The sequence below is a fragment of the Tachysurus vachellii genome, chromosome 8 (assembly GCF_030014155.1).
Source record: "Tachysurus vachellii isolate PV-2020 chromosome 8, HZAU_Pvac_v1, whole genome shotgun sequence".
Lineage (NCBI taxonomy): Eukaryota > Metazoa > Chordata > Actinopteri > Siluriformes > Bagridae > Tachysurus > Tachysurus vachellii.
This window is the reverse complement of record NC_083467.1, coordinates 10,929,720-11,001,808: the sequence shown is the minus strand read 5'-3', so window position 1 is coordinate 11,001,808 and position 72,089 is coordinate 10,929,720. Positions and strand designations below refer to the sequence as shown.

Here is a 72,089-nt window from a genome sequence, read left to right as displayed (position 1 = left end):
ACTTGCCCCTATGATTTGCATGTGTTACATAATAATGATGCATAATAATAAGAAGAGACAAACATGCTCAAAAGAAGAACTAGGTTAATTCTGTTGTCTTACTTATCTTTGTAAAGTTACTTGGATTATTATACAGTTATTTACATTACATGTAATCAGTAACCAGCTCAATCTGGAGAAAAGAATCCCTTGACATTTGCCTCCTTCTCTTATTTCAACTCAATTTCTGATACTTTATATAAAGTAATACACATTTATTACTTCATAACCATGGGAAGACATAAATACATAAATATGCCCCTGCTCAAGTTACTCGGCATCTTGCCCAGGGATTAATCTTTGGTTCTGCTTTTATCATGATTTATATAAAATTCCTGGCTCACACACTCTGTTATGATCTCAGATTTCGATGTTATGCTGATTACATTCATGCAACTTCCTGTATATTCATACAGAATCAAACATCCTTTCACCACCTGCCTGCTTCCATGATGGCTGAATATTCAGTACTCCCTGGCAGAACACTCAATCCTTCTCATACTTTTGCTTCTCACACGGAGATCCTGACTAAAAATGCTTTCTTTCATTTTAGCATTGTCCTTGGCAAAATAAGATGAACTTCTAAATCTTTATAATGACTTGATTACTGTAATGCTCAGCTTCAGTGTATAAAACATTCAGTTACCTGTATTATAGTGAAAATTCAGCTCCCTTCAGGTGCTAGGTGCTGTTTGCATTAGAAATTCTTCTGATCTTCATTGTCTCAACTGTTCCTTCATGACAGACCAGTTTATACTCTTAAAATGGAGGGCTGTGTCTGTCACTTTAAAGTAATAATGTTATTCTTTAAATAGTATATACATTAATAAAAAGTGACCTAATGCTACTAACTAAACCTATTTGAGTTGCTTCCAAGTCTTCACTTGTTTTGTCTTGGTCTTGCAGCATCTGCTTGCATCTGGTTGTTAGAGCCCCATATGTCCTGCATTGGCTATGTTTCAACTCCACCAGTAGCACATCAAAGCACAACTTGCAGCATTGAGCTGGGAGACAACCACAAGAGCACCATTTACATGAGATCCCTTTATATAATGCATATCATAACAAAGCCATGGGAGAAATGCAAGTATTTAAACATAATTATACACATGTACATGTTTATGTACATGTTCAAGATTAACAATGGCAGATGAGATTCCTGATCAGAGTATGACTTGACACATACGTGTGTGTGTGTGTGTGTGTGTGAGTGTGTGTGTGTGCATGTGTGCGTGCATTAGAAGGTCCTTGGGGTTCCGTATTTCTGCTCAATGCACCACTATCATGTGCTATTTACAGGGGAATGTCTCTCCATTGCAACCTAAAGAAAATAGCTGCTAAAATGACTTCTGCACTCTGTTTGCTTTTATGTTCTTTAATGGAGGATAATAAAACAGAAAACAATGGGGCTTCATTGTCAAAGCCTTGCTCATACTTCCTAACTTAGATGTATTAAGGAAAGGACTGGATTTAGAGCAGACTGCTGTGTAGTCCAGCTATATAGTAGTGTAGAGTACAGTAAGTGAATATTAATCAAATACCCCTGTTTACAGTCACACCAACCCTTTAAATACCCCAGAAATATTCACAGTGTCTCAGTGTATGTTTTCATGGTGTGTTCAATGGTGAGAAGATCATATTTTACAAGTTGAACAAATATTAACACCACCATAAAGTCGTAATCAGGAGTGGAAAACCTGGGATTTTCTTGAGTAGTAAGAGATCATGGTGGAATCATTGGATATTGTAGAAAATGATTGTTTATTTGTCTCATAAGCCGATGTCCTTGCTATATACAGCATGTTATTGAAATACAAACAAATTGGTTAACATGTAAGAACCTATAACAAAAAGATTGATTGCTTGATATACTGTAATATGTAACAAAAAATGTTAAAGTACGCAACATCTAATGTTAGCTAATGTTTTGTTTTTTATCGATTTTTCTATTGTTTCTGCTTTGTTTAACAGTATAGCGTTTTAACATTTTAAACGCATACTGAAAGTCAACAAAATACACCACAAAACTTTGTTTCCTGTGTGAATCACAATATCTTTGTGAAAATGCAAAAACACTCTCCTACCTTAAGCTTATCTGAACTTTACTTTAGGTTAAGATAATTTTACTTACCTTAACCTAGCTATTATGTTGGGAAATAGGAAGCCATTACATTTCACACATTAAGAAGGTGGAGATCTTTAATTAGTGACAGTATGAGCATGTTGTACTAAATGTATGTCAGAGTTATGTGTTGGCTGCATGTACAAATGACCTGGTTTGATCATTCAACCTGCAAAATGAAACCAACATACCAATTCAAATGCCATGCAACGCTGTAACAACTGGCTTGAACCAAACAGTGTGAAAAGCTTGAAGTAATTTATATATTTAAGTTAAAATTATCACTCAGCATTATGCATGTAATATTATCTGAATGCTAATGCTATCTGAATTCTAGGATGCATGATGCCCATGTAAGCTAAAGATGTGATAGAGGAAATAAAATCAACATGCAGTGTCATATGCAGTTTGCATCCAGCTTTACTCTGTGCAGTTTGGCTTGATTTACAGTTCTGATTGTCACTGACAGTTTGCTTAAAGCATGCCTAATGGCGTCGCAGAGTGTGGAGGGTAAACAAGGCAAACAGTCATGGCAAACTAAACAGGACAGCATGTAGTGAGAGGTGTCACAATCAGATGAACTTTTGAGAAGCACAGTTAGCAGCATCAGTCATTGCTCTGTAACCTCTCTATCTCTCTTGTTGCACAATCTAAACCTAGTTATTGCGTGGCACTTCACAAGCAAATAACTATATAGGAAAGTCTGTCTGTAAATTTGCTTTGAGAAGGATAACTAAAGAATGACTAGATTTCACTTCTCTGCTCTCTCTTGTGATAGATTTTTCCAGCAAGCTCCCAACGTAACACAACCCCATCCTGTTCCATCTGCATTTTTTTTGTCCTTTGATAAATTTCAACAAATGCTTTGGGCACCAAATGCTGAGATAGAGGCTTTGTACAGATGTGTGGTAAAATTGCTTTGTGCTCATGAATACGGCGTTTCAGTAAACAGTTGACTTTAGGAAAATAGACTTTATGTTAAAACCTGAATGAATTGCTTAGTTATGTATCTCAGGGAGTCTTTCTTTGTTTTTCTTGACACTTTCACCTCTGGCTTACTCATTAGAGATAAACGGTTAAATTTTTAATTCATATCCTTCATGTCCATTATTAAGAGGAAAACCAAATTACACTGTGGAGATTGAGTGGGGCTTTACTATAGGCACTATACACAGCACTACCTTGGGTATTGTGTGTTGTTTGTATTTTATGTTTTGCTTCTGTGCGCAAATAAAATATCCCTGACAATATAGTTACTAATTTACTTGTTCCATCATTGTAGTCCAATGTTGCCGTGGCCCCTGGCATTTGCCTTGCCAAGCCGGCCTATAACCGGTGCCAGTCCTACAAGTCAGTATAATTAGAGGGAGAGAGAGAGACATAATAATGTAATAAGAATAAAATCAATGTAGGTTTGTGTAAGTCAAAGCACCTTGTAATTATGTTTTCCTCCATGTATAGACATCTTATTCTCCTTTGTATTGTAAAGACTCAGTGATCAATAAGATGATTGAGTGGGGCTTCTGGGGGTGTCGTCTAGCACAGTCTCTGTTCAGTTGCACTAAGCTGACCCTGTAAGATATCACATCATGCAGAGACTTTCTGTGTATAGAAGCTAAAAGCCTTTCTAGCTTCAACTCCAAATAGATCATTTGATCAGAAACCCTGTTTAACAATGTAAACAAGAAATTGTGTGCTATGTGATATTGTTTGCAAGTTATAATCCAGGTAGCTCTCAAGTGACAGTATAGTTGTGGGATGTGGTAGCTCAGTGGTTAAGGTGTTGGGCTACTGATTGGAAGGTCATGGGTTCGAACCCCAGGTCCACCAAGCTGCCACTGCTGGGCTCCTGAGCAAGGCCCTTAACCTTCAGCTGCTCACTTGTAAGTCACTCTGGATAAGGGTGTCTGGTAAATGTAGTTAAATGAAATGCTAGAGAACAGTAGCTAGAGCTAGCTTTTATGAAGAGAAGCCAGTTAAGCTGACGTAATGCTGCCTCTACCGGTACACACTATAACACCTATAGTATGTAAGTTTAATAAACACCAAAGCATTTACACACAGCAATGGCCAGGTAATTAATGTTGTCCTATTTTTCTCACGAACTGTCTGTTCTGTGCCACCGTGAATGTTCCAAGTAATTTTAATTTGGATGTTCTAAAACAATACAAACAGATTTTCTTTTACTTTTTTTTTACACAAGATTTAATATAGTTGCATATTCTGTAAACAATCACAGTATTGGCTCAGCATGAAGCATTTAGTGCATGGCTTGAAACACTTTCACTCAAAGCTATGAATAATGACACTGCAAGATCCTAGGGTGACACAGCCCTGCCAAGCCTTGGAATAAAAACTACTCTCCATCTCTATTGTGTTTTTGTGCCGGCAAAATAATCACACTATAGGTAATATGCTTCTAGTGGGACTGGCATACATAATAGAAAACACTGTAGGTCTCACACTATTTATACTTAGGGAAATCCATTTTCAGAGAAAATATTCAGAGATGCTGATAGCCAGCATTGGGGTTTGCTCAAAGGAAAATAACACTGCATTTCTACATTTTTAATCTCACATGACCTGAACACTTTATCTTCCATCTTAAATCTGAAATTGGAACTTTTCTGAGAAACAACAAGAAGGAAAAGGAATGAACGGTGCAAATGAAATGAATGAAATTAGGTAAAGAAACTGTACATCTCAGTTTTCAGAGGTACAACAAAATATCAAACGTTCTTCAAAGTTTTCTTCCTTTGACATCAAAGAAGATCTTGATTATGTTGGATTTGATCCTTCTGTTAAAGTAAAATAAAAGATGCTAAGTATAAGAAAGATGATAAAACTAAAGTAACAAGCAAGCTTTTGAACCCAAAACACATGGACGGACTTTATTAAAGAAGTGAAAGAAAGATCGGACATTTTTTTTATATCGGATCATGTAAAATCTATTTATACTCTTAGTGAAGCCTTCTGTGTACTCTTAAGTGCTACAACCTGGCGAGATTGGGAAGATTTCATATCTTTAATACACACATTGAGGAGCTCCACTCCCTCAAAGCAGTGTAAGGTTGTAATACATGGCTGATTGCTTTTCCTTGTAATTGTCTGTTCATCTCTGCTGTGTTTGGTGTTAGGTTGCCAAATGTCAGCAGGGCAGAAGTGAGTCAGAAGATTCGGTGCTTTGCCAGAATACACTCACCTGATCACCTACTAATTCATACAATTATCTAATCAGCCAATCATGAACCAGAGGTCAATAATACATTTTGTAATTGTATTATCAGACATTATGCCACATGTTTTTATCTCATTTCTGGATCTCTGGAATCAAATGAAATTGAATCCTGTGATTTAATATCCCACTAACAATATATCACTGCTCTTGATACTGCTTTGATATTTTGTGGTTCTTTCTAATGGATGTATTACGGTGGCCGGGAAGTGCAAAACAAATTAACAAAACCGAAAACACATTAACAAAACCGAAAACACATTTGATAATTTGTTAATTTGTTAATTTGGTTTGGGTTTTGTTAATGTGGTTTGGGTTTTGTTAATTTGGTTTGGGTTTTGTTAATTTGGTTTGGGTTTTGTTAATGTGTTTTGGGTTTTGTTAATTTGGTTAGGGTTTTGTTAATTTGGTTTGGGTTTTGTTAATTTGTTTTCGGTTTTGTTAATGTGTTTTCGGTTTTGTTATTGTGTTTTCGGTTTTGTTAATTTGGTTTGGGTTTTGTTAATTTGGTTTGGGTTTTGTTAATTTGTTTTGCACTTCCCGGCCACCGTAATGAATTGATGTCAGTAACAGATTAACCGATTGAAATTAGGTAAAGTTTCATTTTGCTGTAATTACTGGCAAGAATTTACACCTGAGAAAATCCATATATTGAAAGTCTACGATTAAAAAGGTATTGATATGTCAAAGATCCCCTAAACATGTCCCACTTTAATAAACACACACAGTTACAGATTTCTGCATTTTCAATCTTTGAATATTTACATCTGGAAACATCAGAGGTACAAACAACGCTGTTTTTGAACAATGATTCATTTTTATTAAATTTTTCATTCATCAATCCCTACAGAATTTTGTGATTTTGCCATAACAGAAATGAATGCAAACGATAATTGGAGGAGCTTGCAATTTTTCAAAATTACCACATATTTTTCACAAATCTTTTCCAAGACATGCATGTGATGTCATCACAACGCACATTTAGCCATGATTATCATGCCTCCAATGCGAGCACTTCTATAAGAATAATCTCTCTTCCCTCTATCATGGCCATTTAAACCACACGCTGCATTCGCAAAGCCAACAGCATTGTGGATGACCCCACACACCCCAAACACACTCTTCACCATCCTGCTATCTGGAAAAAGGTACCGAAGCATTCGGTCTCTCAGGACCAGACTGTGCATCAGTTTCTTCCTGCAAGCCTTTAGACACCTCAATAACAGAACTGAACTGTGCCACACACACACACTCAACTGTGTGAACTGCACAGAACTGTACAAAATCAAATCACTTACTCAATTGCTGTTTTGCACACCACATTTCAATACCTCATCAAACTGCTGCTATTACACAAGTGTTGATATGTTTACTTGAACCTTCTTTGCTAGAATCCTATATTTTTGCACAATGTACTGTATAATATATAATATTCACACTGGTCAGCACTATTTTGTGTATTTGTCTTTGTCTGTAGTGTTTTGTATTGTCTGTGTGCCCTGTCTTTTGTTTCACACTGCTAGCACTAGCCACTTAGCTCTGAGTTGTTCTACGTAGCACCATGGTCCTGGATAAACACTGTTTCATTTCACTATGTACAGTACTGTGTCAGCTACATATGGTTGAAATGACAATTAAAGCTTCTTGACATGCTTAAATAATTACCTGTATCTTCACTGCTAGTAGTTTACAAAGAAGAATACTTGCAGGATTCAAACACACCAATTCAAAGTTTTTCACAAAAAACGAAAAACAAAAACAAACCACAAAAGTTATCTCACAAATTTTGGAAAAAAAAGCTGCAGCAAAATCAAGCAGATTGGCTCGTAACCATCAAAGAAAATTCCACAAAATCCTAGAGATTTATGCAGTTAACTACTGTTATTATATCCGTCTAAGTACATCTTAATACTAACCATGTAATAAACACAGAACAGTGCGGACCCAAACGCAGGATAGCATAAATAAACAGGGTTTAATGACAGAACACAAAACAGGAACACAGACTCGAGACGGGACTAAACAGGACTAAGACCACAGTAGATGCCGCGCTGCACGAGGCAACGCGGCACAGTTAAATACAAAAAAGGACAATGACATAATAAGGATCAGGTGTGATGACAGGGAGGAGCAGACAAAGGCGGGGCAGACACGTGACGAGAAACGTAAACAAACGCACGTGGCCAGAGTCCGGGCAGAGTCCTTACAAACCCCATGTACAAACCCCATGTACAAACCCCATGTACAAACCCCATGTACAAACCCCATGTACAAACCCCATGTACAAACCCCATGTACAAACCCCATGTACAAACCCCATGTACAAACCCCATGTACAAACCCCATGTACAAACCCCATGTGCAAACCCCATGTGCAAACCCCATGTGCAAACCCCATGTGCAAACCCCATGTGCAAACCCCATGTGCAAACCCCATGTACAAACCCCATGTGCAAACCCCATGTGCAAACCCCATGTACAAACCCCATGTGCAAACCCCATGTACAAACCCCATGTGCAAACCCCATGTGCAAACCCCATGTGCAAACCCCATGGTGAAAGCAAAGCTTGAGAAGAAATTAGTTAAAGGTGAGTACTCTAGAGTATTCCTGTAGAAGAATGCAGCTTATATATAATATTTTCTGGCCATTTATTTGGAGTGGCATTAACCTATTTGTATGTTTTTTGTATGAATTTAATACAATTTATATAGTAAATATAGTCAGCGTGGTTTTCTACAAATGATTGTTAAAAGTCAGTTCAGGGTAAAACCCGTGTCCACTTTGTCAGAAGGCAGAAGCTTGCTAGTTGGATGCAAGTGCAGGAGGTTTATTAACAAAAATGTCACTAAATTTTGAACATAAATTATTTGGAACAGATGCAAAAAATTGTAGGTAAAGTGGATGGAAAATGGTGCATTGAACAAACCAAAAACGTCAGAAAAAAGCAGGGGGTAGGGAGGCACAAGCCAAACAGGTAGAACAGTATCCACATAGGTTAGAGAAGGCCAGAGTCAAGAACAGGGAACACACAAAGTCAAAAACCAGGTAATGAAATATCGATAATCAGGCTTAGTAACATACTGTACAAGAAAAGAACATATACTTCACCAAGAGTAACCTGAAATAAAGATGCTCAGAAAGGGTGCAAATCCAAACATACTTAATTAGACGTTTTTTTTTACTACTCAATTCTGCCAACTATTTAAACAATGTACGATGTAGGATTATATAACTAAGAAATTATTGATTAATGATAATACATTTGCTTGGTTTTAAATTCACTCTAAATACAGAGCTGAAAAATAATGATATCTTAATATTTCTTCCAAAGTTGGTTGAATTTTTTTAAACACAGTGTTGATTTGTAAACCTGTAAAAAAAAAAAAAAAAAAAAAAAAAAAAAAAAGAAAAGGTTTCATCATACAGTACCAGTATACATGTGAACTACTAAATAAAGTTCCAACATATCCAACAGTAGGTTGTGCCCTGCTCTCCAATACAGTCACATTTAAATAGTATGGTGAAATATGTTACTGTGGAAATGCAATGTTCCATTGTGTTGTTTTCTACTTCTCAGAAGTAAAATGTTTAAATATTAAAAAATGTGTATACTATAGGATATGAAATTCCACTTGAGATACTTGTGTCAACCTCATCCTCTGTATGCTACAACATCCTGTGGTGATAACCTGGCCCTTGATCATGGTAGGCCTGTTATGCAGACGCATAAAAAGTATTTTTAAATCACTAGCACAGTAAGATTAATCATCTCATTAAGCAGTATGATTGCAATAACCACAGGGACATAAACTACTTCATGGGGAGAGGGGAAAGAGAGAGAGAGACAGTAAATTATTTGCTTGTTAAAATTGCATCCATCACACCAATTCTTAAAGATCTGTTATAGATCCTTATGTTTTAAATAATTACCAACTGATTTCCAATCTTCCTTTTATATTGAGAATTCTTGAATAGACAGTAGCGTCTCAGCTCCAGCTTCATCTGCATAGTAATAATCTTTACAAGCCAATCCAATCTGGTTCCTGTTCTGAACACAGCACTGAAACAGCTCTTGTTTAAATTACCAGTGACCTGCTGGCTCTGGCCTTCTGACCATCCTCATCATCCTGGACATCAGTGCCACCTTTGATGCCATCTCCCATTTGTTAGTATTTGAACGCCTGGCTGGCATCCTAACAGAAATCAGTTTTTTCAAATCAAGAACATCCGGTCAGAACCGGCTCTGGTTTGTCAATGGTGTCTCATTGGGATTGGTGTTGGAATGCTGTATGTTAATCATTTACCATTTTGTCCTTAAGACATATTCACCCCATCATTGAGAACCCCCTCCCTCTTCTCTGTCCTCAATACCTATCTTCAGGACATTAAAACTTGGATGGCTAATAACTTCGTAATACTCAATGGCAATGAATCTGAATCTGTTCTTTTAATTTTTAGCTCCATGTTTATCAATACTTTTAATCATTATTAACATTATCAACAGCAGTATGATTTATTGGTCAGTTTTCCCTCTTTCAGTCATTACATCAATAACATCTTACGTATTGCCTTCTTCCACCTATGCAATATAAATAGAATCTATAATGCATTTTTTTTTTTTTTTTTTTGCATTACAGTAGCCCAAAAATGATATTTTTTTATTTGTGTCATGAGCTGCCCAGCTCTACAATTTTGTTAATATTACAAAGCCATGACATATCAGTATATTGTATTATATTAGCCCTCTGGTAAAATTTTATTCTCATTTCTATTTTTAAAACGAGCAAGTCCAGGCTAAAAGCTTCCTGATGTTCTTTTTTTTTTTAAAAATGTCAATCAGAGCCGCTTTGTTCAGACAAACCTCTCTGATTCTATCAGCCATAAATCATTAATGTTTGTGTTTCTTAACACTTAGTTTGGGTTTACCCTTTAAACAATGCTTTCTTTCATAACTGGAATAGAGTCATCTCCGGGGATTTTGACACACAACAGTCTCTAAGGTTTACACAGGTGTAGAAAACCAAAAAAAAAGTTTGAGTTTGAGTATTTTGTCTAGTTGATAAGAAAGATCAGTGGAAGATTCTATTCCTATCAGTCATCAACAAGAATCTGAGACTATCATGAGCACAAATTCACCCAAACTCTTAATAATATTATGTCATTAATATTAATGTGCTGTTTTTTCCTGGTAGCGCTTAAATGCCAGTAACATAACACCTTGCTGAAAGTGACTAACACAATACGGCTCTCTTTGGCACATTTATAATTTATTAAACAGTAGAAATCTTTCATTTAAAAAATGCAAATGAGCCTCCAAATGAAGTTTTTACTAAGATTAAATTATACACTGATTTGAATACATTTTTTATTTCATAGCCTCTAATGAAATGCCATGTCATGTAGAAGACAAATCAAAGCAGATTTTATAGTGATTAAGGTTCCGTTTGTGGACAGAGTTTCAATCAGATCGGTTTCTCCATGCTCTTTACATGGTGGTTTATCGAGCAGCAGTGGATCAAATGAAAATTATTATTAAAGAATCCATTTGATGAGCATATTGTTCTCTTAAATTCATTTGTAACCTCTTCCATGCATGTTGGGGGCTACAACTTTGTGTTTTATTATTGTGTTTGGTTTTCATGTTTTTTTTTTTTTATTTAGAATCGAATACAGCGACTACAGCTCACAATTCAGAGCAGTGTCTGTAAAAGTATTTCTACACACGTTTCTAATGACTAACTAAAACAATCACTCACTGATTTTCCAGCCATGTGCTTGTGAGACAGAAATGGCACTGGGCTGTTCTCTGGGATGATTTTAAGCAGCATGTAACGTTTCATCGTATCAGACTAGTCAAAAATCACTGGCTGTATATACCAAAAAAGTAGGGGTCTGCCACCTTGATTTCAGTTTTTGTTAAACACAGAAAACACAACTTCCTCACGTCTTGCTTTACACTCAGGCCTGAAAGTAACATCTTAATTTGTGCAAACTAACAAAACAAAACTTCAGTTACTTTTCCAAGTTAACACTGTGAGTCTTAACTTATTAAAGTCATCTAATATGATGCAAAGTCCAATCATTATGGGCTCAATATGGACTCATTGAAATTCAAGCCCATGCTCTTTACATGACACTGTCTCAGACAGCGGAACAAACGTGATATTTTCTTCATTTATGACCTACTGCTCTTAACCAAGATAGGGGGACTTTCATTATTCTGGGGTCCCCTTTCATCCATCCACCTGGAACTGACAGGTGACCTTTCAAGATATCAATCCTTCATGCGCTGTCTCATTCATTCTGGTTATTTAAGATAGAAAAGAAGGGTGAGGAGGTTCTCATCATTTAGCCAGATGTTTTTGTAAAGAACAAGGTTAGGTTGGTAAAGTGTATGATTGCAAATTCAAGCCATGGATGTCCTCATTCAGTAAGAGCTATGTAAGGTTGTAATTAGATCCAGATATTCTGTAAGTTATTAGATTGGGGTGGTATGATAATAATGTCATTGCTATGCACCTTTCTCAAATCATCACCCCAACTCTTTCTCTCTCTCTCTCTCTCTCTCTCTCTCTCTCTCTCTCTCTCTCTCTCTCTCTCTCTCTATTATTTATTAGCACCCTAAAAATGCTTTACATTCCCAAAGCATTGGTAAATTACAAGCATATACATGTACTCACATTCACACACAATTTTTTAATGAGGTTTGATAAAATTTGATAAAATAAAAGGAAAAAGCCTAGAAAAGTATACAAAGATTTTATTACTCAAATGTTTCTGAGCATTTTCTGAATGTTTCCAGTGTTTATGCGATTGTCAAGACAGGATTTTACACACCTGGCTGCCAGGTTTAAGCTTGCTGTGGTTTTTCCTTTCAGGTGTGGAAGTTTGGCATCAGATCGAAGTGTTTTAAATTGGTTGTGTAGTGGAGGAAAAATGTTTCGGTAATTTGTAAATTATTAGTGCAGTTCTATTTACACTTCTACTTCAGACTTTTTTGGTAGCCAGGTCTGTGTGTGTCTGCCCATCTCTAGGGCAAGGTTGTGTTCTGTTGATCTGTAAATGATCAGCACTTTCCTTAGTTTTGATTTGGTCACTGGGTTCAAGTGTTCTGGCATTATATATGTTCTCTGTTTTGACAGATAATGTTCTAATTTACTTTGAGTTGTTACTTCTGTCCATTTTGTATTTTAATACTTTGATTTGGTCAAACTGGGGTTTGAGTTCTGGGGTTTGACTGGACATGTTTATAAGTATAAAGTCAGCTATAAGACCAGCTGGTTGAGGGGAGACTCTCTGGGTTCAGCTCTAACTTTCTTCGGTCTCACAGCTTTGTGATGGAGTGTCTCTGTATTACTGCACATTAGTTGGGCATTGAATTGATAGATTTGATTAGTTTGATAGCTTTGTCATGTGCTTTTCGCATTGTAAATATTCCCTGTGATAATTTGCTAATGTAGTGCTGGAATTTATTCAAGAAATTTTATGTTCTATGTGTTCTGAGCTCACAGCCTTTAACAGGTTTTATTTCTCTGTTTCCTATTTGTGTTTCCCATTTTCACTGTGTTTGTTGACACATCATAATATAATTTCTTTCATTTTGTCCAGTCATCGTTTTCTGCAACCACTACAAATTGAAAAGAAACAGATAGACTTTCTTTACATCTCACGATACTACATGCCATTTCAGCCCCAGCTGTTGGCATTTCAGTGCAAATCGATTGCATAATGCATGCAGTAAATATATACAATGGACTACACCTTGGGGGTGTGGTGGCTCATTTTTAGTATGCTTGCCTCATACTTCCAGGATTGGGGGTCCAGACCCAGACCGTGCCCTGTGTGCTTGTTCTTCCTGTTTGGAGGTTTTATTCAGAGACTTTAGTTTCCTCCCCTGTACATAAACATGCTTTTTAGGCATAACAGTATCTCTAAATTGTATGTGGTGTGCGAATGTGCATTGTGATGGGTTGGAATCTTTTCCACAGTGTCGCCCAACCTTGTGCCCAAAGTTCCTTTGGATAGACCCCAGATTCCATACGACCCTGTGTAGTATACTGTAAGTGCTACAAAATGAGAATAGGCTGAAACTTTATAGAAACTTAAAAGAACTCCTAAACAAAGAGTTCCTGAGTGGGTTTGTTGCATTTTTTCATCAGATGATCTTTTATCCACTATCATTTATCAATCTAATCCTGCCTGTTCTACAGAGGGCTGTAAAACAAACAGTAATAAACACTGGATGTTGTTTTCCTCTCTCTTGCTCTGTCTTTTTTGTTCTAAAGGATATCCTTCTTGCAGCAGTTAAGAGGCAAGGATGTTTGTGCAGAACTTTATACTGTCAAAGAAGGAAACTGGTATATCAGGGAAAAAAGAACAGGAAAGGACAATAAACACCTTGATTTTTTTTTTAGTCATGTCTCACTCAGGAAAGCAGAAGACCTATCAAAGCACTTCTTCATCACAATTTGATGAGCTAGGCTTTGATCACATTATACATACATACATATTCTTTATATTTATGTATAATGTGATCAAAGCCTAGCTCATCAAATTCATGATATTCTATGTTGTGTGTTTTTCATTACAATCATACTGTACATACTGTAGGTCCTTTCTAGTTGAAAGACAAGATTATTCCATACAATTTTATTTAAGGTTTCTTATTCAAATCTCGTTTTATGATAACATTTCATAATGTTTACTTTCTCTTTTTATGTAAAGGTTTAATCCATTAAAAACCTCTGTGAAGTTATCTATGTCTTTGTAGAGTTTGGGGTGTTTGTGCACTGGAGTAAAAATTCTTGAACTCATTGTTTAATGTACACACCATCCAAGACCAGGCAGCAAAGATGAGAGAGCTGATTACCCAACCATGGTAATCCGATAGCCCTCTCTAAACATTGTGCACTTACCTGAATAGGAGAAATAAGCAGTCTTAAGCAGAAATCTATTTGTTGCGACACTTGAGGATTTATGATTTATCAGGGTGGTTAGTCTCCATGATTACTGTGATGTTTACTACCCTGTTTCCTCATTGTCATATAACACAACACTATAAATACATTATTGTTAACAGAGCAGAATGTGATATTTAAACTTATAACAAAATAATATAACTTATCAATAAACAGTGGGGTTTGATCTTATGCGATAAACAGGTTCCCTTTGTCCCATGCCCTAAAAACAGGGCAGCTGAAACAGGAAATTGCTGCATTAAAAGAACTAATCATTCCTCTTGAATGCATAACAGCAGAACCTCACCATTTCTAAACTGCCTTCAAATATGAATAATGAATAAACTTACAAGTGAAGATCTAAACAGTGTTAATGACTATATACACAGAAGTGATTGACACAATGCTGTAAGTTCAGAGACATAATTCTCCAAATTATTCTGCAGAGTTTAACATGTGTGGTATATGGACACAAGAGAAACAATAATCCCAGTATTTTAACTAACCCAGCTGTTAGACAGCTGACTCTTACTACCACTGAAAGCCTTGTAAAAACAGGAGGTGAATGTGAACCTGGTCAGAAAAATCCTTGCATGTTGTTTCGAGTTATTGTATAGTGAACATTTATAGTTTGTCTGAATCAGATGCATGTTAATGGTTTTTATATCTTGCCTTACTTGATGGTTAGAGTGAGTGAAGATTCTTTCTAAATCAGACAGATAGACAGACAGACAGACAGATAAGGACTGAATTGCATCATTTTAGTTAGACACAATTGTGATGCTCTTGCTCTGCATATGCGTAATGGAAAGTTATTATTTCTGTGCAAAAGTGGGTCACATCATAAGGGTATTATTTGTTTTGTATGTAGTAAAAGTGCACAAAAAGCTGGACGGTGGTACACATCACAGAAAATATAATTTTAATAATATAAAATAAAAATAAAAAAAAGAGCTAACTCTAACTTCTTTAGAGTTCTTTTTTAAGAAATCTAAAGAATCTTACATTCTAGTAATAGACACATTCCTTATGTGACAACCTAGTTGGTTAATACTTGAAAGGTGTACCAATGCGTTTTCAAAGAAAAAATTAATGCACAAACGTCTGCTGCTCTGTCCTTTACTGCTTATAACTAGTTGACTAGCTTCAAAAGACAACTCATTGCAGCACTGCTGTGACAACAAGTGTTATTTGTAGTCAGGACTGAATTTGTATTGAAGCGTCTCTGAATGTGTTACTGTTTGGACCTCCCAAAACACAGTGACATGAGAGTCACATGAGCAGTGACCTGAGAGTCAAGTGAACGTGTGGATGGATTGAAGTGCACTGCAACCATCTTTTTTTTATACAGTACATATTTGTGTACTGCATTGTGCACTGATTTATTCTATTTCTGCATGGGAGAATCATCAGAATTACATGACAGAGCATGTGTGCTGTTTACAGGAACAGTGTTCTTGAATCATACAGTATGATGACTCCAACAGTTGTGTAAAGATTTTTTCGGTATTCCTAGCTTCACCCAAATGTAGATGCTAATTTTCCTGGTAATTTGGTAAGCAGGATATGGAATTTTTAATGAGTATACTAGACTATACTGTTGACAATCAATGTTTCTCAATAGAGTATTGAGCCCGAGAACCTCACAAGTAATAGACAAACATACTAAAATACAGTGTTTTGTTATTGTTGTTGTTGTAGTTTTGGTGAAGGACAAGTTTAGTCTTTACTGAAATTGCTATGCTAGCCCACACCTGTTTTATTTTACACTAAAAGCATTAATTACTCATTCACATTTTTGAGTTTGGGACCTATACAAGTAAAATTGCTTAGCCAGCAGGAAACTGTTAGGAGCATTTTTATTCTGTGGTCTTTGGGGACATTATGAAGCACATCAGCAAGCTTTTAAGTACTTTGCATCCATATGTGCTGAGCATCACAGCAGATAATCAACAGATGGACTGTAATGCCATCGGTTTGAACTAACCAGTCAATACTATCTGAAAAAATGTTCTAAACAGCATGAAGAGGAGCAATCCTACTTTAAGTACATATACAGTTTCAGATGGTACATTGAAAAAAGTTCTTCATTCTGTTTTATAATTGTCCATTAGGCTTAAACTAAGCATCCACTTGGAACCTTTTCTGATACTGAGCTACTGTGGTAGTGTTACAGCACTCTGTGTGGTTGAATGGTCAGGAGATTGAAGAATGGTCAAAGATTGAAAATCACTGTGGAATAAAGTGAGAGAACATGGTATAGACCATGTTGTTATTCAAAAACAAAGCCTTCAGCCCCTGAAACAACCCTTTCCTTCTTACTACGCCTTCTACCCCTCATCTATTATTACATTAGGCTTACCTTTCTGGCATTCTTTAGTTAAAAAACAAAACGGCAAAATTAAATTTTTTTGGACAGATATTGGATAATTGATTACAATAAAGAATCAGAACAGATCTCAATAGTGCTTTCGACTTTTTTCTTTCACTTGTGTAATGGAAACCTAGAGCATCAACATGTGCTCTAAAAAGCTTCCCAGAAAATTTTAACCTTGTTAAGATCACGAGAATGATAAGGCCATGGAAAGTGTTTGACAACATTCAGTTTCAAAGCACAATTTATGGGTTTAACACCATCCAGGACACTTTTTTTTTAATGACTCCCATCAGATGTCTGGAAACAGACATTGTGGGCTGAAGACACATTTTTGCTTACTCAAAACATAAAAGCATCCGGATATAAAAGATGAAAAGTGACTCATCAGGTCATGTTTCCTTTTTCCTCCATTGTTCAGGAACCAGTTTCCTTCCCTCATTCCAACCTACAGTTTATGTTTGAGTTTATTTAATTTTCTTTTACATTTGTTGTGTAATGCATTGATTGTACCGGCTCCAGCTAAAGTTGTGTTCCATGTCAGGAAGTTTTTGGACTTTCATTGAGATTAGGAAAACCCTGTTAGGATGCTGAGTCACCTAAAGATGTATTAGCTCCAGTTGGACTCGGCTTCATGAAATATTCAGACATTCTAAGAGGAGATGCCAACTACATGTGGTCTTTGAGGACAACAATACACAATTATCAATACACAATTGTCTGACTTTTTATTTATAATCACACCCTCCAGTGTCACCCAAATGAGGATGGGTTTCCTTTTGAGTCTGAATGCTTTCAAGGTTTCTTCCTTTTCCTCTCAGTCACCTCAGGCTTGCTCACTGGGGATAAATACAAACACATTTAAATATAAGACTAATATTAATCTTAAACTTCTGTATTGTATTAATCTTTCTATTATATACAATTTTTTGTATTATGTTTTTTATGTTCTGTAAAGCTGTTTTGAGACAATGCCCATTGTTACATAATTTGTATTGAATTGAATTGAATTTAACTTAATGTTGAATGTATTATTTCATGCTGTTAAAAGTCTAAATTAGAATGTTTTTGCCGCTGTGGTTCAAAGCTAATGCTAATGTATTATATATAAAAAAAAGTGAATTTGTAATAAAATATATAGAGTTAAGAAAGTGATTTTTTTTCAGAAATACTGATGTCTGTGTCACAGGCCCTGGACATAAAGGCCAGAAGACAGATTACTAACCCTGTTAAAACAGGAGAAAAGAAAGGGATTGGAGAAACATGCCAGCGCTTCACAAAGTTCCCCAGCAGGTATAACTTGAGCAGGCGCAGTGTCATTCATTTACCCAGGATCTCCCAAAATCCTTTGAGAAGCGATAGTCAACTTCCATATTAAAATCCCACACAGTGACAATACCAATTCTTTTTAAAAAAAAATAAATCACAACAAAATTTGTTGAAATTAAATAAATATATAATCACTATGAAAATTAACACAGAACATGACAAACAAACTTTTTTCATTTTAATTCTTTCATATCATAGCAAAGCATGATAGCTGGTATAAATTAGCTAATAAATAGAATATCTTCAAAGAGAAAACTTTTCTTTTAAAATAATGGGGTTTTTTTTTGTTCCTTACTTTTTTTTATTTCTGGCATCCACATCCATCCATCCATAACATGTGAAAATATACCTAGCTAGTTATCTGAACAACAGAGTGATAATCTGTGGTAAGTGAATACATTTACAGAATGGTACGAATCAGAGACTGGCACTGGGGCTTAAACTCTTTCACCTACAGTACTACCTCCTGTATTTCTGTTTTCCTTTGAGCTCATATATGTCTGAGTCACAGTTAACCTTTGTGAAAAATGTGTATACAGCAGACTTGACTGTGGAAGGCACATAAATGCTGCAGTAACTGCAAATAGAATTCTCGTCATATATATAACACACTTATAAGTTACTGTATACATAGTACTCATTGGTTATTTTCTTACAGTTCAGTGATGTTTACAATCACACTTGTATACTGAAAGACTCGCACATTTTCTTTTAAAATACATCTTATGCTATTCATTCTACATGAAATCTCAACTTGTTTCTCTTACTTATGTGAGCTCTTCTTATTCTGTTATGTTGTATGTTGTCTCTGTTCATTTGTTGTGTGCACTTTTGTTGCTAGCTGTAAGGGCAGACCACTGCAGGAAAAGAATTTTGATGTTTCTCTTACACTCAGTATTCTGGAAACATATGACAGTAAAGTGAACTTGAACTTGCACTTGAACTACGGCTGAATTGATTAGTGCTTAAGAATCAGTGCTGGCTTTTGGCTTTTTCAATGATAGAATACATTAGATGATGGAATACAGAATTTTTCTACATAATCTACCAGCTCTGTTTTTATCTATTATCTGATCTCAACAGATGAAAGTAGCACTATATGCAGGTAATTGCATGAATTATGGTATAATACTGACAGACCTTTATACTTAGTGCACTGCAAGAATAAGTGATCAAGGAATATTTACAAGATAAATATTCACAGCTAGTAAACAATTCAACATCATTATATTGTTATTTATGTTTTATTGTTATATTTAGATATAGGTACAGCAAGAGTTGGGAATTAGGATACACAGAATAATGGTCAGACAGTAAGGTGTCAAATCCTCACAGTTATGTTTCTGCGTTCAGGAGACATGTCTGGTGTATAAAAGAATGGAGCCATGTTTTTGTTGTTAAATGTACTGTACACACACACTCTACTGAGATAAATACAGAACTTATTTACCATTTACTATATAGTACAGTATATTATATAGTATATAGACCCACTTTGTAAAATTCTCCCAAATCCCCATTAGTACATGACCTTTCCCCTGAGTTCTGGTGAGCTTTTTTTTTATATGATGTTTTCAACATCAGCATGCTCCGTTCTTTGAGAGTCTGGATGAGTTCTAATTTTGCAATATGATTCTATCTGCTGTAACAATTTCCGCTATGAGGACTGAGATTTCTCTCGTGTTGATTTCAGTTTTATCTTCTGTTAGACATAAACATGAGGATAAGCATCTACACCCGTTTTAGAAGGTTTTTATTAATTAAATAACATATAACACTATACCAATTGTATTTGCTGTTGTTTTATGTGGAGCACTGCATCTGACTTCCTATCAGACAGGAATTTATTTGTGTAGCTGAGACCCTACCACTCAAGGCACCATTAGCACTCAAGGCTACATAACCTACAGTAGAGTGCTGATGGTGCATTGAGCGTAGCCTCACCTCTGTTGTCAGCCAGTGACCGTTCCATCAAGCTGATAAAATTTGCCGACTTTACAACCCTATTAGGCCCCATTAGACACAATGATGAGCCTGTCAACAGGAGAGAAGTGCCCTGTCTGTGATCAGGGTGTACTGATAACAACCTGGAGCTTATTAGAAAAGAGACTTTAGTGAAGGTTAGTGATAAGAACCCACCTCTCTATCTCCTCCGGAAAATCATCCGCTGTGCAGTGAGTAAAGTCTAAAGAGTTGTTCAATTCCTAGGCACCAACATCTGCAAAGATCTCAAACGGCAAATAAACATCATGACCATATTCAGAAATATCTCTTCAGTGAGTGATGAGAAAACTCAATATCTCTTAAGCAGCAGTCCCCATCGAGTGCATCTTAACCTTGTCTGCTTCAGCTTTACAGGTTTCTGCAGAAAGAGTCAACTACTGTATACGCACTACAGAAAGGCTAACTGATCAGCAGCAGTTCTCGATATGAGTTGCATGACATCAGGGCCAACAAGCAAGCTGAGAAAATCACCATGGCCCCATATACCCAGGGAACAATCCAGTTCAGAATCTCCCCTCAGGTAAATATCAGTACTATGACAATTATTTCTTCACACTCTTTTCACTTGACACTTTTCTGTACAAGCCATCTATAAGAAATAAGCAGAACTGAATTCTTTACCATAAAGGATAGCACTCAATGTGGACTTTTGCGAATATATTATGTTTATTGTGCTGCATGCAGCTCTGTACAGTTAAGTTTAAAATCTCCTGTTGTTTTTACTTCTTGTTGTTTTTGTTGTTTTTGTTGTTTTTGTTATCACCTTGGATTATTGCATATTATATTTTAAGATGATATGTCAAGCACCGTTCCTGAATAAAGTGATTCTGATTCTGATCATTGGCATATAACATCACAAAAGACAGAGGCACTGGTCCCATCTGGACTCCATCATATTGTATACAGATTCAAAAATTGCAAACGCTGCTATCTCTAGTGTCACCAGCGTAGATTACAGCAGCAAATTGAGAAGAGTGTGAGAGGCACAGTTCTGCTATATATCTGTAAAATTGGGGTTAGGGACTACTGTTCCCAATCGGTATGAAAAAAAATGAAAAAACACACACACACACACACACACACACACACACACACACACACACACACACACACACATATCCTGTCGTGTTTTCATACTTTCTCGTATTGTTTTCACCTCCTCTCCCTGCATCTTATTAAAACTATTTTGATATATTTAGTTGTGGGATGAAAATGTCTCTTTCATTTTAGATACAGATACAGGATGCATTTGCTTGAGCATCTCCCTCAAATCCTCATAATTTATTATGTTACATAATAAAAATGTACGTTATTTTTTATGTGTGTATGTGTGCATTTGTATACATAAGCCAAAGCAGGTCGTCGACTCTTGTACGTTTCAGAGATACACAAGAGTGCAGTCCGTTGAATGAGCTTGAGTTGAGCACAGATGTTTAAAGTGAACCAACACATAGGCTTAACCACATGAGTGAGTAAAACATGAACTGGCAGTTAAATCCTAAATAAAGTTCTCATCAGAGACATCTGGATCAATGCATGAAGTCACTCTTATTTTCCTTAATGGTTATAGGTTAATGGCTGCAATTTTACTATTTGCTTGAAATTTTCATAAGTGAAAATAACAACTTTCTGCTATCAAAAAACTACTGTCTTTTCTACTACTTTGTTTCCTAAGAGCCCAGCACCATCAAACAGAAACCTGAATAAACCACAATATTATACAGTCACAGTCAGATCTTATTATGTGGGTAAATAAGTGTCATTTTGTCACACAAAATAGTGTTTAAATAAATACCAGTTGTTTGTCAGAATATGCAAAACTTTAAAAATATTTCTGAAATAAATTCTGGTGTTTTGGGTTAAGACATATAACCATACTACATTTGTTTTTAAAGTAATAAATTATATTTAACACATGATGACAGACTCGTACATTTAAGGACTGAAACATAATTGATGTACAGTATCTACTTATAATATAAAACAGTTTTACTCTTCAGGTACAGAATGGAACTGTAACAGCTACCAGCCATGTGAGGAAATACAGCCTTTATTTATTTATTTATTTATTTATTTATTTATTTATTTATTTATTTGTTTGTTTGTTTGTTTGTTTGTTTGTTCATTTAATAAAATGTACACAGGAATACACGAACATAACATCAAGACACATAACAATTGACAATAGTCAAGTAATCATCTCCAACCAAGATTACACACACAAACGCTGCACCATGCACTAACAATTTCTCCTTTTTTTTTGGTCTGCCATTAGCTTTCATCAATCCTGATCATTGTCAGTGCTCACACAACACATAGTGTCTGATCTTCTAGTTCATAACCCATTCTCTCAGTGTCTCGGTGTCTGCTCTGATGCAGAATTTTACATCAGAACATTATCTTAATATAAGATTCCAATGAATGTCGTTAAATCTCTAAATTTACAACACATATTAAAGCGGTTTCTTCTCTCACACAACTAAACACATGAATGCAGAGAGAAACATTTTCTTCTTACATCGTATATATATTCGAATATTTGAGAAAGCGTTAGTAAACAATTACAAATACAATCATTAACATTTTACATTGTCCATGACGGTCAGCTTAACCTGGTGAAGTTAAATCACACTATAAAACATTTTAATCTTGTTTTTGCATCTTAATCATATTTTATTCTGTTAAAAATTAACACCAATAAAATACAGTTTTACCCAAAATAACACAATATCTAATAAAATTACATGATTTTACAACATTGTACAACATTGTCCTGTAGACCAGGCCAAAATGCAGAGACTAATACTTTATTAATACTTGAGATACTACTATTAGCTACAAAGAAATACTGGTTTATTAGTCAATTTTGTTTCTTTTTACCAAAGCAGTAATGGCTGAGTTTTTCATTGTTGCTACAGAACTACTAGCTAATTGTGATTATTTTATGTGAACTACTAAAATGGTTCTACTAGCTGATGTACCTCCTCCAAACCATCAGTGTCTAAAACCTCAATGTCTATTTTAATAATAAACAGGTCTCGGTTGTTTTTATTTTGTTTTTATCTTATTTACCTGGTAAAACTCTGACAAGAGAAATGAACACAAAAACCTATAAACGTATGAGGTTGTAATGCAGCAATGTTCAAAATATTCTTTATTAATTAAACTGATATTTCAGTTGAACATTGTCCTGTTAGATAACATGCTTTCAGGTTTCCTGTGGCCAGTGGATCAGATGTTTGGCCACTGAGGTCTATAAATGAGTAAGCAGAGATAAAATTGACTGGAAGTATCTGGAAAGGTTTCTGCCAATTTTTCCAATATTTACAAGCTTTGTTATGTATTTGCTTAATCTCTGGACAGCAAGAGGCCATCTTAAGACACCTTTATCCTGAGTTCTTGTACAAGCTGCTAAACCAATGTCTCACTCCCCAGACGTTCCAAAAAACTGTGATGAATCAACATTGTAATAGGTTTAGTCACAAATAAAAGTTGTGAATGAGAGTGATACAGATTCAGCGTCTTTCAGACAGAAACATTTGAATATTTGAATTTCTAAATATATCATTTAGAAGAATTATAGGGCATGTGCTCTTTGCATGTGGTCACATTTGATTAACAAATCGAAATGGAATTTTATCTATATTTTTATGTCTCAAAGGAGACATGCTATTGAATGACAATGAAGTGGTTTCCATAAGAACTGAAACAGAATGATGTGTTGTTTTGTTTTGTATGGGGTTCTGGGTTCAGTGTGAAGTTTAATTATTAAGTTTTCCACAACATCACAAAAACTATATTGTATTTCTACATGTTATACATGCATGAATCCTCTCAAACTTCAACAAAATTTGAACATGTAGCTACAAGCACATTAATCACCACTTGCCAATCACTCACCGCTCTGTTACAAATTGTAGGATGACATCATGCTCAGCATTGGGTGAGTGTTGCTGTCAAACATCGGATGAAGTCATTCCAGGTGTGACTGAGTATTTAAACATGTCTAAAAAAGAATACCCTTGATACAGCTGAAGGCAGTTTGGAACGAAATGGAAATGTCGACATTTTGATCCTATTCTGAAAAATTTGTTTTAAGCTGGTCTGATTTTCCAGACCAGACTGAGATGATGGTGAGTAAGCTTCAAAAACAGAGCTCTGTGCTACTTTTATTAGTTATAATCAGAGAGTGGGGCCTAGGAAACTTTTTCTGGATTTGTTGATTCCACTGTTCAGAATAAAACAGACCCAGACAGCAGATTCTCATTGATTAGCGAATTATTTCAAATGAAGGAAAATAAACAAAGCTAGAGGATGAGTGGAAAATTAAGGGTGGGATAGTAAGAGAGGTGACTGTAAACAGCACTCCTTTGGTAGATTCTGATCCATTCTTTTTTTACTTCTATTAGAAACCATGGTATAAATTATAGTGAGAACTTGTGAAGTGAGAAATTCATAGCACAAGGTCACTGGCAGCATAGAGGAATCTCCAGCAGTAAGAGTGTGTACATGAAGGAAAACCACAACCAATGAGTGCAATCAAAGAAAAGCAAGAAAATATAGTATGATTGTATTATTATTTCCAAAATTAGTTGCAGCTGCAATTAAAGCTGTACTGTGGTGTTTTTGTTTCATTTTCTATTATTGTACAACTGACAAAAAGTCACATAATTAACAAGTATGTATCTGTAATATTTCATAATCATATTTATTTCCAACCTATACATTGGAATTTGTTCCATAGATCTAAATGCAGATGTCACTTTAGTCCGTGTTGCTATTAAGACAATCTTTGTTACTAAATCTCCTGCCCTGTGAGCCCCAATAATGAACCCATTTTCAAAGTCATGTAGATCTTTTCCTCTTACTATCTTGATGTAAAATCAAGGACATCCATGTGGGCCTGCTCAGTATTTTTATACTTGTCTACTAGTATAAATATGTCTTGTCTACATACTACATGGCAGGTTTATAATTGTGCTACCACGCAGTAAGCTGGTCTAGAAACATTTCCGCACTTCATATTTCTCCACTCAAAGAGAACGTTTTTACTTTACTATGTTACACATCTGTATATTTGTTTTAAATCAAAATAAATTTTTTATCCCACCGACTGCTAAAAGTAACGAAACATCTCCACAACACAATACAGCAGGTCCTTAAAAACAGCACTAGGTTACTGTAAGTACAGTATAATAAAATACAGGTAACAACAAGCATATTATACATATCCAATAGTTAAGGCAATCAAAAATTGCAAAACAACAATAAGTGATGGATTAGCATGCTGATGTTATTGTTAATACTACACAATTAACTTGTCACAGCAGCACATTCTCAAATACTGCAAAGTCAACCTTAGGTTTATTCTTCTTAAGGCAAGACATTTACCATTTAGTCTTCAACCAGTCCAAGGCAACGATCAATTCACTGAACCTTCTCCATCCCTGTCTCCGTCTATCTTAGTAAGGTAAGATCAAGCCACCTCCCTTATTTGCTGGAAATTAGCATGGCCCCATGGTGCTGATAGTGGTGTAGTTAAACTTCGAAACAGATGCCCCAGTGGCAGTGACATCATCATCTCCCTCACTGAAGCGCCGTGGCCGGCATGATTGGCAGCAGCAGGAGAAAGTAGTTATCAGAGCCTTGCGGAACCGCTTGTTCATGAAGCAGTAGATAATGGGATTGACGCAGGCTGAAGTGTAGGACAGGAGGTGAATGAAAGAGATTGGGGCTCCAGAGAGAACCCTGTGGGCAGAAGGCGGATGGAATGCCTTCCAGGTATTAACAGAGTACAGGGGCATCCAGCAGATGAAGAACATGGTTACAATGACAATCAGCATGCGGATCACACGCCTTTTGGCCATAAGCTTGGTCTCAGAGGCATTGCTGCGAGGACGGTCCACCTTGGCAGAGGCAGCCAGGGTCAGAGTGGACATCTCCATGGAGCAAGGGCGCTTCAATACCTGAATGTAGCAGCCATCACCATGATCAATGCCAGATGAGAAGGTGGCAGTTGCACCATTCCTCGTTCCTGGGGAAGGTAAAATAATGAGGAATTAAACAGTGTTTCTGTAAGACATATACTAACAAACTACAATATGTCAACAGTAAAACAATTACATATTGTACAATATCTAAAGACTAAAGTTTGTTTTAAGAAGTCAAGCTCATTTTTTCTGTAGCAGAAGCAATTTGTTTCAGTATTTCACTCTCTTAAATAACAGATTCCGAAAATACCCACTAATAATATTTTATATCCAAATGTACCATACAGTACACTCTCACTAAGTAATATTAACAAACATGTCAAAAGAAAATGACATTCAGGGAATCCACTTAATTGGTAATTGGACATTAAAAAGTAAGCCAGTGGCTCAGGATATGGTTGAGTAATTTCAGAAGATGGATTAAATGAGTCAAAAGGAAATTGAGGTTTATTTATAACTTTAACTGAACTGCACTGATATCTACTTTATTACAGTAGGCACAATCTAGACAAACCAGCAACTACTAATGCTGCAGCAGTTCAAAAACATCAGTGGAGAGAGTTTATGGAAATTCAGTTCAATTATGATTCTACTGTGATACATGATACTTTGCAAACGTTCAAATTTCCCTATGTACTGAATATAACTGAATTCATCTGTGCAGTACATTAGGCAATATGTACTGAAGAACTAAATAAAGATGAATTGAAAAACAGTCCAAAGTTTCTATGATATTAGCTTCTGCTCATTAAAACATCAAACATACAGTATGTGATGGTTGAAATTGAAGAAGCGGGTCTCACCACTATGGCTTTTCTTCTGCGCCATCTCAAACTGTATTCCGCAATAGAGCTCTCGGGAGATGAGCCCATAAGCAATGGTCATCACCACTCCAGGTATAACAAAGAGTATCATCAGCAACAGGATGCACCTGGAAGATGATCGAATCCAGAGAAGCATTAGTGCAGAACTTTCACTAAAATAAATGTGAAATGTGTCTCCATTTGCATTTAATTCTTTTGTGAAACTTTCACACAAGCAAAAATTCAGATGTTAAATGCATATAAACATACATTTCGTTTACACACTTATCTGAGTTTGGGTTACATTCTTTAAGGTTTAAGGTCACACTGCCTAGACATATACTGTATAATAGTACTGTATAAGTGGCTCAGCACCTTTCAGAATGGCAATCAACTATAAAATGAAAGAAAACAGATGAAGTATGTTTGGTTTCTTTTGCATTTATCTGTATCTTCTGGAAATGAGTAAACAAAGGGGTACAAATATTTACACATCTGAAAATACATCTGGATAAAAATAAGTAACAGTGATATAGACAAAAATACAATTCCTACAAGGGTTGTTTTGTTCATTGTTCTGGACATATTCATATATATGGCATTATGTCAAGTCCTGGAAAAGTTTAGAGAAAAATCTCGCTCTGCTGAAAGGCTAAAGTTCTATCATCTTCTGCCAAGAATGGTCCAATTCATTTTAAATCCAGACGCGCCGATAAAAACCCCACAGAACACTAAAACATTTGGATTCTGCCCTAAGCTCATTAAAAACATATGGAGCAAACTGAAGTATAAAACACCTCATTCTTTCACTTTCCTCGATCACCTTCCTACATCCTCTTCCCTTATCAAGAAAACTTATCATTGTGGGAGTATAGTGATTTTTTTTTTATTATTGAAATGGATAAATGGTTTAGTAAGTCTTATATATGCCCAATGTGTAGGTTCTTATGAAGAGGATAAAACAGGATGCAAAATTAGCAACAGGACACTTTGTATAAAGCTTTGAATCAAATGCAGTAGATATATTTTTACATACTTAGAGAGTCATGCGAGGAAATGCTTTGGAGGAAACACATTCACAGAAATGTAAATAATGCTGATTAACTCTCATGCATCTAAGGATGCTAACCCGGAGCTTAACAGCTCATGAGAGTTCATTACAAAGAAAAGGAGTACATCAAAGTCACCATTGTTCTTACTAATAAATCGATTTATATTGATATACCTTGACCATTTGTATTTGAAAGTGATGTCATGAGAATCCTTGCTAAAGATAGCTCTAGTTATTTTGCTAAGTTTAAATGAAATATCCAATTGTAGGGGTTTGTGTAGAGTGGCTGGGAAGGCTCAAGGAGTGAATAAAAGTTTTCATGTTGTTGAACATCATCTAGGCCAATCTTGCCCAATGAAGGTAAAAATAGAATAGATTTGAAATAGAGGTTTTCTGGCAAGCCTGATTTCAATCTTCATCCAGACTTTGTTGCAAAATTCACGGAGAGCTCTAATTATTCTTTATGCTATATTCTTCATGTGCTGACAGAATGATCCTACTTCCCACTCCTGAAAGGATAATTACGAGTATTTCGTGTTCACATGATTTGGGGTCAGAAAGAACATGAAACACAGATGATGCCAGGTTTATTCTTACTGCACATAGTTCTTTTTTCTTTTCTTTTATATTCACTTCATAACACGTATACTTAGTTAGCTAGCTTGTTGATGATGATAATACAAGTTTGGTCACATACAAGCTACTTTCCTGATGTAAAATGTACAACATGCATAGAATGCTTACTGTTCTAAATAAATGAATAGGAACAAAACAATAAGCATTAAAAAATGAGCTGCATTTAGAAAAATGAACAAACACAAACACAGTACAGAAACTATACTCTATTCCAATATGTGAAACGTGTAGGATTCCTCACATCCTGAAACTTGGGTATCAAAAGTTTCCCACTTGTAATTAAGACTTGAGGAGTCATTCTGTTACAACTTACTAGTTAGGAAACTCATAACTTCATCAAATTTATGTAAATTTTATTCATTTACTTGTATTCATTTACAAGTTGAAATACCACACAGTGAAATGACTCACCAAGCCTGCTTCACCTGGTCTTTGGGCCAATCATGGCGGCACATATGTCCGGTGATGTTGTTAGGTTTGGTGTAGCTTACAAGTGAGGAGAAGACTGGGTATGGGGTCATGAGAAGGAAAGACAGAGCCCAAGTCATAGAGATAACTTTGTATGCATGGGAGCGCGTCTGCCAGGCCCGTGACTTCAGAGGATTACAGATAGCACTGTATCTCTCGATTGCTATGGCCACAAGACTGAAGGTAGATATGCTGACAGAAATCCCTGTGGGAGACAGCAACAGATTGACATTTCAAAGAGGAAGCACATCATTTGCATGGATTTCAGGTTGCTCAGATGTTTAAGTACTTGATTCACTGATGACTCATTCACATTAGCACACAACCACACTACCACTTTAGTTTGTGTGGAGTTTAATATCAGAGGACTAAATAAGACTAATTAATTCAAATCTGTCATTTCATTTAGCATTTTATGACCATTTAGCATTTATTTCAAATTTAATTGAACAATTTACCTTGAGGAACCTTGAGACACAAAGACACTAAGACTGAAATTTCATGTACGCGCTATCTGTATTTTATGATTCTTTCAAATACTCTGATTTACTGAGCTTTTATATTCAAGGCTTTTACTCTGATATACACTTTGAGCCAGAACATATTAATGTATGTTGTATATATCCCTTGTCCTGTTCTTTCTCTGAAAAATAGTGTGCAGGTGAGAGAGAGAGACAACAGAGAGAGAGAGAGAGAGAGAGAGAGAGAGAGAGAGAGAGAGAGAGAGAGATACAATCTGATTTAGTGTGTAATTCATGTTGCTCTGTATCACTAAGCATACAATAAAAAAAGTCCACACTGGGCAGAAACCAACTTCAAAGACTGACTTTATTACTGTAATAATGGGATGATTTTCTTCCTTATGAAATAGTATGTTTCTAAATATCTTGTTTCTTATTATTGCTGTGTGATTTTGATATGTGAAGAAACTTACATAACCAGTACACATATTTCATCATGGTTAATTTTTCACTGCCAAAAATCTCATTGTTGTACCTTGTTCCTCACTGCTTATAAAAAACAAGTGAAACAGTGGCAAGTATAAGATGACTGCTTATACCCATGAGATATGCCACAGTCTTGCACATGGCAGCTCCAAAGATGAAGTCCTCCAGCAGATTTGGGATGAAGGTGAAGGGCATGCAAAACACAGCCATCATCAGATCACTGACAGCCAGAGAGAGAAGGAAGGAGTTGGTAACCGTCCGCATTCGCTTATTCACCACCAAAACCACAATGATGAGCAGGTTGCCAAAGACACTAAGCAGGAAAATCAGAGAGTACAGCAGAATCCGCACGGAGTCCATTTCTGAAATAAATCAGATGCCAGTAATAAATAGGCAAGTTGGTTGGATCTCCTATGAGTAACAAAAAAAGCAGTTCATTTTTATACCAACTAAAGCTCCGTTCCTAAAGTTAATTAATGTTTTTTTTTTTTTCATTCATAGTCCTGCATTCAGGACTTTCTTCTTCCTGTAGAGCATTTCAAAATCAATAAATGCAGGTTAAAGCCAGAAGCTCTCAGCTCTCAGAAGCAGTGATCTGTTGAGAAATTGCCGGATGCTATAATAAATAAAGTCTTTCAAATCATTTCCGAGTGCAATATAACATAGTAGCACTTACACGATTTAAAACTGACTCATTATTTCCTTGAGACACTGAAAGCCTTTGCTCAATATTTACATATAAATCATCTTTGATTTGGACATTCGTTGACAAGTCAGTAATTTTTACACAGAACATAACAAAACACCACACAAAGTGTAGAAGAGCGAAAAGCCATGTTGTGGTTGTGGTAGTATTAGTATTTTAGTATTTTCATTATTAGTTATTTCATTACATAACATTACCATTTATGTATGCAACGCCAGTCTAATGTAACAGTTTATATTTCTATGTAAATATTCATCTCAGGCGTCATCGGGCATCAAGGCAGGATACACCCTCCACGGAGTGCCAACCCATCGCAGGGCACACACACACTCTCATTCATGCACGCAATCACACACTACAGACAATTTTTCCAGAGATGCCAATCAACCTACCATGCATGTCTTTGGACTGGGGGAGGAAACCAGAGTACCCAGAGGAAACCCCCGAGGCACGGGGAGAACATGCAAACTCCACACACACACAAGGCGGAGGCGGGAATCGAACCCCGAACCCTGGAGGTGTGAGGCGAATGTGCTAACCACTAAGCCACCGTGCCCCCATCTATGTAAATATAAACATTAAAAATGTTTTATGTTAAATGGTGTGAATATTCATTCATTCATTCATTCATCTTCTACCGCTTATCCGAACTACCTCGGGTCACGGGGAGCCTGTGCCTATCTCAGGCGTCATCGGGCATCAAGGCAGGATACACCCTGGACAGAGTGCCAACCCATCGCAGGGCACACACACTCTCATTCACTCACGCACTCACACACTAGGGACAATTTTTCTAGAGATGCCAATCAACCTACCATGCATGTCTTTGGACCGGGGGAGGAAACCGGAGTACCCGGAGGAAACCCCCGAGACACGGGGAGAACATGCAAACTCCACACACACAAGGTGGAGGCGGGAATCGAACCCCGACCCTGGAGGTGTGAGGCGAACGTGCTAACCACTAAGCCACTGTGCCCCCCGGTGTGAATATTAATTTTGCATATTGTTTCACACCTGGGAACTTAACTGCCATATGTTCTCAACTGAAGATGATATTAATGTTATTCTATGTTCCATTTTAGTGGTTATGTTTTTCTGTGTATGTAAAGTAGTGCTTAATTAGAGCTTAGGCATCGTAGCGAGTTGCATGCCATAATCATTCGTTTCCCTCCGGTTCTTAATCCCAGTGTAATTAGCTTTGATGTATGAGTAAATGCAGCCACTAATTAGTAGCCGTGGGAGGAGCTAGCACTTTAAACTACAGCTACGGCATGATAATAAAATTTAAACAGAATACTAAACATTAGCAGTGTGTTAGCAGAAAGCTAAAAAATCAATACTTAAATTGAGTAGGTATAAAAACTTTATTTCGTGAGATTAAATTGAGGTTTGTATAAGATAACGATCTGTTAAAATCTTTCGATGTAAATACATTTATAGTCAGTGATTACTGCTTGAGGAATTAGATCAAAAGCTTCAAAAGCTTGAACTATTAGGGTTGAGCAATTCATTATAAGGTGTTGAGGACTTGATAAGTATTATAAAAAGAAAAATTACAACTTTTTTATTTGAACTGAAATACACTAAGCTTACATTTATGAATATAACAATTATTACAATATTGTAATTCTAAAATGCTTTTCTGTATTTTGATAGGAATATTTTTGCCGAGTTGAACTGATTTTAGTTTCTCCGGGCAGAGTAGCCTTGATTATAGCAATATTTGACCATTGATATGTGACTGCAGAAGGCTGTGTTAATCAGTTTGAGTAGGGAGGATTATGGGATACGAGTGACTCACTGAGTTCTTGCAATCAATCGAGGACATCTTTACTGGAATATGTGAATGTGTTGGCTTTAAAATTAATCAGTATTTTGCTATTGCCTGGCTTTACAATGGATATTGTCTACACACCCCTTTTAAAATGTTTTTATTTTTTTAATATAGAAAATGAAACCAAGATTAATCATGTCAGAACTTTTCCCCATCAATGTGCAATTACAATGTAAAAAATATGAGGTGAAATCAATCAGGAACATTTAAGGAAAAAATAAGTGGAATATATATATAAAAAAAATAAATAATAATAATAATAATAATTATATATATATATATATATATATATATATATATATATATATATATATATATATATATATATATATATATATAAAATAGCCTAGTTGCACAAGTTTGTATACTTTTTTATAATTGGTTGTTGTGGTTGTGTTCAGAATGAACCAATCATGTTCATTATCATGTTCAAAAGGCAATTAGCATACAGCTGTCATCATTTCAATCATTCTGATTAACCCCCAAACAGATCAGCTGTTTCTGTAGGATTTTCTACACATCCTGTTGGTCATCTTACTGCTAAAGCCCTGGTCCACAAAGAGCTTACAAAGCATGTACACAATCTTACTGGTGAAATTTATCGATTAGGAGAGGCAGAAAAAATAATTTTCAAAACATTAGATGGACTATCGAACAGAGAAAAATGAGCATCACAGTGACATAAAATATTTGTCATTATTTTTCACTTAATTTTTATGCATCATAATTTGACCAAAGCCTGCTATGTTAAGAGGGGTGTGTAAACTTTTTATTTCCATTGTACCTCACATTATATGGCTGCACTTTCTAAGAAAATGGTATGCATTTGTATCATATACAAGGATGTGGGTATAAAGACATCATTTTAAAGCATTTCTGTAATACATCAATAATGTTTTCTTTTGTGTCTGAGGAAGTATTCGTAAATCGAATCCAGCTGTGTTACATGATGAAATGTTTTTGATTTCAGAATCGTGGTCCTGAAGTCAGTGTACCTTACAACTGTTCCTAGAACAATTTGCTCTGAGATTGAATTTATTTGGTTCTTTGTCATAAGATCTTATTTCCTTTTCCCTGTCTCCCTTTGCTGTTTGTCATCTGTTACAGACACAAGAGAAGCCTTCAATACTATGATGCAGTCTGTAGCACTATTATCAGATACTACCCCTTCTAAAGAAGAAAGATGAGATTAGTAAAAAGTTATTAAAGTGTGCAGGCTAAATCAAAGGCAAAGTAACATACTGTTCATACTGTTCAAAATTTCCATTTGCCATTTTTCCATTGTCAAATCAAGTTAATTTACTTAATTATCATTTCAACCATATACAGCTGGTAGAGTACGCAGTGAAATGAGACAATACTTCTCCGGGACCTTGGTGCTACACAAAAATACAAACAACTACACGAAACAACACAGAACTACATAAATAAATAGGACCTACAAAAGACTACATAAAGCGGATGTGTGTAAACAACACAGCCCAAGCTCTGGTATTGAGGTGTTTGATTGCTTGGGGTAGGAAACTGCCAGATGGAAGGAGAGTCAGAAGTGGTCATATACAATGCTGGTGGCTTTACAGATGCCACATGTGGTGTAAATGTCTGTAATGGAGGAAAGAGAGCTGATCTTCTCAGCTGTCCTCAGTATCCACTTCAGACTCCATGCGATTCGAAGCAACAATGCAGCTACTGTTGGGGGGTGGAGATGAGCTTTTCTCAGCCTACACGGACAGTAGAGATGATCCTGGGCTTTCTTGGCTATGGATCAAAAAAGGTTCTGGTACTAGGTGAACCCTGCGGAATTTGGTGCATTTGATGAACTCTATAATAGGTTGTGGTTGTATATACAGTATAATGTTTTCTTGCAGAACGAGTAGTGGAGGCTTCTGATTTATGAAAACATATCACTGAAATATCTCTTTCTGCTTAGATTCTTTCTGCAGTTTTGTGTGGGAATATGGAAATTGAATATAATAAAGTCACAAGAAAGGGATAGAGAAAATATGCTCCCTGTTAATCAAATATTGTGCCATTTCAATCAAAGCCAGTAAGATTTGCTGTTCTGTACTGTTCCTTTAGAGGATCCCTGAACATATTAGCTTTGTGAACCCCAGATCAGTGAGGATTATTTGGTTTGGAAATGTGATCCAGGAACCCTGTATTGCCACTCTCGAATTAATACCTTTCTTATGGACTTTAATTTAGAATTTATAACTAATCACACATTCACCATCTTTTTCTCTGTTCCTTATAGTTTATTTAAATAGTTGTCAGTTATATCACCATCTCACCAACCAGGCCAAAACAGACCTTTTCTAATATGTAAGTGTAAACAAAACTAAAACTGTGCATTACAATAAATACTGTATACTATACATATTTTATTCAGTTAAAAAAAATTCCACATAAACCAATATGATCCAATGCCACGTTTATGATAATAATGCTAGTTAAGGAAAATTTCATACAGAGTGTTACTTACTGACATGAGTTTCAAGAATAATTATGGTAATTATTATATTATGGAAAATCCTGAGCTAATTAATGCAATTTTCTTATTAGTTCACATTAAATTACTTTGGGTGGGAAAACATTTGGGTTAACATGATTACTGGCTCAGAAAACAATAAAAGTAAGCCCATGAAGATTTAACCTGGAATGAAACTGTTTTTATTTGCACATGGAAGCATTTATGAGTTATTTAAATTGGTTGCTTATCTGGAATGTTTTCTCTCATGACTCTGTGATAATGATTAGACCAAGATCCATTATCATCATCATGTTTATTCAAACATCCAACTTCCACAAACTCCCTTAGGTTACCATTTGTAATTAGTTTAGAATTAATGCAACAACGGAAGCGCAACAAACTGTAATGTTTCCTGAGGAATCTTGTTAACTGTTGTCCACATGGTAGGGAAATGTGTACTAAGTGATGAAGCATCTGTTTTATAAAAAGACATGATATTTACAAATAAATGAATGAATGAACCGAACCTGCTCAGCAAGTAACAAAGAATCGATTAACGAAGAGTCTACATGAGTCTGCAAAGTCTTAAAAAAAGAATTAAGATGACAGTAAACTTGTGTTGACAGATGCTGAAATATGAAATCCAAACACTAATACATAATGGGATTATTTCAGGGCCATATGTAGTTTCCATGCAAAATTTAGACGGCAGCAACCTAATCAAGTTTTTCAGTGTAAGAATGAAGCAGGTTCTGTTTGGTCAAGTAATAAGTCATTCACAATAATAATACATTCACAACAGACTGTAATAACAAATACAATTATCTGGAAGAGATTTATACTGACTATGACTGAAAAACATTATTGAGTCACAAAAACAAATGTGCTTACAGTGTCTTGATTTAGTTGAGACAAACATTTCACTGTGCTGAAGTGATTGTGGCATTTATGTGTGTGTGTGTGAGAGAGAGAGAGAGAGAGAGAGAGAAAGATAGAGAGAGAGAGGGAGAGAGAGAGAGAGAGAGAGAGAGAGAGAGAGAGAGCAAAAGAGAAGGGAAGAGAGATTGAGTACTTCTACCAAGAAAATGCGAAAATGTCTATGGAATAGAAAATGAGTCTATCAATCATTCATTCCTTTAAATTGTTTAAAGACAAGGTAAGTTATAAATCTCTTATATGTCTCTTATTCTTCCACAAAATCCATATAGAATAAATAATAATTGATATTAAAATACAGACAGCACAACATTAGTTAAACTAAAACAATGAACTATGGTGTGAAGATACTATGTGAAGTTCATGACAAGTACATGAGTTATAGAGTGCAACATGACAACAACCAACAATGTAAAACAGCAGCTAGACAAAAACCGGGGTGAAAGACATGACACGGTGGCAAATAGTCATCTGTTGTGGATCAGTAGCGTGTAGTGGATGATGGGAAATGTAGTGTAATGTGTTGATCTTGGCATAAAGCCGGCATATATAAACTGCTCTATATTTCATGATAATCATGGTCTTATGTCATCCGTGTATAAACATTTCCTTACATGTATATAAAGTCATGCTTCATTAATCATTGCTTCGATTCTGTGGTTTTGTCAGATTTTTGACATATTTTCCAAGTAATTTTTATGTTAATTCTTTTATCTAACTTTCTTTTTTTATCCATTAATTATGTTTAATATGTTTGTCCTATATTCTATAATTTTACTATATTTCTCCCATTAAATAACAATATTTATTATGTTGAACCAAAATGAGGGTAATAATCTGACCTTAAAAACGAAAACTTGAAAGAAATGAATCAGTTAATGCAGAAAGAAAACCACAAATGGCACGTCAGCTATACTGATCGAAGAGATTATACATAAATACATCTCAACATGACTGAATAGGGATTTATTCATGTAGTGGATGTTATGATTTCCTCTGTTCCTCTAGCTCCTAAATTTCAGTCATGATATGTATGAGCCTGTATGGGGCACATTCTGAATGGCACTCTAACATTTCTTCAGAACGCAATTATATAATTTCTCATTGTGAGACTCCCTTTCCTCATTGGCTCTTTTTCTTCCCCGTGGTCATGTCATCTTTCTAGCTCCCCAGTGTCTTAAATTCATGTCAGGATTTTCAACTTCCTTCCCTTCAGTCTTCAGCTGGAAGTGAACAGACCTTCCAAAGAACTGTCAGGTTGATATATTATGTATATACCATTTGAACATCTAATTCCAGATTTAACCCTCTTCCCATTGTTTTGATAATTTCCACTGTTTTCGGACTTTACACTAGATGTTGGAGCATAGCTGTGGTTATTTGCGTTCATTCAGTCATAAGAGCATTAGTTCAGCATTAGATAATGTTGGGTGAGGTGGCCTTGTGTGCGGGGTTGACATCATGTGTTCATTGGGGTTGACCTTGATTTGTGCACAGGGGCATTGCCATGCTGGAACATGTTTGGGTCTCTCAGTTATAATAAAGGAAAATTTTCATTTTACAGCATACAAAGACATCCTAAGCAACTATGTGCCTTCAAATTTGTTTCAACAGTTCCTGGCTTTCTATAAAAATGTTGTACCAACTACTACTAGTGGTTCATACAATCATACAGTATATACAAACTAAAGAAAATGGCATGATCTTTACTGGGTTTACTGAATAATCAACTTTAGAAAATTCCCGTCTTGCCTTTGTGACGATGTCTCGAGCAAATTTATGGTCTCATCGAACAGGTAAACAATAGAATTATTTGACTTTCAGTAATAAGGTAAAATGTAGAAGCTACTTTTCAAAGTGTTCTCTGTATTTAATCACCCGCATTCAGAGACATCGTTCTCCATTACTCCAGGCCATTTGGTCATCAATCCTAAATTCACCCATTTGTTTTCCATTATATGTTTCCCCCTTCCACTTCCATGCAGCTGTGATTCTCAAAACCAGCTGTGTTTCTGACCATAGCAAAGCTCCACACTGATTGTTGTCAGTTACGAGGCACTGCAGACTGCCTTATTTTCAAACTGATGTCTCACTCACAATTGCAATGTATTCAGTACCTTCATCGGTTCAAATTAAAATCTCAAAGCATTCAGAAATATTGTACTTTCAGTGCATATATCTGATTCAATTCCACACACACACTGTCTTTTGACTTTGTACTTAGAAATAAGGATGAAAATAGTATGCATTCAAAATCAAAAATTAATGTACGTTTAAAAAACGAAGGAAAAAACATCATTAGTAAATTTGCCGTTGGTAATTACAGCTTTGTGATATCTTTAATAAGAACCATGGATATGGGAAGAATTAGTTTTTTGTAGAATTTTTGTCCCATTCTTCTAGGCAAATAAAGTTTCCACTGATTTAAATAAAATTTTCAAATCTTCCAACAATTTTAACAGGATTTATTTTGGGTGCAAATTTGGGGGTGTCATATTGTCCTGTAAATTCTTATATTCATGACATTTTCAGTGCCCCAGACCCAGCAAAAAACATCATGATGCACCCATCTCCAATTCAGAGTATAATGCACATTTCTTTTTCATTTAATTTTTAACATAGGATTTTTTTATGTTTGGATGTAAAACGATGGAGCTTATTATTCTTTGACTAATTGTTATTACTGTTTTCAGATCATCCTGCAACTTTCTGAGTGATTGCTATGTTTTCCTATCGCCAGTCAACAGAATGTGTGTTAGGACATTTGCAAGGCCTTTGCACCTGCATATTATAATACTGACGGGAATATTTAATTTTTTTGTTATAACTCTGTAGCTTTTTCCACCTGGAGAACTTTAGGGAACTCCTTCACATTCACTGTAATTGCTACCAGTGCAATTTGTACAGGACCATTTTTGCAGCATTTAGTTAGATTTATATTGATGTATCCTTATAAAACACTTTATATAAGACTTCCCCCCCCCAATCATTCATTCATTCATTCATCTTCTACCGCTTATCCGAACTACCTCGGGTCACGGGGAGCCTGTGCCTATCTCAGGCGTCATCGGGCATCAAGGCAGGATACACCCTGGACGGAGTGCCAACCCATCGCAGGGCACCCCCCCCCCAATCATATTTGATTTTAAAATGATTGTTCATATTTATATTTGAGATTGACCAGTTGTCCAGAATTCCTTCCTGCCATTAAGTGTATTCAGAGGTTTTCAGCAAATGAAGTCATACACACTGCTGCCAGACTGTCCATGACTGCACCATAGACATGCTTAGAACAAACCTATGGAAGACTAAATACCTGCTGGTACAGTATACACCTTTTTCCCCAACCTTCCCAGTGGTTGCAGACGTTCTAACTGATTATAACCTTATATCCCTATATAGTTTATGATTTTGCAATCTAACCAATAACATTATGTATAATTGTACAATAATTAGGTAAACCAATAAACAAAAAAGTAAATATTACATGTTACCCTCATTCTCTTACCATGCCTTAAGTATGTTCCATAACAACTCTTTATCTGATCTGTCATTTAACATAGATGTTAATGGCATAAATGTTTTGCATTAATTCATTTCATTTATTTATTTGCAGTGCATCTGGGAACATTGGGTCGTGAGGTGTGAATACAGACTGGCTAGGTAGCCAGGCAGTCATAGGCCACCTTTTCTTTCTAAATAAATGTCTTCAGATACAACATCTTTAACATCTTAAGCTTCTGTGACAAAAAATAAAATAAATCTTTTGCAGCATTTTAAAGATTTCTACATCTTGGTTTGTTTTTCCCAGAATATAATTACACTGATCTGCTGGTTTCCATCACAGCAATTGAAGTATCTTCCTCCCTGTTATCACCATCCTCATAATCCATCAATGGAAATCTCAGTAATTTCTGTGTAGAATCAGTGGATTTTGGCATTTGTTCAGCCGATGGTGAGAGTGACACAAGGATCTGATCAATTGCTTCTTCCACTGATTGGTAAGTGGACATCCAGTGTGTGTTTGTCTGGATGGTTGTGTGTGAAACTGTGTGGATAAATCATCCTTTACTGATTAGCTTCTTCAATATCTTTATACACTCTAAATATAATGTGTTGGAAAATTTCAGAACACAGTAACAAGGGGAGGGCATTTAATGGCTTTGACTGCATATGACGAGAGCAAAATTAAGCATCATAACAAAAAAAAAAAAAAAAAAATGTCCCAATACTAAACACACACAGATTAACCCTAGGCAATATATAGCCTATTCATTGATTATTTTATCTGTAAAATTAAATACAAGTACTGGATTAATCTGCAATGGATGCGCAAAAGAATATCACATTGATTGAAGATTGAAATTTCTTCAGCTACTCGTGATGCCATGACATTCTAAATCAGGTGTAGAATTTACCACTCTATTGATCCATTTATATGTTTTTTTATTTATTGTTTTAATATTGATTTTAAATCTCTCCCAGGCATGAATAAATCTGTATGTTTCGGTCTGTTTTGCCATATCCAGCAATCCCATGATCATCTGCCATTTGAATAGTTCAGAACAATAGCAGCACATCAGCACAGAACCAGAAAAAAAATCTTGAAGCATGTAAAAAGAAGCATGTAAATTATTCAAAATGCTTTGCCTGTGCTTAAAAGAGAAACAAATATGAACATCCCGTGTCTGTCCAATGGCAATAGAATGCGTCTTTTCTTTACCTTATTAGAAAAACATTAGGGATTTGGTATTACGTGTATAGTGCATCTTACCTTTAGCTCGTGCAGGTCGCTCTGGGGAAATAAAGCGCTCTTCTGCGCACGTGTCGTTATTGTCGCTCAGGTCCAGACTCCCGTTCAGAAAAGTGCCATTTAAACACTCCAACAGTCTCTTCAAATGTTCTACCTCCATTTTTTTTTTTTTAAATTCTTTTAAAAATGCATGTTATTAATACACACACAGAGCCATTAATGGACAATGCAAAATATTCTAGGTTGACATTACCAAAGCACCATTTTTACCAACATTTAATAACTTTTTTTTTGCACTTAGGCTGATTCTTGAGTGCCCTGTGCTGCTGAAGGATCCTCAGTAGTTCACAGATGATGTGTGCGCGCTTGCATCCGATTGCGCGGTGCTGGTTTAAAGCGCAGAGACGAGTGATCGAGACTTACCGACTACGCTGAGCAAAACGGTACAAAATTAGTATGCTGATTTGCATGGCGCAATGTGATTGGATGAAAAGTGCATTGCGTTATGTACAGAAAAATAATAAAGTCCAACTTCGGAAGCATCTTGAGAGAAACATTAAGAAATTATTTATGATTCAGAAACGGAAAATGTAGTTATATGGGCATTATAGCATGGAGAAAAAGCAGATCAGAAAATTGAATTTCAAAGCAGCAGACATTGTGTCTGAATGAACAATTAAATGATCCTGTTCTTCATAGCTGTTAGCTATTTTTCATCTGAATTTTTCCTTTGTCTCAATTAGTATACTATCTGTCCTATGTATTATCCAAGAATTATTGTGTCCCAAAATCATAGTATGTTGAAATGAGAATCTTCTGCTACATGAGTATCTTTGGCTACATGCTCAAAAGTATGTATATTTAATTCACAAATAGAAAACATCATTTTAGTGCAAACTATAAGTAGGTAAATATGATACGCAACCTTTATTTGGATTTCTGTCAATATAGACAGATGTGATGTTAGACAATTCTGAAAATACAGCGACAAGTGCAAAAGTCGATAAGTACAGACACTAGACTATACAATAAACTAAACAGAAAACACTAAATGCTTCAAAAGCCAAAAGTTTATTGCACGGTGCTATTCTTGACAATATGAACTTCATCGTCCTGAGCAACAGAAGATCATCTCTGATGGAAAGCGATGGAGTGCAGTGATTTGAGGAGGTAATGAAGTATCACCAGAGTGAAGTGATATGTAATGAAATGTCTGTGCATTGTTGTTATGTATTTTTATACCTTCAACACAAATCTACAAAACTACAGTAAAAAAAAAAAAATCAGTTTTCAGTTCCATAATAAATTCTCAACTCTCAAACTGTGTGTTTATTAAACATGGTGCAATTGCTCTGCCATCTAGTGTTCAATTTTAAAACACAGACTTTCTCCTAACAAGTTTCTGATTTCTTGTTCACGTGGCTATATACAGATGCAAACTTTCACTGTTTCCACTTGGCATGTATTCTGGTGCAACTTATATTACAGATATCTGTATTATAACAGGGATCAGATTCAAAACACTGATGCTTGCCTACAAAGCCAAAAATGGACCACATCCCTCTTACCTCAAAGCCCTCATCACTCCTCACACTGCACCTTGCACCCTCAGATCTACCAGCACTGCTCGACTGGTTCCATCACTCAGGGTAAGTATAGAGGTACTGTAAGTATACAGCAAGACACTTTTCTGTTCTGGCACCGAGGTGGTGGAATGAACTTCCCCTAGGGGTCTGGACAGATGAGTCACTGGATATTTCCAAACGACGGTTGAAGACCTACAGTACTTATTCATGAAACACTTCAACTAGCACCTTCTTCCCTGTATATTGTATTTAAAAAAATAGTGATGACTTGAACAGTGATTTAGACTCATGGTATCTCAAGTCTGTAACCTAGTGAACCAGAGTTAATGTATTCAATAATAGAGGCTTAAAAGCACTTTTGTACCTTGCTCTGGATAAGGGTGTCTGCCAAATGCTGTAAATTTCATTCTCATTTTCTACCGCTTATCCGAACTACCTCGGGTCACGGGGAGCCTGTGCCTATCTCAGGTGTCATTGGGCATCAAGGCAGGATACACCCTGGATGGAGTGCCAATGCTGTAAATGTACATATGGTTTCTGTAACAGTCAGGGGAAAGGGAGAAAGCATCTGAACAGGTCATCTTAATTGTGATTCTTTTTATCCATTATAACTGAGGTGCATGTCTTGCGAGAGAGGGTTTGTTCAGATTCAGGGTTTAGATCCATAAACATGACACAGAGGCATTAAAAGGGGTTGTTAGGTGAATAAAGAGCAGGAATAATGTTTCCTATGTAGTAAAAAGATAATAATGCATGGTTTTAGCAAAACACTGGTTAGTGGGAAACAGATGGGTCTGTATGAGCCAGTGAAGGCTCAGTGGTTAAGGTTCGGAGTTTATGATAACGGTTCAAATTCCAGCACTGCCAGAGAGCCACTGTTGGGTCCTTGAGCAGCAGCATTTATCTTTTGAACGAATTTAGATTGTAGATTTATTTATTTATTTATTTTTATAGTCTTCTTGGGTAAAGTGTCTTAGTATTATAAAAGAAATGGGACAGTTTGAAATTAGTTCTCAATAATACAATCTGCTCAAATGATCAATTGAGAAACACCTTTTTGAGCAACAGAAATGAAAGATGACAAATATGCATTATGTAACATAAAAAGCAGACATTTTTGAAGTATGTTAATGCCATCTGTCGTCCATCAATTAAGATAAACAATATTTTTCTATCTGATTTACTAATAAGGACAATTCTTACAAATCTAACCAGCATGTCTTATCTGCTAAGACAAATAAGAAAATATCCGAAAGAAATATTTTCTAAATGCCATGAAATACAGAACAATGGCCATGCAGGAGCAGAGGATATCGAGCACACAAGCTGTATATTGTCAGTTTTTTTTCAGTTCCATGCATCACTTTCATTTCTGCTATAAACAGGTACAAGTGCTTCAAGGTAACTGCAGTACATTCAGACCCCTGCTCAATAATTAAAGGGTATTGAAAAACCAGGCCATTGAGGCATGTTATTGCTTAAATGTGCAGTATGCTGTGTGTGTGTGTGTGTGTGTGTGTGTGTGTGTTGAAAATCATGAATCACTTCTGAATTTCCAATTATTCTAGCTAAATAAAAATGCCTACACACACACACACACACACACACACACACACACACACACACACATGGAGTTACATAGGGTTACATGGCCTAGCCTGCAAACATTTGGATAGGGCTCTAAAGTACAAGAATAGTAAAGAATTACTAATAATTAATAATCTAAGAATTAAAATAAGATTTAGCAGACTGATGTGTGCTGTCCATACTGAGTATATTCATGCTAAAATAGATTCATGCACTTACTACCATCTAGTCACTTCCCAGACAGGTGTAGTCTTCTAGTTCCCTTTCGAGGGAACAAGACGCTGCGTCAAGGTTGACGCTATGAGCTTCTTTGCGTTCCAATAGCATCAGTCTTGCTGCAGCATCTCGTTCCCTTCTCAGGGAACCAGGTTCAGTGTTCCCTGCTAAAAAAACAGCATTGCTGGTCCAGCATAAGGTATGTTTTGCATGCTGGGACCAGCTTGGGATGGTGGTATGCTGGTCCAGCATTAGGTGCTGGTTGCTGGTGTGCTGGCCGACCAGCCTGGGATGCTGGTGTGCTGGCCGACCAGCTTGGGATGGGTGTATGCTGGTCCAGCATTAGGTGCTGGTTGCTGGTGTGCTGGCCGAGCTGCCTGGGATGCTTGTGTGCTGGCCGAACAGCCTGGGATGCCGGTGTGCTGGCCGACCAGCCTGGGATGCCGGTGTGCTGGCCGACCAGCCTGGGATGCTGGTGTGCTGGTCAACATATGTTGTCTTTTGGATGCTAGTATAATCCCAGCAAGACCACAACAAAACCCATTTATTACATATCACATTTCTTTGTGCATATTCATAGTTAAATAAAGACCAAGACAATTTTCTAGAGAATTGCAATTCACTTTTTAATAAAGAAAAACATTCTGGATATATATAATGTATAAGTTTGTTTAAAATATTTATTGGACAACGACATTTGCCATCACACTGTAATATACACAAATATGCACAAATAACGTTACACAATATAACCTTTACAACACACATTTTTGGTCTTAGCTTCCGCTCTCTCTTTTAGCGAGGAACAAGTAGTATTTGGTGGCGATGACCATGTTTTTTTAAGAGGTGCTACCCGGAGTCGTTTGCCTTTAGACAAATCCTGCTCTATGTCTTCTTTATTCTCTGAAAAATTATAGAAACAAAATAAGAAACAAAACTATATATCACTCATTTGTTTATATTGTGCAGTGAACGAGTTACGATAAAACAGCTACTGCTTAAGTTGATGCTGGGTAATATCCCGCTTACCCGCTGATGCTGGGTAATATCTCTTCACATTACCGCTTTACTAAAAAAACAAACAAACAACTTAACTACTTCTTAATTGAGACAAATGGATTAAACATATATATAATATAATAATGACTTTCAAAAACCATCATTCTGTATGATTTATATGCTGCTTCCCTCATGGAGACCGGGAAGTCAACATTTGTTGGTATTACTATATTTAATTTTTGGAGACACTTTAATCCCTAACGAACATTTTTAAATGTTTTTATTCTTTGTTATTCAAAGCTTTTTGAGCTTTGTTATTTCAGTTCTTTATTCAAAAGAGGGAGCAAAAGAAATAACATAATTATGATTAAATATATTCCAATATATTGTGTTTTAATCTTATATTAATGTGTTACATAGAAACATACACAAGCAAAAATAAAGGTTGTTCCCATAAAGCTCATTCCAGCAAGATCATACTGGTTAACCAGCTACACCAGCCCCGTTTTGCTTGATAACACCATGACTATGCTGGCCACCCAGCTATACCAGCACTATACCAGCACTGACCAGCATTATACGAGCACTGACCAGCATTATACCAGCAGTCACGGTGCAGGACAAAGGCAAGTGAGGATCCAAATGCAGATGAAACGTTTTAATAAACCAAGTCAAGAAACAGATAACAGACAGGAAAAACTAGGCAACACACAGAGCTAACGGGAAACAGGAACACAAACATATGGACAACGACTAGCAACAGGGAAGTGAGAAAACAGAGTATATATATATAACTGACAGGAACCAATGACAAAGCAGAGACAATCAGAGACAAAGACACCACACCTGAAGGAGAGATGGAGTTCAGTTAATGTCTGTGGTAAACAATGAGTGGGCGGAGCAAACAATTAACAACAGGGAAAGGCAGCAGACAGAAACAGGGCAGAAACAGAGAGACAGTCTCATTACAGACCCCGGCGGAGCCGGCGGAGCAGAAGGCCATAGCAGGACAGAAGACCAGGGTGGTGGCGCAGGCCGAGCCAGAGACCACAACGGAGTTGGCGGCCAGGGTGGTGCTGCAGGCCGAGCCAGAGACCATAATGGCGTTGGCGGCCAGGGTGGTGCTGCAGGTGGAGACAGAGACCCGAGCAGAGCTGGAAGCCAGGGTGGTGCTACAGGTCGAGCCAGAGACCATAGCAGAGTTGGCGGCCAGGGTGGTGCTGGAGGTGCTCTGAACCTATAAGTAGGGACAGGAGAGGGAGAGACTGACAGAGACAGGGAGACAAAACTAGGGATTGACAGAGCAGATAGGCAGAGCAGTTCGGTACCAAGCCCTTCAGGCAGGACAGAGAGTCTACGGGGCTTGGGCGCAACCATACTCGCTGGTTCCGTCGACCCGGTCGGTTCCATCGACTCGGTCGGTTCGGCTTGTTCTGTCGACCCGGTCGGTTCCGTCGACCCGGTCGGTTAGGCTGCTTCCGTCGACCCGGTCGGCCCGGGTGGTTCCGTCGACCCGGTCAGTTCCGTTGACCCGGTCGGTCCGGCTGGTTTCGTCGACCCGATAGGTTCGGCTGGCTCGGTTGACCCGGCGGTTCCGTCGACCCGGTAGGGTCGGCTGGTTCAGTCGACCCGGTCGATTCTGTCGACCCGGTCAGTTCGGTTGGCTCCGTCAGCCCGGTCGGCCCGGCTGGTTCCGTCGACCTGGTCGGTTCCATCAACCCGGTCGGTTCCGCTCAGCGGGTTCCGCTGTGTCGGCGGGTTCGGGTGCGTCGGCGGGTTCGGGTGCGTCGGCGGGTTCAGGTGCTTCAGGTGCCTCAGGTGCTCCAGCCGGTGCCGTAGGGATGCCGGCCGCCTGAACCGGCACCATCGGGGTGTCCACCAGCTTGGCGATCAGCCGGTTCACACGGGCCTCGACCGAGCTTTCCGGTCTGGCTCCCATGTGGACAGGCTCGGTCACCAGCGTACACAGGCCTGGGTTGGGCCGAGGTACTGTAGGGGTTTCGGGCATGCGTGGCTGACCTGGCTCTGCAGCCCACAGAGCAGCGCTAGGTTGAGGTCTGTAAAGGACCCCATCTCTCGGCCCAATGGCATTAGATAGCGCAGCCCATCCACCAATCCATGCCGGAACATATCCTTAAGGGCCCTCTCCCCAAAGTCCACCTGATTGCACAGGTCCAGGAACACCTGCAGATGAAACGTTTTAATAAACCAAGTCAAGAAACAGATAACAGACAGGAAAAACTAGGCAACACACAGAGCTAACGGGAAACAGGAACACAAACATATAGACAACGACTAGCAACAGGGAAGTGAGAAAACAGAGTATATATAACTGACAGGAACCAATGACAAAGCAGAGACAATCAGAGACAAAGACAACACACCTGAAGGAGAGATGGAGTTCAATTAATGTCTGTGGTAAACAATGAGTGGGCGGAGCAAACAATTAACAACAGGGAAAGACAGCAGACAGAAACAGGGCAGAAACACAGACAGACTCATTACACCAGCACTGACCAGCATTATACCAGCACTGACCAGCACTATACCAGCACGAACCAGTTAAAACCAGCCTGGACCAGCATGGAATTGATGCTGGTTTATGCTGGATTTTTCAGCAGGGTTGTAATGTAACGGAGTACAAATACTTCGTTACCGTACTTAAGTAGAAATTTAACGTACTTTATGTACAAAGTACATCTGTACTTTACTTCGCACATTTATTTATGTCAACTTTCACTTTTACTCCACTACATTTTCTAGAAAAAATGTATACTTTTACTACACTATATTTCCACTAAGCATCTTCGTTACTCGTTACTACAAACTAAAATCAGTAGAAATGTGTGCGACTGCAATAAGGGAGGTTTGGCGAATCACTGCTCCTAGATTGCATTACGCACATCCGCGCGCTCTACGGAGAAGCACAGGCACGTGCACCGTGCACGCGCAGTCAGAGCTGGAAGCATTTATCTATAACGTTAATCGGCGGAAAGCCGCAAATACGGCAACCAAAAGCAGTGAAATTTCATTATTCTTATTATCAGAGTTGTAGCACAAACAAAATATTAATGCAAACAATCCATTCAATACTAAATAAAAATAACATTTATTGATTTGGTCTTTGTCTTGTGAATATTTTTATTAATGACTGCATTACTTGCATTACTGGCATCATTACATCATGCATAAAATTTTGGTGTCCACTTTTGCCATTTTAAATAATACCATAACTATTGGCGTATATGACTATGTGGTCATATAATATATAATATAAAACTCTTCTTGTTTTAAATTCTCACTGAGGGCTAAAACCCCCTAAAGAGGAAATCCTAGAACCGCCCCTGCTCTTATGCCTACCGAAAATCACTGAAATTTTACTTTTTACTTTTACTTCAAATACTTAAGTACATTAAATATCAGAAAATTACTTTTGATACTTAAGTACAGTATATATCAGATACTTTAAGACTTTTACTTGAGTAATATTCTAAAAGGTAACTTTAACTTCTACCAAAGTCTTTTTCTAGTACGATACTTGTACTTTTACTCAAGTATTGCTTTCTAGTACTTTATACAACACTGACCAGGTTACATACATAACCCGGTGTAGTTTTCTATAAAATACATTGAAGAACTTACTGGTGTACTTTTCTCTCTCTCTCTCTCTCTCTCTCTCTCTCTCTCTCTCTCTCTCTCTCTCTCTCTCTCGCTGTGTGTGTGTGTATGTGTGTGTAAAGTCTTCTATCTCACACCCAATGTTTCCATGACAGACTGTAGATCTATTGCAACTGTACCAAGGATAAAAACATCCTCTGAGAAAAAAATTAATGAAATGAAACGAGAAATAGAATATTCTTGATAAACTGAGTGAAGTATTTTTCTATTGCATGGAAACAGGCCGATTTCACACAAGGCTTCGGACATTAGTGGGAGGATCTCTTTCATGCAGTGTTGTAGCACAGCTGGAACCTTAGAGAGTTGCATTGCTCTAAACTGACTAAGCAAATGGAACTAAGCCAAACTTCCCACGTGAGGCAGATGTCCTCTCAGTGAGGATTTTAACCAGTAATGAATCACAGAAAAACAAACGTGATTCCACTGTTACTACACAAGCTGACTTTTCATAGCCAGAAAGTCGACCCGAAAAATATATATAAAGTTCCTCTTTTTTGTCATGCCCAAACTTTTCTTGTTGCTTAAGGTTGTATGATCTGGCAAAAAAGAAGCAATGCTTTTAGAAGGAAAGTCTCTTACTGATCCCTCACTGTCAGTAAAATGTGCTTGTACTTAAACTGTATATACTGAAACGGCTATTGAATAATGTTATTTTAACATCTGTTGAAATGTAAATGTAGGTTTTTACCTCTGTATGATTGCTGCAGGTTGTAGGGTTTATTGTGGTTATGCACATTGTGGAACAGGCTTCAAGACATAAGATGTGGTTAAATACCTTACTATTTAAGTGAACCTTTGTTCTGTCAAAGTCCATTATACACTTGTGCATGGCTGAATAACACTTTGGAAAAAAGATGTAAGCACCTCCTTTAGGCTGGGACATCAACGGGACAGGATCAGGTGAGTGGCATGTATGTATCCTGGACTTTATTTATATTATTTTAGATTTGTCTTAGAATTCAACCTGTGGAAGAGGTTTAAATAAAAGGAATCTGATTTATGCGCAGTCTCTTAATAGAATGTTTTATTTAAATGTGTTCCTATTTTCTTCATCTACCTTTCAGTTTTCTATATGTAGTTCAGCAAATGTGGATTAAAACCAACATCTTATCATTGCATATATACAGTACAGGGAAACGCTTAATGCTCCTATTGATCATCAAAAACCATGATAGCTATGAGATCAAATGGAATAATAATAAAAAAATTATACATCAAGGAACAGGATGGACTTTGTATGTCAAATATGAAGCCATATATGAGCCGACTTTCTCCTAATGGTACATTATGACAGATTTTGTTTATATCTAATGCTACATGCCTTATAATATATGGTAGTGAATTAAAAAAAAATTAATTTGGGGTTTTAAAAAAGAACTTAAGAAATCCTGCCTTTGTGAAGTGCTGGAACAGTTATACGGAAAAAATGGAGATACATATATAGAAATATAATAATATATGTGCAATAAACAGTACAAAACAGATTTGGTTGGCAGGGTTACTATGTTCACTCTTTATTATGGAGGCAAAGTGCACATGTTGCAGCAAGAAGTGTACTTTGTCATAGCACATCCAGCTTAACAATTAACACCTGATGAGGCTGATCACATTCTGATTTCAGCACATTCTTAATCTTATTATTATTATTATTACTATGAATATTCATCTTAGTAACAGCATTAGTATAATTATTATTCTATTTATTTTGGTGGCTTTTACTAGATTAACTATCAGAATCCATTAACAGAAAACAAAACAGTCTAAATGCCCATAAGAGTATCCATAAAGTTACTTGGGAGAATCAAATGTTATATACAGTTCAATTTTATTTCGAATGAACATCACAAAGCTGCTTTAGAGAAAGCCAACTCTAGAGTCGGAAACCCTAATAAGCAAGCCAGAATATGAATGATGAGATAAATTTATAAACAGCTGAAATTAATGTTGGGGAATTTTACAAAACCACTACATCTTCTTCTATTTACATTTTCTTACAAGTTCTTTTTGCAATCTGATATTAAAGATGTGATGTAATAGATAGTTGTGATATACTACTTTCACCATACCTTACTGATAAGCCCTGTGTGTTGTTAAAGCATGTTGTAAAATAATTAAGCAGGCAATGATGGGTGTGCAAATTTGATAAGATTGTGATAATCGTGTAACAACAGACTTCAGACCTAAGCTTGGTCAGTGACTGTATAAAACATTTTTCTATTAGGAGAATAATGGCTGGGCCAAAACCTCGAGTGATTGCACTTTCCAAGCACGAGGGCCAGACCTATGGCTTTTACCTAAGGGCTGAAGAGGGGATAGAAGGTCATTTGGTTCGGGCCTTGGAGATGGGTGGTCCTGCTGAACTAGCAGGTCTGAAGGATGGAGATCGCATTATCAGAGTCAATGGAATCTTTGTGGACAATCTGGAACACCTTCAGGTACTGTATAAACTAGATTTTAAGACTATAAACTAGACATTTTAACCTCTAGTAGATCTAACAACAGATCTTTTAAGAATGAAAATGTGTTGTATTAATATACTGTAAAACATTTAGCAAGTTCAAAGTTTTGGTTACTCACTCATTGGGTTGATTGGGTTTGGATAGAGGATGCAAGGCAATCCAGTCATAGCTGAAAAGGGAAAAGGAAAAGATGCAATAATTCTTAGCCATATGTCTGGTGTTGTGAAAAATCCTGGAACCTTAAGAGAATATATTATAGTTATAATATATATTATATATTATAATACTATATATATATATTTTATATATAATATCACAGTAATATATACTAGAGATTACATTAACCAGAAGTCAGAGGGCGGATAAAGGAGTGTTTATTATAGTAACTCAGTAGACAGGAGAGGAAAAAGTGTAAACAGGGGATTCAGGGCCAGAATCGGAGGAAGAAGAGGAGAGAGAGAGAGAGAGAGAGAGAGAGAGAGAGAGATGCCTTAAGGGAATTATGAGTGGAGTCATAAGACACATGGGAATAAACCCCAGGATGTTGTAATAATTTTAAGGTAATATATAACTAGAGAATAAAATAACCACACTTGAGTCAGAGGGTGGATAAAAGAGGAAATGTTTATTATGAAAACTTAGTAAACGGGGGTAGTAGGATTGTAGCAGCTGGAAGCCGCCATGACGTCAGCAGGCACTGGCATTGGGTAGAGGGAAGGACGAGGATGGTGAGGGAAGATCCGGATGGTGTGACCAGGATGAATTGGCTGACCCTGAGGCGAAGGATCTAAGGGGAGATAAGGGGAGTTACTTAGTAGAGATAGAGGAACTGAAGCTTGAGATATGCGTAAGCAAAGAACTCCATTTGTACACAAGCAACATTATGGCAGCAATAGCTTAGCAATAGTAACAATATAAGATGACGAATAGATAAGAGCTTCTAACATCATAACTTTTGACATAAACCAGACTCATAGAGTGACTTATAATCAGTAAAAAATCATGTACAGAAGAAAATAGCAAAGGAGAAACTTACTCATTGTACTGTAGTTGAATGAAGGATTAATCCTCAGGACGTCTGTCATGAAAAAAACTAAGAAGCAAAGGTAACATTGACCAGGAAGTAAAGCTCTTTTGAGCACATTTTTAATAACAATAACAAAATTGTTATTTAGAATGAAGAAGACCGTGGTTCCCAGACCTTAGCTCATACATTGTTATATAGAATGAAGAAGACCCAGGTTCCCAGACCTGGGCTCCCAGACCTGGGCCCTGGGAACCAAGGGGAGGAAAATCCGTAAATGGGCATATGGGTAAAAGGTGATGGGAAATAAGGGGATTGTAGGGAACAGGATGTTAGGTTACTTAGAAAACATAGGAGGTAATTCCGGTAAATAAGGTAATATGAGGAAGGATACCAGGTGGAACTCCACCGTGGGACTGGGAACGTGCCTGAGAGGATGGGAACCAAAGAGGAGGCACCTAGAAGCGCCAGGGTATATATTGAGGAGATTTTCTGAGGCTCCGCGCTCGTTTGTGGGAGGGGGGGTATGGGGGACTTTACTTTGCAAACTTTACTTTGCAAGAAGCTTTTCCCTTGCAAACTTTACTTTGCAAGAATGTCTTGAGAGTTTTGTTTTTGATTGCATGCAGATACTCTTCATGAAGATGCTCTTTTTGGGTTTTTCATTTGTTACTTAGCAATTTCTCTTAGAGAAATGTTGGCTGATTGACCACAATAAAGAAGTTTGCTCATTCTCATCCAGGTCTGAGGAGCTTTCTCATTGTTTTATTTGTATTAATGTTAGTGCTATCAGTAAATTAAGTGTAATTAAAAACTATAAAGTATAAAAGTATTATAAAGTATATAAGTACGAATCACCCTGCGATGTGTCGACTTGGAGACGGGCTCTAAGTTCCGACACTGGCTCTGTAATTCTTGATATGAAATCACTTCATATCTAAACAGCAGTCCAGCTATGAGTACTAAAAACCACAATTTGCTAGACGTGACATTTTCTAGTCAGCAGTTAATTAGATATATAACATCATCTGTAGATGGTGCCACACGGCTAAGAATCACTGACCTAGGTTTTATAATGCCAAGTTAATGGTGATTATAAAGCAGTTATCAAGGACCTTAGCACTGCAACGTTGCTTTTTTACCTCATCAGGTTGCGGATCTAGTTAAGAAAAGTGGATTAACTGTCACATTTCATGTCCTGGGAGATGAAGCCTACCGGCATGCCAAAAGCAATGGGATAAACCTTGCAGAACCACAGTCCCCTTCTGCTCAGAGTCAGCCCACCATGAACGGAGTCTCTGCACCAGGCCCTAAACTCAAACTCTGCTTTCTGCAGAAGTCCAGCAATGGCTTTGGTTTCTCAGTGAAATCCTTTAAAGGTGAAAAGATTCTAGACTCTACAACATTATACTTGAAATCATCTTAGTGATATACAATTCACTCATTTAAAGGATTGTTCGTTGTTCTCTGAAATCTCAGGTGAAGAAGGAATATTCATGACCGATTTGATTGCGGGAGGCATCGCTGATAATGCAGGGGTTAAGGCACATGATCGTGTGGTGGAGATCAATGGAGAAAATATAGAACGTGCTACACATGATCAAACTGTGGAAAAAGTAAGCAGTTTTTCAACACTACAAATGCTGAGAATATTCTTCTGTTGAAGGTGATGTGTTTGTTTTAGAATGAAAATAATACCAGGCTCTGCTTGTTAGGTCAAAGCTGCTGGAAAAAGTGTGATGTTATTACTTGTGGACGAGGACACGGACAAATACTACAAGAATAAAGGCATCGCACTCGGAGCTGGACTGGCCACAACGAAGTACCTACCGCTGAAGCCTCGCATAGCTGAAATCACCAGAGGAGCTGACGGTTATGGCTTCTTCCTCAAGGCAGACCCTGAAACTCCAGGTAGGCATGTATGAGGAATAGCTAAGAGTGGAACATACTCTGTTAGCATCTTAGACATTTAACAGTATTCAAATATAATTGAGAGCTGCATGGTGTCATGGGAACCATATTACAGATGTTGGAAGGATTAGTATTAATGTAATCATAGGCTGCTAACATCATCCATATGTGCAGCTTTATATCTCACATGGAGACCAGGAAGGGAAGGGAAGGGAGACAGACAGACAGACAGACAAAGAGACAGACAGACAGACAGACAGACAGACAGACAGAGAGACAGACAGACACTAATTCAAGCATCCAGTAACAACATATAGATAAATAAGATTATCACAAAAACAGTGAAACTAATGACCCCCCCTCCACCCAGTTTGATCCATTACACTCTTATATAGTATTACATGTTAGAAAAATGCTATTATAAACAATCATTCATGCTATATAGTCATTAATAATCATAAATAATCATTCACGCTCATAGTCAACAAATGGCTGCTGATTAAGACGCATTAAGTCTGAACACTTGTTGAGAACATCAGATCATTGAGCAGACAATTTTTTTGTATAGATTTTGTATTTAATTTGTTATGTATGTATTTGTTATGTGAAGAAAACACAGGTTTGTGCTGATTTTACATCTAACTACACACATTTCTATATATGGTGAGATTACAATATGTTGTTGTCTTTAAGGTCATTTTATTGGAGATATCGACCGTGAGAGTCCTGCAGAAAAAGGGGGACTGAAAGAGATGGACCAGCTGGTGGCTGTGGATGGAGAGGAGGTTATTCACTGTACCCATGATCAAGTGGTAGATAAAATACGTCAGTGTGGAAATCGATGCTGCCTCCTGGTGGTTGATGTTGAAACAGACAAGATGTACAAAATGGTGAGTGTTCTCCCCCAGAGTATTTTTTATTTTATTTTTTTTTCACAGTTTGCTCAAATCTGTGAAAATCATCTTCTAGGTTAAATAAAATTCACCTAGGTGACCTCACCCTGTCCTTTTTGTTTCCTGCTGAAAGACAATAGATAGGAGATTCAGCCTGTATATGAGGTTTGAGTATGTGCTTGTCTGTGTTTTCATTTTTTTTTTCCCAGGGTGGTATCTCTCCTTTACTTTACTGGGAGGAAACGAGGAGTTCCCCGCCTCAGCAGAGCAATCCTGAGCCTGAACCTAATGTCACCCCAGTCCCAGCCGTGCCTGATGCTGCTGAGAAAATATATAAACCCAAATTATGCCGCATGGAAAAGACCGCTGCTGGGTATGGATTCCACCTCAATGGTATCCAAGGAGTGCATGGACAATACATCAAAGAGGTGAGGAGAAGCTGAGAAATACATCTGAAGAAATACCTCAGCAAGTCTCATTTACATACAGTATTTGGTTTGGAGAGTTCTTTACATTTATGAACACTATGCCTGCCACACTGACAGGTGGTGAAAGGCGGAGCAGCAGAAAGAGCCGGGCTGGAGGATGACGACATTCTGGTGGAGGTCAATGGGGTGAACACAGAGCAAAGCACACATGAAGAAGCTGTGAATCTGATCCGCAGTAGCGGAGACACATTGGTCCTGCTTGTAGCAGAGAAAGATGCCTATGATCACCTGAAAGCTAAGGGAATTGCAATTACCCCTAAACTGCTGGATACAGAGAACACACCAGCTGAGTCTCGTGAAAGGGTAAGCATCAGTTAACCTCAGAAACTCAAATCTCATTCCAGTACTATTACTATACTAACACCACTAACCACTAACACCACTAACAAGTGTGTTATGCTCAGCTTTGACTATGATCTCTGGTTCTCTGTTTCAGACACCCTCCGTTTCATCTACATCGTCATCAGACAGTGATGATGCAAGGCTTTAAGAAAGACAATTTCATGCTGCTAATGGGTTTTATTTATGTGGCGGCAAACTGAAATGCACAAAGAAATGAAAAGCTTTTAATGTAAGCAGTCAATAAGTGCACTGCTGAAAAAGACAATGTTTTAAAAGGAAAGCAGTCATGTGCTCGGTCCTCTCAGACTACAGGAGATTACTAATCTACAGTTACTTTTGAAGTTGAATATATGTGTGATGTGAGGCCGATAATACAGGGCTTACATTTGAATACAGGACACAAATTGTCTTTAATCATGCCATGGTCACGTGTGTTAATTATGTAAGACCCTCTGATGCCTTTCATATGCAAACTTATGTTTTTTGCACCATAATGCAGTTTGTATTGGCAGACACTCTGTACCATTTAACCTTTTTGCACCAGTCTATCTCTACTTTCTTGCACACAAATACATTCCCTGAGTTAATATTTGAAGTCTAGATATTCAGCAGTGAGCTATTTACTCTGCTTAATATATATTATGAAGTAATAACATATATTCTCTCATAAATAAAAAAATCACATAATCGCTCTGTGCCATTTTGTGGTTATGTTCTAAAAAAAAAACAAGATGTTTATTTATTGCATGGAAATTTTCACATGGACAAATCCGATGTCTTTTGGGTCATATGATGATGCACAGAAACTGAATTATCAATGAATTTATAGTGACAAACCCACCAGGACTGTGTTGCTAGCAATGCTGACTGTATGTCTGGTCCAATAAACAAAGACAAGGCAAAAACAAAAACAAAAACAAAAAAAAAAACAACAACACTTTTTCGTCTTTTTTGTGAAAAACGTCTATTAAAATACCACCATGGGCCATTAACTGCAATAGAATTTGACTAATCAACTAAATACCCATTGCCTTCAAACCAAACCATAAGCATTTAGTCTCTTCCTGATTCAGGAAATTCAGTCCTGCTAGAATTAAAAAAAAGAAACAGAAGGAAAAAGCAGCGAAACACTTCAGTCCTTATCCCTCGGATAAGCTCACTCAGTAGGTCACATGGCCATGTGCTTCTCAGGTGCCTGCTTGTGTGCCAGGTAGAGGAAGAGGATGCTGGACAGGGCACTGACGAGGAAGATTACATCAAACCAGCGGTGGTAGAAGTTGAACTGCAGCTCTCCGAGGACCTCTGTTACGATGGTGCGGTATTCCAGGGGCATACTCATGCGCATGAGCAACACAGAAGACACAAAATACATCCCCTATAAACACACACAGCAAATTAGTAACACACTAATTATCTTACACAAGAATGCATTCGGATGATTTTATAATGTGAGGTGTTTTACCATGATCTGGGCCAGGACCAACACGATCACATTGGATGACTTGCTGCTGGAGATGGCATAGAAGAACTGAAAAAGATCATTGAGATTTAATTACAGGGCTATTAATTAGTATTCTAGACTCAATACAGCAATGATGGGAAGGCTTTTATGGCATTTTAGTATTTTTACATTTACATTATTTATTACATTTATTATATACACTGATCAGCCATAACATTAAAACCACTGACATTATAATAACATAACATTATGTCATTAAAGGGTAACCTGTAAAGGGGTGGAAAATATTAGGCAGCAAATCAACTGTCAGTTCTTAGAGTTAATAATTTGGAAGCGAGCATAAATATCTGACTGATTTGGACTTGTGATTGCTAAATAACTGGCCTGGAGCATCTCCAAAACAGAGATGCCAAAACATGCCACACTACAAAAACTGTTCAGATATGGTTTGATGAACATGGCAAAAGGTTCAACTGTTCAACAGGCTCTAATTACAAGCATCTATGATATGGTATGGCTGATCAAATAAGCCTGATCCATAGAAGCCCCACCTCACAGCTTATAGAAATTAAAGAGTCAGCTCAGAAAGGCTTGGTGTAATGTCGCAGCAATTGTGTGCACTGAAGTCCATGCCCTGAAGAGTAAATGGATTTGCTGGCACAATGAGGACCTAGAATATATTAACCCGGTGGTTTTAATGTTATGGCTGATTGGTGTACAACTAAAGAGCTGGCCTTGCTCAAGGGTACCCCTGGGATTTGATCACACAACAACCTGCATCTTAAACTGATTATTACTACTGATCAAATAACACTTAGTCTATTGATAAAATGATGAACAAATGCCCCTTAATTTACCTTAGTGAGAGTGATTAAAAGGCCTCGGATGGAAGTGACGATGATGATTCCAACCAGGATAAAAGAAATGTGCTGAGACCAGAATTTGACCTGTAATCAAAATGTAAAACCTGAGCAGCTCTTAATAATAACAACAATTATAGCTCAATTTGGGGATTATAAAACGTAATGGTAAAGTACGACGTTCTCAGGACAGAAAAGCACAATAATTAGACATGCTAAGCGTGATCACTGGTGAAATTCTGTATAAACCTGGTGGAGTAAGAAGACAGTGGCGGCTTAATCAGACTTAAAACTGATTAATGAGTAACCAGAACAGAGACAGTTAGCTAGCTCACCTTTGTTCTCAGGTTCTTACATACGACAACATCTCACAGCACGTAGTTATACTTTGGTGTGTGTGTGAGTGTGTGTGTGTGTCTCACATCAAACTGAATTCCCAAGTAGTTGACAGTGATCTCAATCCCTCTCGTCACTGGGTCAGTCTTCCCCACACGGTCAAAGACTATGTTGATGGTGGCCTAAAGCAATCGCACTGAGTTAATGTATAAAATACACACATATTCTGTTTAGATGTATTAACATGTCTACAACACTGAAAAACAACATACACTCACCATGAATATCTTCCACACACAATAAATAGAGAAGAAGTAGCCCAAAAAGTTGAAGTATTTTCCTTGAAACGTCTTTGAGTATTCTATCCGCTCCTGATCACATAAAAACAAGACAATCTTTCATACGCGTGCATGAATTTTGCTAGAATGCAATTTGCAAACATCATGCCCTCGGTCACCGTCTTTGTCTCATGTCCAGTGGTTAAACAAGTGTAGATTAAAACCTTAAGTATGAACCACACAGTAGACGGTACATACTTAATCAGTAGTAACGTTATATCTTTAGGATACGATTCGCAGTGGATTTTATATTGATCTTTGTCATTTTCACCTTGGTAGCCTGCAGGTCTACTGTCTCCAGGAAGAGCTGTCTACTGAGCTCCTCTAGAGCATCTACCTCATGCTGGATCTGAGACAGATCTGTAGTTCTTCTATCAAGGAGCATCAATTACAATTCACACCACAGAATTCATTATTAATCTTGTGTAATCTATTAAAGGAATATAATCACATATTAAAATGATCAGTAATAAGGGTATGAGCAAGCAAACACACTGATGGAAGACACAAGCATTACCCAATTCTACAAAGCTTGAGAATAAATAAACGTGTGTCAATGTAGACGCTTGCAGTCACAGCGAAGGTAGTTTTGCAAGCCAGACTTTGGTACAATCTGCTACCTTTTGTTACATGATCAAGAAGTACTGAGTTTTATAGGAAAACGTTATTGAACTGAAATGAGTTACAGAATGTCTAATTACAAAGAAAATGCTATATATATAATACAGAAACCATCTCATATGCACCCATATGCTGAGACTGCAGCCTTCTGAAGCATTTGGCAAGAGAATTGCATAAAAATCACACACTGTGGACTGCAAGCTAAGCATCTAAGGCTTAGACTGTGGAAAAAAGGATACTCTCACTGCCTGAAGGAGAGGAAGTGACACTCTTGAGCATCCCCCAGAATCCAGTCTGTTTGTTTTGGTCCTCTCCTCTATGGTACATCTGCCTCCTCGTCATGGCAATTCTACAAATAGGAGAGAGTCAGCTGAAATTCTGCATTACTGTTTCTAAAGAAAATACTCTAGATACAGATTTTGAATACACAGACATAACATCAAAATTAAATCCATGGTCCGCCTCTTGCATTGTCTCCGTAACTTACCTTTTCTTTTTACTGACAATCATGTCCATGGTCTGAAGCAGCCGTCTCTCCAGGGCCAGAATGTCACTGTCTGTTACATTCCTATACACAAACAATATAAATCTATAGACTACGCTCTCAATTTTAGCAGTATGCACTATTAGATCTTCACAGTTACCTCAAAAAATAAGACATATATGTGTAGGGGCAGTTCACAGCACCAAATCCGGACAGCAGAGCCATCAGTGTTACCCCAATTACCCCGACACGGCTGATGAGCTGCTCTATAGACAGAATACCTGAGAAAGAAAAAGCTCTATAATGTTAAAAGGAATTCTTGAATGCTTTACCTTAAGTGAGTACATCAGGCTTTCTGAAATAAAACGGTTCCTTCTTACCATGTTTTGGACTTAATATGGGAAAAGGGTCTCCAAGTTTCCAGAAAAAATACATGAACGTGAACCAAACAACACACGCAAATAACAACCTCTGTCTGTGCACTGTAAAATACAAGATCAGTTTTTTATTTTGTTCATTTTACCAATATTGAAAAATCATTTTTGTATATACTTTTTTGTAAATGCCTATGTACAATCGGATTAAAACAACATTCCGATCCACTTACACAAACGTATATTGCTGACCACAAAGTAGCCAATGTAGAAAGGCACTACAAAGATTAGAACCAGCAGTATAACATACAAATTCAGCTTCCAGTGAAAATATCTGGACCTGCAAAAGAAAACAAATGCAACGTCATTGAAAATTTACAACGTGTTTAATGTGACCTAAGCGTTCGATGACGGTCGAGAAACTTACGTGCTACTTAATGCTCCAAGGATTTCAAAGATAATGAGTTCAAACATTGTGCAGGAGAATGCAAACATAACCGAGAAAACCACTTGCACCACATATTGTCGCACCTAGGAAAAAGACGCAAGAAACCTCTCTCATAATAAACATTATATTAGACGCCAACTGTGATAACAAACTATTGATCAAATAAAACATGAATATCGTACAGTAACATACAAAAAAGTACAGTTTAGTCACAAAAAACAAAACAAAAAAAAAACATTTGATAGTTTGTATATAATTTGCTTTTAAGCCATTCAATGCAATTTGCACATGTTAGTGTTTACAATGCTTGACTTCTCACTTGTCAAACTGAAGGATTGTATGAAATGTTGGTTTTTATTATCATTACAAGAGCTGTCACTTCTTTGGAATGGAATAGAAAAAGTTTGTTACTGGACACAACACTAGACCAGATCTAACTTGGTGCCATGAGTCTATGCAGCACTTCCTAATCTATAAGGTGTATACTGTATATAATATATTAGAGTTATTATTATATTTATATTGCAGTGCATCAGTACCTCATAATCTTTAAATAACTGCCGCATAAAAAACAGCCAACCAAATCCGAAAAACAGCAACTGCAAAGAGAACAGAGAACAGAGTGAGCTGAGCTTCCTGAGCTGAGCTGAACACTATGGGTTTAGTTAGAACTGTACACAATAATGTCAACACTGACCTGGGAAGTAAACATGATTACAGAATCTACAAAGAAAGACATGTTGACGTATATGTCCGGTTTTAAACGCTTTCATAGAACATATATAATAATCTACTGACGCGTCACTCGGGAAGCCGATAAACTGTAACGATAAACATTGTGTCCCGGTATCGGTTTAATAATGTATTACGCCTTCGTTACTGAACGAATGCACTTTTTTCCGGCGCAAATTGATGACATCATGAACCGCGCGTTGTCAAGGAGGATAAATATTGAACGTCTCTGTGAATCCACCGCTAGATGGCGCTCTCTAGTTACTTTACGGTTCTGACCACGCTGCCCGACACACTACATAGTATGTTCAAACAATATTTATACAGTGGTGGTATTATGGTATTTCACATACTGTTCAGTACAGCACCATATTATTTATATTGTCTGTCTGTCTGTTTGTTTGTCTCTCTCTCTCTGTCTGTCTGACTGTTTTTTTGTCTGTTTGTTTGTTTGTCTGTCTGTCTGTCGTCTGTCTGTCTGTCTGTTTGTTTGTTTGTTTTTCTGACTGCCTGTTTGTTTGTCTGTCTGTCTGTTTGTTTGTTTGTCTGTCTGTCTGCCTGTTTATCTGACTGCCTGTTTGTCTGTCTGTCTGTTTGTTTGTTTGTTTGTTTGTCTGTTTGTCTGACTGCCTGTTTGTTTGTCTGTCTGTCTGCCTGTTTGTTTGTCTGTCTCATTTCTTCATTTCTAATTAAATCACAGTTCCCTCATTTCTAAGTGTTATCTGTGAACAGCTGTTAGATTATACAATCAAACAGCAGATATATTATGATGTTTAAGGATGTTGCCTCTATGCCAATGCGGCCAGATTTACTCACTGTAGGAGATATTTTAAGCCTTTGTGCTTGCATGTGTTGATTTAGAAAATGACAGTTTAGTATAAAAAAAAAGTACAGTTTCAGAGCCTAGTTACAACGGCAGTATTCCATTACAGACAAAAATATTCATTTAGTGTTCTTTTTCTTTATACTATAATTAGCTGTATATCTTGTATTGTATATAATTTACAAGGAACTCCTGAACCTCTTCATTTTCCAACCCTTATTTTTGCATTCATGCTCAATATTAACCCTTAGTAGCTAGTGTTTGAGAAAAATGTTCATCCCTTAAACTAAACATGCTCTAAACAATCTACTTACTCTTTATTAGAAGCCAGAGCTGTCGTATCAGTACAATAAAGCAAGTGTTATAAGCACTGTGTGTATTAGAATAGTTTTATATATGTGTACTTTACTCACTACTGAAGAGTGTAGTTCTGCAACTGTATAATATTGGTCACTGTCTTTTACAAGGAATTTGGGAAGTTAGTTAATTCTTCTAACTAATTCATCATCTATATCTTCTAACTATAACTTATAACTATTATGACCCAAGTAAAAAATGCTGAAAATCTCTTAAATAGTGCTTTACATAGGAGTGCTTCCACTGATTGACATGGTGGCATAAAAAAAGAAATGAAAACACAAGCTCATAATTGCTATGTGGGTAGATAAAGGCTTATTGTGTGCATTATAAAACTCAGGAAAAGTGCTAGTTTAGTGTTCTATTAAAAGTGGAATTCTTATCTGACTGCAAACACACAAGGCACAGAAAGTCAGCAGATGTGAATAAAACCATCGAGAGCTGTCCTCGTGCATCAGTCCCCATGCTGTAAGTGTCCCCATATTTATCATCCAATCTGGAAATGGATTCAGATCCTTGATGAAGTACATCTCTGACACAAATAGGCCAATGTTTTACAGAAACCTTTAAAAGAATATTCTAACTTATATGGTTTAATTGGCACTCAATTTTAAACTTGCCCTTAATGACCATGTCAATTCTAATGTAATGTGAAACTATTTTTGATTGAGGATTCATTCATTCTGTAACTCATCTTCAGCTCCTGCTTTATTTTGGTTACGGTTGTGGTGGATCTGGATCTAATTCATACAGGGGTCAATTTAGCAATGCCGGTGCACTGACTGGCATGTTTTTGGAAGGTGGGAGGAAAGTGGAAGAAACCCACACATGAACAAATCATACACAGGAAGTTAACTACACTCAGGATCTCACCACAGACCCGGGGGATACAAGACTGTAACACTAGCCACTGCACCACTGTGAATTGGGACAGATAAAATTCCAAGTACTAATCATTTATTCCTTCGCTTATCTTCATCTGTAAATCATACTTCCTTTTTTGTCTGAAAAACCAACCAGAACATTTCTCCTGGGTTTTCAGACCTCACTGCTGTCTGCTAACGTGACTGCGTTTCATACACCATTCTGTGATACCTAGAGAGTGTAAATTGATGTGGCTGTCTGGGAGGCTTCCAATAAGTAGTGAGAGAACTGTAAGAGTGGAGCGACTTTTTTTTTGCGTCATTTACACAAGACCGAGTAGGTGTCTAGGGAGTACTTGCTCAGTGTGTGTGTTTGTGTTGGCAAAATGGCTGTGCCTAACAGTAAAGAGTAGGAGAAATATTTTTCTGTGGCACTCTTACTTGTCAATGATTCATATCCTTTTAAGCTTAGATTGCTAATATGGGTCTCATGCAAGCTGCATCTCATGGGACAATATGTAGGCTGATCAATATGCTATGGAAGGTTCAATACAAGGCTTTTTGGATTTGTATATAAATGTTTGTATTTGTTCTCTTTATGCCAGAGTTGAGTTATGTGTGTTAAGTCAATACCAAATTTTAGCATGTTATTCCATCCTCAGCTATTTGGAGAGTTACACAGAATTTGTGTGGGTGGAATTTGCCAAAAACAGTGCTGTGTATCAGATACATTCTGATTTTGAACAGAATGAATACAATTCATTGTTCAAAAATGTATTGTATTCATTTTTCTTCAGCTTAAGTCCAACAGCACTGACTGACAGTTTGATGTTACCACAATGTCATTATACTGTATATGAATTGGGCTAAATATGTCATTTAAAACCATACACATAAAAGTAGCAGTGAATTAATATTATATTGTTGTTGTTGTTTTTTTAAAAAAACAACAACATATCAAAAAAAAAAAGCAGTGGCTATTGCTATTGCAGTTAGAAATAGGGTTTGCTGGATCAAGTGCTATTTTAATAGTGACATACTATGTTAATTTGAACCAAATTTGCAGTGATGCTTTTCATTTGTCTTTTTGAATATATTTAATTTTTAGTTGTTTATTTTTACACTGTCTCTTTCTTTTATGGTACATCATATTACATATGGTGACATCAACGACAAAGTTATTTCCTTCTTTAGTCTGCTGATTGACTTTTCCAGGCTTAAACACAAGTGCTCGTGTTCTAAGGTGGTGATCTAGACTTTACTGAAAAACTACTTCCATGACATTCTACTCAAGAAAAAGACATCTTAAAAGTAAGTAAACCAACCCAAAGGTCATTTTAAGCATTTGCCTGAGTCTTATATTGGTAGAAGAATGTTGGAGATGGAGCTGCCAGGTAAGAGGCCAAGAGGAATGCCAAAGAGGAGATATATGGATGTGTTAAAAGAGGACATGAAGGTAATTGGTGTGAGAGTAGAGGATGCATAGGATAGAGTTAGGTGGAAACAGATGCTTCGCTGTGGCGACCCCTAACAGGAAAACCCGAAGAAGATGATGATAATGATGATGATGATGATGATGATGATGATGATAACCCGAATCTGAATACAAATATCCACTGACATAACTTTTGGACATTAGTCTCCAATGCTGGATATGAACCTCAATTTATACTGTATTTATGCTTCACGCTAAAAAATACAATCTTCCCCAGTGCTGCCTGTTAGAGTTCAGTGAGATCTGTGCATCTATTGTGCATGTTTTCAAGACTGTGTGTCTGTGAGATACATAAAGAGAGGGATTCTGAGTGCATGTTGCTGCCCATGTGTTTTTGTGTGTGTAGGAGGTAAAAGCTGCCACAACTAATCTCAGTCAGAATCCACTTGTGAAAGCTAAATGAAGCCTCCCCCAAATGAGCTCTCTTCAAAGGCACCTCCAAAAGAGCAGACTTTCAAATGAGAACATTTACATATCTTGCTCTTAACACACAAGGGATGTTTAGTTGTTTGTTCTATTGGCTGAACATTTTTTTAAGAACATTATAACTTTATGCATATAAAAGAAATAATAGAAGGCAGAAAATAAAAATATGTTGTGCGATTATTCAGGTCACAGACTAGTACTTTGGATACATATCAACACAGTTTTACTCAAAACAGTTCATAGATTAATGTTTTTTGATTTCCTGCTGCATTAATGTTTAGTAAAATCATAAAATGCTTGAAGGGATGGTGATGATTAGGAGCAAGCTTTTCAGACCCGTCTGCGGTCTTAAATCCCCCAGAAAGTAAATAGAATGACTTCTGCCTTAATTAAAAATTAAACTTCATGCAGTGATGGAAGAACTGCAGCAATCTCATTGCCTCTTCACTGCCAATGTCAGATGTTTACCACACAAATTTGTTTTCGTGTGTGTTCTTTTGCAAAAATCTGTATTTAAACACTGTTAAAAACTCCAAACAAAATGAAATCAAAATACTTTTGCATCTCAATCCAAAATGTGATGGTCATTTTTTGTTTGTACGTGTGTGTGTGTTCTCACCTGGCATTAATATGCATCCTGGTTGAAAGGCTCACAAAAGGTCAGTGATAAGTACAGGTGTGATAAGTGTGTCAAAGATGCATTATGATCCGATCACACAAACCGCATTCGAACACTGTCTAAGACACACCTGCTTCTCGATGCATCCTGTACAGCAACAAAGGACAAACTAATCAACTGCACCATCTCCTAGTCAGAACATATGTAAACATTGTGAGATTCTTTTGAAATTGAATTGAACGTGACTATAACAGAAGAGACAAAAGCAACCATTTTCCTATAATCACTTTGTCTTCTTATCTCTCATATGGTTTGTTAGCAGACCACATGATTAAAACTTTTGAAAAAGCCCATAAAAGTACATAAGGTAAGATTCATGCCTGGAAATTAATGCAGCAAAAGACTGAGGTGATATATGTGCATGAAAACCCTTAAACAGAAAGAAAATAAGTATGAAATCCAGTCACAAGTGGTCACTGCAGGTGCATTTATAATGCCAGTTATGCAGTAGCTACACTGCCCAGCCCCCTGGGGCACATACTATCAGGGGTCAGGTATGGACAGGATCTGTTTGTGCATAAATCCAAATCAACACATGCTTATTTTCTGTGAAAATGACAAGCACCGACTATAGACGTAATATATGCTCATACATATCATACTTCATTCTCTCTCTCCCTCTCTCTCTCTCTCTCTCTCTCTCTCTCTCCCTCTCTCTCTGCCAGTCTCTACCTCATGTCAAAGCCTCAGCCAAACCAGAAAAAACTACCCAACAAAAAAAAAGTCATTTATTCTAGAATGCATGACTCCCATCTGCACATATTAAAACAAATTACATGCTGTCTCTCAGTCACACGGTTCAGCACATGGTCAAAACTGGCCATTCATTTGAATTTGAAAAATCACTCTGAAAAAAAAAAAATATAGAAGTGGAATCTTTACACGTATTTATTTATTTTATGTGTTGAAGAATTCAGCCATCCTAAAGGGAGGAACTTCACTTTATTTTATACTGTATTTTGCTTGTCATTTTTCTTTTAACCTGCATTCTCTCTCTCACTCACTCACTTACACACACACACACACACACACACACACACACATACACACACACACACACACACACACACACACACACACACATTATAACTACCGCTATCATATAACTGTCCCTACATGCCTATGTAGGCATACCGAATCCGTGTTTTTGTTTATAGATATACAAATCGGATACACATTTTAGTGCAGTGCTAAGCACATCCTGAAATACGCTGATGATACAGTTATTTTCAGTTTGCTGATCTCACATTTCTGGAGCAATGTGATTGTCTTGATTGAGTTAAGCAAACTCAAACACAGAGAAACTTCTCATCTTCCCTGACTGGCATTTAACAAATGCTTACAGTTTATAACTAAGACCATTTTAACCTTATCATTCATGGATCAAGAACTTGGATCAAATACAGAAACCCAATAAGCAGTAGGCACTGAAACAGGGTGCTTGGTGTGTGGTTTTCCAGTCAAACTATAGACTGGCTTCCTTGCCCGGTTTCAGTTCCTGTACTCATTATACTCATTAATGTTCTTGTGGTTGAATGGGCATGATCCAGAATTTAGTGGAAAGCCTTCCTAGCAGAGTGGAGGTTATTATAATAACTAAGTGGGACTGAAATCAGAACGGGATGTTTAACAAGCACATATGGGTGTGACGGCCATGTAGCATATGTAATCACTGGGTAGGACAGTCGAGTATAAAAAGACATACCATGACAAGCTACAAAATATAGAGTTTTGTGTTTTGCTAGTTTTCACAGCTCAAATACTGAACAGACAAAATGAGTGTAACATTTCCTATCATCTGACTCCATGTGGCTGATCTACTCTGTTGTCTCAGCTGTTCTCTATCACACAGCTTATGTTCTCTCTCTTGTGTTTTGGTTTCGTGTGTTGCATGAGGCCTCGGTATGCTGTAGTGAAGTTAGAAGATAAAAGTTTATTGAATTGCTCAACCAGCACTGCATTATTAAAACCTGATTTAATCTCAATATGCAGAATGCACATTGAGATTATATTCTCACTTAAATTCTCTTTTCTCATTTTGTCAAGCTAAACCTTTAAGATTGAAATATAATGCTACTATAATACAATGTGTCTTCTGTATAATCAGAATCTGCCTCACATCTTTATTTACTCTAAAATTTCATAACTGGTTTGTGAATAAATGTGAATTGCCAGAAAATTCTTCTGAAGTCTGGCAAGTTCTCCAGAATTTGTTGGTTCACTCTGTTTAAAAAAAAAGGAAGTGTTTAGGAGTCACACAAGCTACAAAGAATCAAGCTTTCTTTTTCTGAACTCCACTCAAAGTTAAATATCTGAGGAATCATTATACAGATAAAGGGGAAGTTTTGCCATGATGTCATACGTTAAACAGCAACCCAAATGCGTGTCACAATAATCTGTAATTTGCTGAGGCTTTCTTTTCAGTGGATTATTGGGTCAAATGAGGTAAATAGAGCACTGTGTACTTTTAGAGTACTAATTTTAATGTACATCATGCCTCCTCTTTCTATTTTTTTTTAATTCTTAAATGCCTCTTCCCTCTCGCTTTCTCAATTCCAGATGTTGCTTGATTAAGAGTTCCCAAATGTGCACTCAATTCCCCTTTGCCAGCATATGGACCAGACTTACACATACTAAACCCCGTAAGCTAATTGGACAAACAAAACCAAATTCAGATTATTTCTTCTAGGAAAATAATAAACATCCAACAGTATGCACTGTATACTTCTTATTTTGCTAAACGTTTAATTAAATATAATAATCGCCCTTTTGCCCATAAACAGAATTCAAATTCATTAGAATTCAGAGTCTCTCTTCAGTCTTGCTGTTCAATCACTCTACATGCCCTCTCTCTATCTTTTACCCCTGAAGTGATTGGAGTAGGTTGAAGTCACTATCACATTATTACCGTCATTCTGGGATGAGCTGTCTCAGAGGCCTTGATGAGAGAGTACACTTCGACTGATTACAGGAAGTTAAAAATATCCTCTTACAAGGAGCATCTTCATCTCTCCTTGGCCCTTTTCCAATCAACTAGCTGATCTTAAAATTAAGGGGGAATGAGCTTGCTAAAAGTGCTCTTCCCGTGCAGGCATCCCCCCTCTGATTACATTTCCAAACAGCTAAAAAATGCACCGTTAAATTAGAACTACTGGCAAATCTGCAGTATATCTATATCTTGTCTGCTGGCATATATGATGCAGAAAACATGCTTAGTGCTAGAGAGATTAGATTTAAAACACAACATTGAAAAATGTGTACATCTGTGAGAAGATCCTGTAGAGAAGCTGTACCTGTATAGTCTTTACCAAAACCTTGAATACTCCAGCAGTCTTGCAAAAGAAATTTTATCTAAATAAGTTTGATTACACAAATATGAATTACTCACTCACTCTCACTCATTTTCTACCACTTATCCGAACTATCTCAAGTCACGAGGAGCCTGTGCCTATCTATCTCAGGCGTCATCGGGCATCAAGGAAGGATACACCCTGGACGGAGTGCCAACCCATCGCAGGGCACACACACACACTCTCATTCACTCACACACTCACACACTACGGACAATTTTCCAGAGATGCCAATCAACATACCATGCATGTCTTTGGACCGGGGGAGGAAACCGGAGTACCCGGAGGAAACCCCCGAGGCACGGGAGGAACATGCAAACTCCACACACACAAGGCGGAGGCGGGAATCGAACCCCCCAACCCTGCAGGTGTGAGGCAAACATGTTAACCACTAAGCCACCGTGCCCCCCCAAATATGACTTACAAAAGATGTTTACTTACTAAAATGGTTTGCTTGGTTCAACATATGTATTAGTGTGTGGGTGTGTGTTTATGCAGTTGCAGACCTGACTGGGTGCGTACAGACACAATGTAGTTAGTTTTAAATTGATCAATGGATAGTATGTTGGAAATCTAGGTCATACATAGCCGCTTTACGTGAGTGAGCTTTATGCTAAAGCAAGAGGCATTTCAAATCAAATTAATTCAATTTATTTGTACAGCACTTTTACAATTCACATTGTCAAGAAAGAAAGAAAGAAAGAAAGAAAGAAAGAAAGAAAGAAAGAAAGAAAGAAAGAAAGAAACAAAGAAACAAAGAAAGAAAATAAATGTAAAGATTAAAATTAAGTTACTATATATCTCTAACATCTATCCCTAATGACAACCTGAGGTGATGGTGGAAAGGAAAAACTCCCTGAGATGATATGAGGAAGAAACCTTGAGAGGAACCAGACTCAGAACGGAACCCATCCTCACGTGGGTGACACTGGACAGTAAATATTGTGAATGTAAATAATGTCCTTCCTACAACAGTGTGTAGTTGAGTAAACTGATGGGTCAGCGTGAGTTCACCACTGACCCAACACTGATTATAGGTGGACATGGGTGATATATACTAATGCATGGAAGCAGGAAAGCATGTGGAATATCCTGCAGCATGCATATGACATGCACTATGATGTTATGTATTATATCTTTTGATTCACTGGAGCTTTGGGGAAAAAATCATATTTTCTTCTAGTAATTATAATTAGCTTTATTAAATATCTGGTACTGTACCTAGTTGACTTAAGCACTGTACATCTGTACATCAAGTACAAATGCCATTGTCAAGATGATCTGGAAAACTATGAATAAAACATAAAAGAACATTTTTGAATCACTAACATAAAACCACCATAACTAACAAACTAAACAAAATACCACATTATGAAGTGTATTTATCCCTCTTTTTATTTATCTATGTCTGTATATTGTTGGTATTATTTTAGTACTTGCAGCTGTTGGTAAAGGAATCCTGAAAGCTGCCGCATCCCACTTCCTGTGTCCCTGACCAAAAAGCTTTTTTTTCTTTGTTATTTGCTTTGTACAGTGACTTTGGTTTCTACTAACTGCTGCTTATGAAAGGAACCATCTGTCATATATATATATCTCTTTTTTCTTTTGAGTGTTCTGTAAAGTAACCTCAAGTTTGTGAAAGGCAATACATAAATAAAATGTATTCTTCTTCTTCTTCTTCTTCTTCTTCTTCTTATTATTATTATTATTATTAATAATACTAATACTAATACTACTACTACTAATAATAATCTCCTGAACACTTGTGCAGAAATGATGCAAGTATGCATGGAGATGAGTAACTAAATTGATCTTTTAATGGCTGTGGAATATAAGTAGCACTCAGGATATGGTGACAGAAGCTTTATTGGATCTGATTGCAAACTCTTCAGGAAGTGCAGTGTCACTCTTTTAACCCCATATTAGCCACATTGCTCTCAAAGATTGGCAGTGACATATGGGGACCATGCAGGGAGGCATACATAGTAGTACACAGATATGAACACATACACACACACACACACACACACACACACACACACACACACACACACACACTTTTTTGTGGATCAAAGAGCAGTCACTGTCCTGGAAAAAACATGATTTTTCTTTCTGTTCAATTTTCTCAAATTTCAACTACAAATACAATTGGAATAGGAAAGATAGAATTTTTGAGATTTAAAAGGGGAACGCTATCGTGATTTTAAGCTATTTTTAAGCTATTAAGCTATGGGGATGTGGTAGCCTACTGGTTAAAGTGTTGAATTTGCTTTACTAAGCAGTTTTTCTTACATGTTTGTTTATCAGTGTCATTTAAAGATGTACCAAACACTTCTGGAATAATAGTTACATCTGAAAAACAGAAATAGTCACATGTTTGATAAGGAGTTATTCAGTTATTCAGTTCTGGGTCAGTGGTAGCTCAGTGGTTAAGATGTTAAATTAAAACAAGTGCGAGGGACAATTTTGAAGCTCTGCTTAGGAGCAGGGCATGCAGCAGTCCTATAAGTTACATTACAACTATAAGGGAAATAATTAGCATGTTATTGTAGTTAGTGTATTACAGGCAGATCATTTTATACCAATATATATTAAAAAGGAT

At 37.0% G+C, this 72,089-nt stretch overlaps 4 protein-coding genes and 1 long non-coding RNA gene across 6 annotated transcripts; 2 read left to right on the top strand and 3 right to left on the bottom strand.

Moving 5' to 3' along the window:
* Window positions 1-22,096: 22,096 nt before the first annotated feature.
* cckbrb (cholecystokinin B receptor b) lies at window positions 22,097-41,060 on the bottom strand. Its single transcript, XM_060876242.1, has 5 exons — window positions 40,678-41,060; window positions 30,071-30,319; window positions 28,954-29,215; window positions 26,856-26,983; window positions 22,097-26,096 (listed from the first exon to the last, which is right to left on the bottom strand). The coding sequence occupies exons 1-5, from the start codon at window positions 40,814-40,816 to the stop codon at window positions 25,567-25,569; spliced, it is 1,308 nt and encodes a 435-aa protein (XP_060732225.1). The 5' UTR covers window positions 40,817-41,060; the 3' UTR covers window positions 22,097-25,566.
* On the top strand, window positions 36,012-41,089 carry LOC132850090 (uncharacterized). Its single transcript, XR_009648959.1, has 3 exons — window positions 36,012-36,123; window positions 39,715-39,904; window positions 40,958-41,089. It is a non-coding gene; the product is annotated as an uncharacterized LOC132850090 (long non-coding RNA).
* Window positions 41,090-45,497: 4,408 nt separating this feature from the next.
* On the bottom strand, window positions 45,498-49,426 carry LOC132850088 (cyclin-dependent kinase inhibitor 1C-like). The gene is made up of 2 exons (XM_060876240.1): window positions 49,411-49,426; window positions 45,498-47,228 (listed from the first exon to the last, which is right to left on the bottom strand). The coding sequence occupies exon 2, from the start codon at window positions 47,050-47,052 to the stop codon at window positions 46,759-46,761; it is 294 nt and encodes a 97-aa protein (XP_060732223.1). The 5' UTR covers window positions 47,053-47,228; window positions 49,411-49,426; the 3' UTR covers window positions 45,498-46,758.
* A 72-nt stretch (window positions 49,427-49,498) lies between these two features.
* On the top strand, window positions 49,499-56,528 carry pdzk1 (PDZ domain containing 1). Of its 2 annotated transcripts, none has more exons than XM_060876237.1 (9): window positions 49,499-49,633; window positions 50,944-51,157; window positions 53,356-53,584; window positions 53,685-53,821; window positions 53,921-54,116; window positions 54,810-55,006; window positions 55,219-55,437; window positions 55,555-55,800; window positions 55,934-56,528. In XM_060876237.1, coding segments are annotated over exons 1-9 (1,494 nt in total). In that variant the 5' UTR covers window positions 49,499-49,631; the 3' UTR covers window positions 55,988-56,528. The 2 variants fall into 2 exon arrangements, with proteins under 2 accessions (XP_060732220.1, XP_060732221.1); XM_060876238.1 differs by having other exon boundaries at window positions 49,502-49,622.
* Window positions 56,529-56,539: 11 nt separating this feature from the next.
* On the bottom strand, window positions 56,540-61,657 carry si:ch73-390b10.2 (Golgi pH regulator). Its single transcript, XM_060876239.1, has 14 exons — window positions 61,460-61,657; window positions 61,302-61,361; window positions 60,742-60,845; window positions 60,548-60,654; window positions 60,321-60,422; window positions 60,101-60,221; window positions 59,944-60,024; window positions 59,696-59,805; window positions 59,107-59,195; window positions 58,776-58,868; window positions 58,584-58,679; window positions 58,159-58,248; window positions 57,302-57,367; window positions 56,540-57,214 (listed from the first exon to the last, which is right to left on the bottom strand). Exons 1-14 carry the CDS (start codon window positions 61,499-61,501, stop codon window positions 57,008-57,010), a joined length of 1,368 nt encoding a protein of 455 aa, XP_060732222.1. The 5' UTR covers window positions 61,502-61,657; the 3' UTR covers window positions 56,540-57,007.
* Between the last annotated feature and the right edge of the window lie 10,432 nt (window positions 61,658-72,089).

Bases quoted from the DNA above. Each gene is read 5' to 3' on its own strand.
- pdzk1 (XM_060876237.1), top strand. The intron at 51,158-53,355 runs GTACTGTATAAA...TTACCTCATCAG, and splicing joins ACAATCTGGAACACCTTCAG to GTTGCGGATCTAGTTAAGAA. The intron at 53,822-53,920 runs GTAAGCAGTTTT...TCTGCTTGTTAG, and splicing joins ATGATCAAACTGTGGAAAAA to GTCAAAGCTGCTGGAAAAAG.
- LOC132850088 (XM_060876240.1), bottom strand. From the start codon at position 47,052: ATGCCCGAAACCCCTACAGTACCTCGGCCCAACCCAGGCCTGTGTACG.
- cckbrb (XM_060876242.1), bottom strand. From the start codon at position 40,816: ATGGAGGTAGAACATTTGAAGAGACTGTTGGAGTGTTTAAATGGCACT. The intron at 26,984-28,953 runs GTGAGTCATTTC...ATCATCTTCCAG, and splicing joins GACCAGGTGAAGCAGGCTTG to GTGCATCCTGTTGCTGATGA. The intron at 26,097-26,855 runs GTGAGACCCGCT...TACCTTCCCCAG, and splicing joins GCAGAAGAAAAGCCATAGTG to GAACGAGGAATGGTGCAACT.
- si:ch73-390b10.2 (XM_060876239.1), bottom strand. From the start codon at position 61,501: ATGTCTTTCTTTGTAGATTCTGTAATCATGTTTACTTCCCAG. The intron at 61,362-61,459 runs GTCAGTGTTGAC...TTCTCTTTGCAG, and splicing joins TAATCATGTTTACTTCCCAG to TTGCTGTTTTTCGGATTTGG. The intron at 57,215-57,301 runs GTAAAACACCTC...GTGTGTTTATAG, and splicing joins TGGTCCTGGCCCAGATCATG to GGGATGTATTTTGTGTCTTC.